Source organism: Nyctereutes procyonoides, unplaced genomic scaffold, assembly GCF_905146905.1.
Source record: "Nyctereutes procyonoides isolate TBG_1078 unplaced genomic scaffold, NYPRO_anot_genome, whole genome shotgun sequence".
Classification (NCBI taxonomy): Eukaryota; Metazoa; Chordata; class Mammalia; order Carnivora; family Canidae; genus Nyctereutes; species Nyctereutes procyonoides.
In genome coordinates this window covers 437,651-509,739 of record NW_026575123.1, presented here as the reverse complement: position 1 = coordinate 509,739, position 72,089 = coordinate 437,651, and the positions used below count along the sequence as shown (strand labels likewise).

The 72,089-nt window shown below is 37.9% G+C and overlaps 1 protein-coding gene across 2 annotated transcripts; it reads left to right on the top strand.

The window, feature by feature from the left end:
* Window positions 1-12,214: 12,214 nt before the first annotated feature.
* Window positions 12,215-54,543, top strand: LOC129517139 (alpha-2-macroglobulin-like). 2 transcript variants are annotated; one of them, XM_055336788.1, is made up of 36 exons: window positions 12,215-12,379; window positions 15,153-15,336; window positions 16,088-16,247; window positions 16,408-16,460; window positions 18,796-18,816; window positions 19,095-19,263; window positions 19,895-19,979; window positions 21,569-21,689; window positions 22,439-22,553; window positions 22,712-22,821; window positions 24,826-24,987; window positions 26,430-26,657; window positions 26,906-26,969; window positions 28,814-28,956; window positions 29,576-29,725; window positions 32,264-32,431; window positions 32,874-32,982; window positions 34,533-34,650; window positions 35,325-35,553; window positions 36,282-36,402; window positions 36,951-37,072; window positions 37,433-37,484; window positions 41,360-41,443; window positions 41,714-41,890; window positions 42,210-42,297; window positions 43,922-44,078; window positions 44,383-44,457; window positions 44,876-45,056; window positions 47,489-47,712; window positions 49,238-49,456; window positions 49,618-49,745; window positions 50,657-50,747; window positions 52,144-52,212; window positions 53,431-53,533; window positions 54,021-54,062; window positions 54,398-54,543. In XM_055336788.1, the coding sequence occupies exons 1-36, from the start codon at window positions 12,294-12,296 to the stop codon at window positions 54,412-54,414; spliced, it is 4,425 nt and encodes a 1,474-aa protein (XP_055192763.1). In that variant the 5' UTR covers window positions 12,215-12,293; the 3' UTR covers window positions 54,415-54,543. The 2 variants fall into 2 exon arrangements, with proteins under 2 accessions (XP_055192763.1, XP_055192762.1); XM_055336787.1 differs by having other exon boundaries at window positions 34,530-34,650.
* The last annotated feature ends 17,546 nt before the right edge of the window (window positions 54,544-72,089 follow it).

The following is a 72,089-nucleotide window of genomic DNA, read 5'->3' as shown; positions in this document are numbered from 1 at the left end:
TCAAATTTGTATTTCACCCCTCCCCCCACTGTTGCAACCTTACTTGAGGCCCTCATTTTCTCTCACTGCAACACTGAAACAGCCTCCGGATTGGTCTTCTCATTGTCTACATTGCTCTCCTCCAGTATGTGTGCCAACTTCCTACCAGAGTGCTCATGTGCCTCCCATGCCTAACTCATTTCTAGACAGCTGCCTGTGGAATGAAATCCAAATTCTTTCTTATGGCACTAGAAGCACTAGAAGCTCTAACTTCACTCTCTGGGTTTATCCCTAAGCCCCAGCCAAGCTGAACTCCTTTTTTATACTTACAGATTACCTAATTAACATCCCATGTTGTTTCAAAACCCATGTTTCTCACCACACTGACCTATCTACTTAGAATATATTCTGCATGTGTCTGTATCAGCTGGGAATCCCTCTGGCAATAAATAACAGAAAAACAACTAGTAGTTGCTTAAACAAATAGGAAAGTCCATAGGTTGACATTTCAAGGTTGATACAATTGCCCAATAATTCTGGCAGAGAACAAGGCCCTTTCTATCTTTTGTTTTTCCTTAGTAAGCAGACCTTCTTCATCCTCCTCCTGCTGCTTCATCATCTCAAGATGGTCACTGAATCTTCAAGCATCACATCCATTTTCCACACAGGAAGAATGAGGAAAAGCATTCACTGTGGAACTACTGAAACTTTCTCTTTTTATTAGGAAAGCAAAAGTCTTCCATAGCCCACTCCCCAGAAGTTTTCCACTTATATGTCATTGGTCAGACTAGATCAAGCTAGACTCATAGCTTGAAGCTGGCTAAGGAGAAGGATATTCATGAATAAATAGCCAACGAGCAGTGTCTGCAATAGTCTGCTTGGCAAATATCTTCTCAATTTTTGAGACTGAGCTCAAGAATTATATCTTAGGAATTTAGGAGATATATATATTCATCATTAAATGAATATTTATTAAACACCTAGTACATACCAGGTACTGTTGCATTCTAGGCTCTGACAATATAACAATGAATAAAAACCTTCCCCTTGTGAAACCTCTTCTAATATTGACCTTTTGATCCAGTATGTCTTCTTCTAGTAATTTACCTTACAGACTACTCTTCAAAAATGCAGATGCCCATTAATGCAATAACTAGAATAACATCAAGAAACATTGAATATCAATATGGCATCGATTAATTACAATGTAAGTGTAATAAATCAAATATATCAAATCAATATATCTCTCTCAATATAGACATTTATGCTGACATGGATAGTTATCTTCAATATATATTTTAATGGAAAAAAATGTAAAGTAAAATGTATACTATAGTAAAGCCACACTTTTGAAAGAAAATCCATAATAAAATTCATGTGGAATCTCAAGGGACCCTGAATAGCTAAAATGGTTTTGAAAAAAAGAATAAATTTGGAGGATCCACACTTCTTGATTTAAAAAATATTACAAAACTACAGTAATCAAAACAGTGTGGTCCTGGAATAAAGACAGACAAATAGATCAATGGAAGAGAATAGAGAACCCAAAAACAAATCCTCACATATATGATCAAATGGTCTTCAACAACAGTACCAAGACCACTCAAGAAGAAAAAGACAATCTCCTCAACAACTGATGTTTTGAAAACTGAATATCTAAATGCAAAAGAATGAGGTCGGATGCTTATCTTTTACAATATACTAAAATTAACACAAATTGGGTTAAAAAAATAAATGTAGGACCTAAAACTATAAAACTCCCAGAAGAAGAAAACAGAGAGGAAAATCTTTATGACATTGTACATGGCAATGATTTTTTGGCTATGATACCAAAAGCACAGGCAACAAAAGCAAAAATAGACAATTGAGACTACATCAAACTTAAAAACTTTTGTACATCAAAGACATGATCAACAGAGTGAAATAAAATCTGTGGAATGGCAAAAAAAATACTTAAATCATATATATTTGATTAGGGGTTAATATCTACATATAGATATATAATATATAAAGAAACCCTACAACTCAACATTAAAAAAATCAAATAATCAGATTTGTTAAATGAGCAAAAAAAGCTTGAATAGACATTTCTCCAAAGATGATATACAAATGGCCAATAAACACACAAAAGATGTCAGCATCACTAACCATCAGAGAAATGCAAATCACAAAACCATAATGATATATTATCTCATACTCATTAGGATGGCTACTATCAAAAACAAACAAAAATGAGGATATGGAGAAACTGAAAGTCAGTCCACTATTGGTGGCATTGTTAAAGAGTGCAACTGCTACAGAGAAGAGCCTACATAGCACGGTGTTCCTCAAACACTTAAACATAGAACTACTACATGGGGATGCCTGGGTGGCTCAGCGGTTGAGCATCTGCCTTCGGCTCAAGTCCTGATCCTGCGTTTTGGGATCGAATCCCGCATCAGGCTCCTTGCAGGGAGCCTGCTCCTCCTTCTGCCTGTGTCTCTGCCTCTCTCTCTCTGTGTCTCTCATGAATAAATAAATAAAATCTTAAAAAAAATACTATATGATCCAGCAATCTCACTTTTGAGTGTGTGTGTGTGTGTGTGTGTGTATATATATATATATATATACATATATATATATATATATATAAAGACTGCAGAATAGTTACCAAAAATTAAAATACATTAGCAATCTACACCATACTTTTTAATTACATGGAAAAATTACATCATTTTATCTAATTAATTAATAGAGTTATTTTTATTTACTGCTCTTTTTGGACTCCTGGACCCAATTTTAATGGGGAGGGCATGGTCCAGCACATACAACAAGCAGGTGCCAGGTATCAGCTGAGTGTCCTACAATTCAACAATTTCTAGTAGTACTATAGAGCATCAGGTTCCACAGGTTAAGGGCTCAGTCCTGCAAGGTTGCTCCATCACCACCATTTCAGAGCCTGGTTGCAAGCCCAGGCCGTAACCTAAGCTTCTGACTACATTGAAGGTTCCAATGGCTTCCTCATTGGGTTAGATTAATTTACTAGAGCAGCTCACAGAATTCAGAAAAACATTTTACTTGCTAGATTACTGGTTTACTATCAAAGGATATAACTCAGGAACAGCCAAATGGAAAAGATGCATGGAGCAAGGTATGTAGCGAGGGACATGGAGTTTCCATGCCCTCTCTGAGTGCACCGTCCTCTTGGCACCTCCACATGTTTACAAACCAGAAGCTCTCCCACCCAGTCCTCCTGGGTTTTTTTTTTTTTCATGGAGGCTTCATTTCATAGTCACAGTTGATTAAACCATTCATTGGCCATTGGTGAATGATTCAACTTTCAGCCCCTCTCTCCTCACCAAGTGTCAGGGGATGGGGGTAGGGCACTGAAAGTTCCAGTGCTCTAATCACATGGTTAGTTCTCCTGGCAACCAGCCCCCTATCCTTAGCTGGGGTTTAAAAGTAATCTCATAAACATAATAAGAAACACATTTGTCTCTTCTCAACACTTAGGAAACTCCAAGGGTTTGGGGAGGAGCCATGGACCAAATATAAATGTGAAATACATATTTGGTCATTTGCATGAACAAATATATATTTTTCTTATAAATCATAATATTGCATTTACCAAAAGCTGAAAACTAGAAAAGTAGAATTTTATACACACACAGTTATTAAAGGAATACTATTTTTTTCATACCCTTTGTTTTGTAAATAACATGACTTTACCTCCAAATTATACTGCATTATTTCAAATTAAGTAATAGGAAACTACATATATGTAGCTTGCCATGAAAACACATGAATTATAAGAACAATGACTTTTAAAACTTAACAGTTTTTAATAATATCTTACAAAATATATTTCATTATTTATTTCTTACACATTGCTATAGTACTACTAGAAATTGTGGGATAAATAACCCACAATTCAACTAATAGTTAAATAACCTTTGGGCAAGACAGAAAACCAAATAAATTAGAATATCTAGAGCTCTTAGATCATTACTCAGCTCATCCATCTAGTATGTACTATGTAATTTCTAGCTATCATCACTATTGTTGTTGTTAGTATCGTCATTAACATCTAAGTAATTAAAGCTTGACAAATAACTTCACCTTTCCTATTATTAAAATCTGACTCCAATGTTTTCTCCTAGACTAGGTATAACTCTCTAAAATAAAAGTTCTGGGGTGCCTGGGTGGCTCTGTCAGTTAAGCATCTGACTCTTGATTTTCGCTCAGGGTCATGAGATTGAGCCCTGCGCTGGGTCTGCACTGGGAGCCAAGCCTGCTTAAGATTTTCTCTCTCCTCAGCCCCTCCCCGCCCTCTCATAAATAAATAAATAAATAAATAAATAAATAAATAAATAAATAAATAAATAAATAAAATGAAGTTTCTGGCTCTAAAAAGCTCCACAGTGAACATGAGACCCTCAGAGAACAAAGTGGATTCATATGGTGAAGCGATGGAATAATCCTGTGTGTCAGTGTACACAGGTGCCCACACATATGCACAGAATTTTTCAATCACCAAAGGAAAATTTACCCTGCAACCTATCCCCTACCTTGCTTCCTATTCAAAAATAAACTGCATATCGTTAAAGATAAAATATCAACTACAAATACTTAAATTAGAAAAACAATATAGCAGATTTTTTGCAATTTTGGGGTGCAAAAAGACTTCCTAATCAGAAAATAAAACCCTTAGACAAAGTTAATGTACAAGCAACAGCCTTCCTATAAGTTAGGAAGGACAATGATGCAGTATATCACTAGCAATCATATACATATAAAAGAAAAGAAATCTATAATGCACCACTCCCTACCAGATTGGGAAATTTTTCAAAGATGTAGAAAGGTAGTTTTGGGCATTGCTGGTAGATGATAATTAGCAGAGTCATTTTACAAGGTGAATGTGACAGTATCCCTACAAAGTTTTAAAGGTATAGGCTCATTGGCTTAGCAAATTCACTACAGATTCATCATACAAAAAATACTTCTACGTGCCCAAAAGTATTGTAAGGACAGTCATTGAGTTGCATTGTTTGTAATAAGTCGCTTTAGTTCAGGCACTCACTCCTCTGTATGGCAATGTAGAATCTAGTAAAATAAATTATTTGTGGATGTCAGTACTCTTTAGAAGCACAAAGGAACAAGTGGACTTTAAAAGATAAAACATTAAGCTTTTTGATAATTTTGAGAAACTAGGGCAAGTATATCGTTTGAATAGAAACAATCTGATAGTTCATTTTGCTTTTTATCTTTGTACATTCAAATATTTTTCTCATCAAAAATTAAGAGAGAGGGATACCTGGGTGGCTCAGGGGTTGAGCTCCTGCCTTTGTGGCTCAGGTCCCGATCCCGGAATCCAGGGATCCTGTACCACATCAGGCTCCCCACGCAGAGCCTGCTTCTCCCTCTGCCTATGTCTCTGCCTCACTCTGTGTGTCTCTCATGAATAAATAAAATCTTTTTAAAAATTAAGGAAGTAGCATAAATGAGAAACAACAAATCTTTAAGACCATCTCTTGAGATACATATGGTCTAAACTCCCAAGGTTCTCCTCAAGGGGCGCTGAATACACCCTCTGATAGAGTGAATATAGTATGCCATTCATTAAGCTTCCTGACCCTGAATGTGGTTAACATGTAACTGGCTGAAATGTCCTTGATTTCACTGTCAGGGGCTACACTATCCTGAACATTCTCTTCACCTAGACAAAGTAAACCAGGTCTAACAATTGTTACCACTGGAGAAGCCATATTCAGTCCCGGCAAGCACTATACCAATACAATGGAAACATTTTTTTTCTATGTATTTCTGTTGGAACCCATCTACCTCCTAATCCTATTTTTTCTCAATTCCCAAATAATCCTCCCTTGTTCTTAAGGGCATGAGTTTTCCTGCATTTCACACCCTTACTTTCTTTTTGAGGAATGGCCTTTCTTCTTTCCCCTACTTTCTTTCCTATATTATGCTTTTACCTCAATTTTTTAACACTAAATATTTGTGAACTACTTCAAAATTCTAGAAGACTTGTTCTCTTTTCTATCAAGAATGTGTTACTCAGGTCCCCTAACTCTCTTTATTTGGATACCATCCTAGACCAAAGCCCAGAGCCCTTCTTCAATCATTAAGATTCAAAAGATAGGGATGCCTGGGTGGCTAACTGAGCACCTGCCTTTTGCTCAGGTCATGATCCCCGGGGTCCTAGGATCGAGTCCCACAGTGGGCCTCCTGCAGGGAGCCTGCTTTTCCCTCTGCCTATGTCTCTCCCTCTCTCTGTGTCTCATGAATAAATAAATAAAATTTTAAAAAATATATTCAAATATAAATATCCATTTTCACTGGTTCACTAAGGTTTGTAGTTTTGAAAACTCTTTTTCCACACAGCATCATGTATAAAACCACCCCCCCAGGAAGCTGAGAGTGCATACATCACCATCCCCATATTTATTGGCGAGGAAGCTGAGACTGAGGGAAGTCAACTGAGTTACTTACAGCTGGGTCAGAAAGAGGACTCAGTGTCCTGACAACTGATGTAGTCACTTTTTCCCTAAGCTCACTTGTCTTCTTCCCAAGAAGAGAAAGCTCTATCTTGGATGAAGGGAGCATTTTTTGATAAAACTTACCTCTTTGTCTATGATTATATGGAAGTGGTGCCATTTCTCCTGAGGATAACTCCTCCACCTACTCAGTTACATCTGCCTCACACAGCTTCAGCCTCTCTCTTGGAATTATCACTTCTCTCTCCACAATACTCCACCTCTGCCCTTTCATTTGGCCCTCCCACTCAGCATTTAGAGAAGCAACATTTCATTTAAATTTGTCCAAGTCTCTCTCTCTCCTCTAAAAGAAACTCGTCACCCAACATGTCTGCCAAGTACTGCCCTAGCAACCCCCTTCCCTTCAGATGAACTCCATGAAATTGGCTCCAGTTGCTTGTTTTCCTCTCACTCCATGAGCTGCCATCAGGCTTCTGCTCAACACAGACACTGAAACTGCTGGACCCTGTTCTCCTTGTGCCTAAATCTAGGAGAAGGAAAAAAATGATAATTCAATATATTATTAAATTTCACTGTGGTATTTGACATGGATAGCCAGGGATTTAACAATAACAATGTTTACAGACCATCTTTGTAAGTTATAAGACAACAAATTAATGCTCTTAATGTTATTGATACCTCCTACTTTAACTAATCTTGTGACTAGGTTTTTAGTTATTTCTAGTTTCTTAAAAGCACCTTGAGTTCTGTTATATTTTGAATCAGTACATTATAAAATCATGCAAATTAAAAATAAATAAAATAAATGAATAAAATCATGCAAACTTTTGAAATTTTTTTTTCTAATTCTGTATGCCATCTATAGAAGCCTTGGCATCAAGCACCAATCACCCTTACTAGTAAAAATATTCTCCTAACTATACTTTTCTTAAAAATGTGCTTGGGGGAATGGGGAGATAGAGATCCCATCCCATGTTTCTCTTTCTGTCTGTCTTTTCTTGTTCCATTAGGTGCACCTGCCCTTCATCTAGACCCTGGTGTTCCTTGGGGCTCTGTCCTGGGCTCTTTTCTCTTATCACCAACATATCCTACTTGGCTATTATCATCCATTTCCCTAGCATCAGCTTTCCCAACAAACTGATAAATCTCTAATCTATTTAAGTAGGCCAGCTTTCAGTAAACTGGTGGTGTTCCAATTGCTTTAACTTTAACCTGCACCAGCAAATTTTGTACGTTTTCATAGGACAGCTTACAATGGAACACTATAATCACATTTTCGCAATGTATGAAGACACAGTTAAGAATAGACATGATAATAATCATAGTGATAAAGAAATAATTTAGTTAGGATATAAGCTTTGCTGCCCCAGCAAAGAGATATCAAAACACAATGAGAGAATGTATTTTTCAATAACATGAAAGTCTAGGCTAGAGTGGCCTTTGGATGATTCAGAAATTCAGACTATATCTTGCTTGTTGCTCTGCCTTCTTTGACACATGGCTTCTATCTTAGAGCCTACAATAGAAGGTCTGAGTATAGTCACCATGCCAACATTCCAGCCAATGGTAAGGAAGGAAGGGGGAACACTAAACACAACTCTTCCTTTTGAAGTCATGAAAAGCTACTCCACTTATACTCCAATCACCAGAATATAGTCATATGCCACACTTAACTTCAAGGAAGAAGGCTAGAAAATGAAAGTTTTTAGCTAGGCAAATTGTGCCCAGCTAAAACTCAGGATTTCTTTTTTTTTTTTTAAGATTTTACTTATTTATCTATTTATTTGAGAGAGAGAGAGAGAGAGCATGAGTTGGGGGAGGAGGGAACAAAGGGAGAGGGAGTAGCAGATTCCCTGAAGAGCAGGGAGCCTGATGTAGGACTCGATCCCAAGACTATAACCTGAGCCAAAGGCAGATGCTTAACCAACTGAGAGCCACCCACGTGCCCCCTCAGGAGTTCTATTATTAAGGATTAAGGATGGAAAGATAGAATTGGAGAAGCAGTAATAGGATACAACCAACAGTTTCTGCTGCATGGATATCAAACAGATGTTCCTGAAATCAATAAGTATTTTTACTTATTCTGTTCACTATACTATAATTTCTATTTTATTATATTCTAGCTCATTTTTTAAATCTTGGTCATAACTCACTGATCATATCATAGCTCACTGTAGATGATGACCATAATCTGAAAAACATTTCTCTAAGCCTACTGTGTCAAACATATCAACCAGTAGCCACATGGGTTATTGAGCACTCAAAATGCAGCTAGTCTAAATTGATATGTGTTGTAAGTGTAGAATCGTACACCAGATTTCACACTTAGTACAAAAAAAGAACATGAAGCATCTTAGCAATTTTTAGATTAATTAAATGTTGAAATGATAATATTTTGGATACCTAGAGTAAAATATATTATCAAAATTAATTTAATCTCCTATTTTTGTTTTTTATTGTGGTCACTAGAAAGTGTAAAATTACATAGGAGGCTCACATTATGTTTCTATTAAGGCATACCACTCTAAATTCTAGATGCAAACATTAAACTCCCTTTCAATATTAATACTTGAATATTCTATAAGCACTTCCTTTTTTTCTTTCTTTTTATTTATTTTCTTTCTTTTTATTTTTTTAGAGAGAGAGAAACCATTGGAAAACAGGGGAAGGGGTAGAGGAAGAGACTCCACGTTCAGGGAGGGCTGACTGGGGTCTCAATCAAAGGACCCTGAGATTGTGACCTGAATTGAAATCAGGAGTCGGATGCTTAACTGACTGAGCCACCCAGGTGCCCCTACAAGCATTTTCTAAAACTAGACTCTTTGTCCCCCCAGCCCTCAGCTTTTCTGTCCCTCTTTCCCACTCTGTATTTCCTCCATTTCATTCAGCCAGTCAAAGGCAACACAATTCATTCCATAATCAGCCAGAAAAATTTAAAAGCACATGCCATCACATTCATATATATACTGGGTACTGTAATTTTACCTCTTAAATATGATATAAACCTATCCATCTTTTTCTAATGTCATTATGAACACACTAGTGCAAAATACCATCATCTCACCTTATGTCAATTCCCAAATTGGCCTCTCTGACTCCTGGATTGCCTCCTCCCAGTCAGTCTTCCAAATTTCAATAAAAGTGATCTTTCCAAGAAACAAATCTGAAGAAGTCACGCCACTGATAACTCCCCACACACCTTAATAGTATCAACAAGCTCCTTTTTTATTTGAAGCCAGTTTGTTTCACCATGTTTCTGAGTGCATGGGCACTTTCTCAATACCAAGTATTGTCCGTTTCACTGAATGTGTCATGATTATTCTCACCTCCTGAGCCTTTGTATATGTCATTTCTTATGTGCTTAGAATGCATTTTTCATTGCCTTCTTTCCTCTGGCTAAACATTAGTTATACTTCAAAGCTTAATGAAAATTTTGCTTTGCCAGAAATTGCCTTTCCAAAGTCCGAGAGCAGATTGTGCATCCCTCTTATGCACTCCCACAGCATCCTGAGCTTTAATAATACTGTTTGGCTACTAAAAGGATGAGATCATGCCATTTGAGACAGCATGAATGGCCCTTGAGGGTATTATGCTAAGTGAAATAAGTCAGACTGAAAAAGATAAATACCATGTGACTTTACTCATCAGTGGAATCTTTAAAATATACATATATATATATATATAAAACAAAAAGAAGAATCAGACTCATAAATACAGAAAAAAACTGTATTCTCCTCACCAACTGGGAGGGCGGGCGGTGGGTAAGAATGACTTGATGGGCAAAATGGGTGAAGAGGAGTGGGAGGTATAGGCTTCCAGTTTGGAGTAGATAAGTCAAGAGGCGAAAGGTACAGCATAGGGAATATCGTCAATGATATTGTAGAGCAATGTATAGAGACAGATGGTAGTGACACAGTAGTCACAGCATAATGTATAATGTATAAACTTCTCCCTATGTTGTACACCTGAAACAAATGTAACATGGTATGTCAACTATACTTAAATAGTAAATAAGTAACATTCCATAAAAGCACATTGACAAAAGATATTTCTCAGAGTGCTAGATGCTTCAAAGAATCAATAGAGCTCTTATCTCAGTGTACACATTGCTCAGCAGCATGTGCACTGTGTTACACGCTCCTGAAAGAAACATGCACAACAGTTGTTGATAGAAGTGGTGTCTGAGTGAATGAAATCACGCCATCATTTTTTTAGTAAGACACTGTATTTAACACTTTGTGCTGCATGTTAAACATTCCATATAGGAATATGTTCAAAGGGTGATTCTGACAATGCTGACTTCATGAATGACTCAATTTGCTGCTATTTCAAAATAAGAAGATAGAAAATCTAAAAAAAAGAACCAATCACAGTTGAAGAATATAGTAACAAATAAAAATATCCTAGAGGAAATCAAGAATAGATTAGGAGATGCAGAAAAACATAGAGATCTGCAAGACAGGGTAATAATAGCACCCAAGTTGAAGAGCAAAAAATAAAAGAATGTTTTTTAAAGATTTTATTTATTGGTTCAAGCAGGGGCCGGGGGGGGGGGGGGTAGAGTGGCAGAGAGGGAGGGAGAAGCAGATTCCCAGCTGAGCAGGGAGCCTGACCGGGCTTCATCTCAGGACCCAGAGATCATGACTTGAGCTGAGGGCAGGAGCTTAACCAACTAAGCCATCCAGGCACCCCAAGAAAAGAGTTTATAAAAATGAGGATAAGTTAAAGAATCTTTTTGACCAGATCAAATGAATAAATATGCATATTTTAGGGGTCCAAATAAATAATAATAATGTTTGCCTACTGTATTTTTGCTGCTAGTTTGTCGGGTTTCACACCCATAGAACTTAAGACCTTTCAGTGCCTATCTGTTTCTACATATGTGACCATTCCACTCCATAATTTTGCATTGTACATAGTCTTAGTAGGCTCAATAAATACTTACAAAACAACCAAATGGATAGATGGATGGGTGTAATAGTTGATCTGAGTACAGGTTGTTGAGGAGTAGCATATTTAGAAAGCAGTAACAAAATTTGTTTGTAGAGTTGATGATAAATTGGGTTCTTTGTTATCATAGTAAGTCAAAACTTCTTTTTTTTTTTCTTTTTGAGGTTCTGCTACTTCTCTTTTCATCTTTCCACTTTCTTAATTCAGGAAAATATTTTCTATTATCATTCTTCCAGGGTCTGGCTTTTCATCCTCAATTCGGTACTACCCCTAAGGCCAAAAACCTTTTAGCTGAATCCAATACCATTCCCATAGGGAACTCTTGAATTCTGAATGTGCTTCAACATTTAAGTAGGCATATCCAACGGAGGACTCGCAGGCACACTGACTTCTGAAGTGAAATCGCTATTTTGAGCCTGGACAGTGTTGCTTAAACTGTAGCTTCCCTTGCCAACTATTCAGGCAAGAGACGTGAGGAAAGCCATAAAAGGAGCTACGGGGAAGTGGAACGAGGGAGTGAGAGAAGGGGTTGAAAAGCCGGGGGTAAAAAAAAGAAAAGAAAAGCCGATTAGCTGCTTTACAGTAAAACCCAGAGAAAGTGAGCACTGATGGAAATGTGGATTTTATCCCTCCAGGAATTCTAGTCAGCCCACCCGGAAATAACCTTGGCTGTAATTAGGCCCCTGAGAGCAATGACCCTTTCACAGAAGTTCAGAGACCTCTGCTTTGTTTAGACACCAAGTGTGGGTGGAACTTCCTGTTTGCACCAGGAGCTGCATAAAGCCTAGTTGCCCTGGGGAATGTTCGGGATCAAACCAGTTGCAGGGAGCCGGGTACAATACAGTCTGGTCTCCTCAGGGCCCTTCTCCCTGCAGCATGAGGAAAAACAAACTCCTTCATCCCAATTTTATTCTCCTTCTTCTGGTCTTCCTGCCTGCAGATGCCTCAGTGTCTGGAAAACCGTGAGTTTCACAGAGAACCTAAAGAATCCTTTCCTTTAAAGAGAATCCTTTCTGATTCTCATTTAGATGATTCATTTGTCTTTCTCACAAAACTGTCACCTTCTTAGCTTTAAGATCTCTTCCAGTTATCAGAGTTCATAAATTTGGTTTGTTCATTCTTTCCTTATTCTTAACTAGTTTTCTCCAACTCTTTCAATCTCTCACTTTCTAAATTTTCTAGGGATTACAAAGACTTTCTATGGGGCATTTGCAATTGATACTTTTAAAGAATCAATTTTTAGATCCTCACATTCAGATTGATTTTCTCAAGACCATGCTGTTTATCCTTTCTTACTTCTCTTTTTAATTGCCCATCTCACAGTTTATGAGACAAACCTCTCCCTCAGTGCTCAATATTACCATGGAGCATTGTCCTGGAGTATAAAAATCTGTAGGGCAGAAATATTTGAAATACTGTTAAAGGAACAATTTGAAATATTGATATTGATGTTGAGAAAGCAAAGGATTCTAACAGTGAGGAAGAAAATTCATTTGCAGATTATGTGGTAATGAATTATTTGTTTAACAAAGTTGAAACACCGGCTGATAGGTGATTAGAAGCAATTCTTTTTTTTTTTTTTTATAAATTAATTTTTATTGGTGTTCAATTTACCAACATACAGAATAACACCCAGTGCTCATCCTGTCAAGTGTCCCCCTCCGTGCCCGTCACCCATTCACCCCCACCCCCCGCCCTCCTCCCCTTCCACCACCCCTAGTTCATTTCCCAGAGTTAGAAGTCTTTATGTTCTGTGTCCCTTTCTGATATCTCCCACACATTTCTTCTCCCTTCCCTTATATTCCCCTTCACTATTATTCATATTCCCCAAATGAGTGAGAACATACACTGTTTGTCCTTCTCCGATTGACTTACTTCACTCAGCATAATACCCTCCAGTTCCAATCTTGATAATAGGTACTGGGTGATTTTTGGTACCTAATGCAGGAGTTGCAAGAACTGATGACAATGATATAATTGTTTTATCTGTATTTTATTTACCTTTAAACAATGTCTCATGGCACTCATGTCCATACAAACTAAAAATAGCAACAGAATTAATGTTAAGCCTCATTCAGTTCCTGCAGTTAAAAAATATCCATCTAAGGGAGAAGAAATGTGTGGGAAATATCAGAAAGGGAGACAGAACATAAAGACTCCTAACTCTGGGAAACGAACTAGGGGTGGTGGAAGGGGAGGAGGGCAGGGGGTGGGTCTGAATGGATGACGCGCACTGAGGGGGGCACTTGACGGGATGAGCACTGGGTGTTATTCTGTATGTTGGTAAATTGAACACCAATAAAAAATAAATTTATTATAAAAAATATATATATCCATCCATGGAGACACAAAACAGTTCATTGTTCTTATTCAAGATGTGTTTCAAAAATATTTTTATTTTATATCTAAAATTAAAAATAGCTGAAACATAATTTGTAATATGTTTATTTTGTTTTGATCAGTTGCATACTAGTAAGACTTGAAAATAATTCAATCCAGAAGAAAATGTTTAACATGTACAGCTTTATGAGTTAAAGTTAAATTAAGCACCCATACATAATATTATATATGTATGAGTTCGTGTACATATATACATATATATAGCCCACATATATAGTTAATAAAGAAGCAAGAGTTATCCATAAAAATATTTGGAAGCATAAAAATCTTAAGATAAACTTCTAAGTAGTAAGTGGCATGATAATTCAAGTTTAAGGAGGGAAAAAAAAGGAAAGATGTTAAATTTCTGATCATCACAAAAAGAATCTTTTGATGTATTTTTTAAGTAGATCATACTGAGTAACTTATCACTATATTTTAGAACCCATTGAAAACTATAGAAGACTAACGTAAGTTTTAACTTAAAATGTCATCCAAAATAATATCTTTTGGTACTATGTGTGATAAAAATATAGATGTTTACTTGGAAACATGTAAGGAATACATAGTGTCTAAAAATTATTTTAGGAATTCTGTAAGCAAAAATGTTTGAAAACTACATAGTCAATAAAATCATATATGAGGGTATTGGCAAAGTTTCTGTTCTGCTCATGAGTTACCAAGACCCCAAATTCCATCACTAGAAGGCCATTTTTGGGTGGATCCATTGTCTAGCTATGAGTTGAAAGGCAAATATTTAAAATGCAAACAGTCAGGGTTAGATAATATGAATATTTCATTAGTTACTTACCACAACTGAGACTTTAAACTAATGACTCACTTTCCTCAGATTCCCTCTGTAAAGTGGAAGCAAGTATGTGCCGTACCATTTTCACAGGGTTGTTGAATATATATACTTTTGTTACCCAACGAAAGTACTATTTATTGATGGATTTTTGTAGTGTCTCTCCCGAGGCTTTGCTTGCTTTTTACTGCAATCCTAGTGTAGAATTGATTTACCGCATGAAGAAATATAATTCACATATTTTCATTTGAATTTAGATGATCACATATTGTGTTCCTTCAAGTTCCTTCAAGGTATCCTAGCAGATTTTAATCCATTTAAAACTCACTTCAAGCAAAATGTTCACTGCCATGGCAATGATGATGGAACGAGAAATCATTCTCATGCATGCCATTCAACAGCAGTAATCAATGTCATATTTATCAATCAATATGTCTTATCAGTTGGTATAGAACTAATGAGAGTAATAATCATTGTGATGGAAAATAGTGCTGGTGATAACAATACCTCTCCTCCTTCACACTCCTCTAATTGGATTCCCCCATTCCCAGGCAGTACATGGTCCTGGTCCCCTCCCTGCTCCACTCTGAAGTCCCTGAGAAGGGCTGCCTCATTCTGAGCTACCTGAATGAGACGGTGACTGTAAGTGCTACCTTGGAGTCCATCAGGGAGAATAAGAGCCTCTTCACTGACCTGGTGGGGGAAAAGGACCTATTCAACTGTATCTCCTTCACTGTGAGTATGCCTGTTTGACTTCACATACTTGATTCTATTGGCTAGGGTCATAGGCATCTAGAATTCAGTCAAGATACAGCTTTGAGAGCCTGGCAAAAACTCCAAGAAGAAATCTGCAGGAGATAAATATGTATAGGCATATTAAAGATCAACTTAATGATCAAAGAAAATTTCTATTAGCCACGGGGGTAAAAAGCAGTATGTACTAGACAAAAGGAAAATGTGACTTCTTAAAATTAAAATGGAGAAAATGTTAATTAGGCAAATTAAACCAACCCACCACATAAGCGCACAGTGGTGGTCTGACAAGAACACATCAGCCCATATTAAAGAGGGAAAATTGTAAAATTACCATAAGCAAATATCCAATAATCTCTTCAGCATTGCCCGTATGTAAAATGCTTACAGCCTATGGCCAATAAAATATGGTTGCCTTATTTCCCATATGCTTCTACCATGCCCTGTTAGCACATAGCATCAACTTGGTAAAGTTCATTATATAACTGAATCAAGACTATTAGCTGATCTACAAGGAGATGTGAATCTCACTTATGACCTCTTTTCCTCCATCTTCTGTTCTGTCTTCCCATTTGTAAAATGACAGAAGTAATTCCTGTCCATGCCAGCTTCCCCTGATGAAAATGAAGGGGGTGCAGTGAAGGGGCCAGATCTCCAGGGAAGAGAGGAACAGGGAGTGAAGGAAGAAACTTGCAAGACTGATTGGGTTCTGGGGGTCTATCCTATATTTCAGGTGCCAAGATCTCCATCCAATGAGGAGATCATGTTCCTCACTATCCAAGTGAAAGGACCAACACAAGAATTCAAGAGACGGACCACAGTGGTGGTTAAACACCAAGAGAGTCTGGTCTTTGTCCAGACAGACAAACCCATCTACAAACCAGACCAGACAGGTACAAAAAGGCCCTACAGTCAGAACAACTCCAAAAAGGAAAGGCCTTCCAGCCCTGCATTTTCCCAAAGGCTCTGTAGTTCTGGTTCTTTAAGTTTGATTTACAGGCTACTGATCCTGATTTAAAGTTCTAGGACTCACAGAAAATGTTTCTGTTTCAGTGAAGTTTCGTGTTGTCTCATTGGATGAAAATTTTCACCCCCAGAATGAGTTGGTGAGTCTCTAAATATCTATATAGAATCACTGTTATCTGTGTAAACAGTCTGAGAGTGTATTTTTGGTGCTGGGGGAGGACCAGAGAGAGGAAGAATCTGGTATCACTAGCAGTGATTTCTGGCATTACAATACTGCAAGATCCTCATTTAAACCAGAATCCCACAGGATGCCTGGGTGGCTCAGCGGTTGAGCCTCTTTGGAGGCTCAGGGAGTGATCCTGGTCCGGGGATAGAGTACCACATCAGGCTCCTCACATCTATCTCCCTGCTTCTCTCTGTGTGTTCCTCATAAATAAATAAATAAATAAATAAATAAATAAATAAATAAATAAATAAATAAATAAAGATTTAAAAATAAAATAAAACAAAATAAACCAGAATCCCAGGTTAAGAAAGTAGCTAATTCTTTCCATCTTAGTACTGGTAATCAGTCAGTTGTCACACAATTAAACTTACTCTTTATAAGGTTTTCAATTAAGCAAATTAGAAAAGTAGGTTAAACTAGGCAAATTAAAAACACATACTACATCATCAAATAACTTAAATTCAAATAACTTCTCAAAGATTTAGAATTTTTCTAAATTCAAATAACTTCTCAAAGATTTAGAATTTTTCTAAACACACCTACCAAAACCTCTTCTATAAAGGAAGAATGTAATCAGTGTTTGTTCTTTGAGACTAACACCTGATATTTATAAGGAACAACTTTTTCAACTTTAATGCAAACATCAAATCAGAAAGTCCTCATTTTTCTCTCCAAATCTACTGCTCCACCACATCTTATTTCAGACGCAATTCTTTTCTTCTAATTCCTAAAACAAAAGCCTATCATGGGGCACGTGGGTGGCTCAGTTGGTTAACTGACCTGCTCTTGATTTCAGCTCAGGTCATGATCTCAGGGTCCTGGGATGGAACCTGGTGTCAGGCTCTGTGCTTCAGTTCAGCAGGAGTCTGGTTGAGATTCTCTCTCCCTCTCCCTCTGCTCCTTCTCCCACTCTTGCTCTCTAAAATAAATAAATCTTTAAAAAAAAGATTATTGTATAATCCATTTTCTCTCTTTCTCCCATACCTACATCCACTTTATCAGAAAATCATGTTAATTTGAAATATATCCAGACTATTTCTATTTATTACAACCTAATTGCCAATCTCATCCTGGCCAATATCACCTCTAAACAAGACTGTTGCAGTAGCCTTGAAGCTGGTCTTCTAGTTTCTACTTTCATTCTTCTATCTAAAATAAACACTTCATCCATCACTGTAGCAGCCTTACCATTTTTTCTTCTCAGCATCTAACTACCTGATATAAATCAGGTGTGTGTGTGTGTGTGTGTGTGTATTTATCATATATTGTCACCTTTGAGATATATATCATTGATATATTGATATACATATGTAAAATGAATGCTGAATCAATGAATCATTGATATATATCTCAAATGAATGCTGAATATGAAATGAATATCAACTTATGAATATGTGTTTGTATTTACATATAATTTACATATTATAAATATGTGAATATTAAGTATATAAAATATTTATCTCCCAAATATATATATATATACGTGTGTGTTTCTTTTTTTTAAGATTTTATTTATTTATTCATGACAGACACAGAGAGAGAGAGAGGCAGTGGGGGTGAGGGGGAGCAGAGGCACAGGCAGAGGGAGAAGCAGGCCCCACACAGGGAACCGGATGGAGGACTGATCCTGGGACTCCAGGATCATGCTCTGGGCCGAAGGCAGGTGCTAAACCACTGAACCACATAGGGATCCCCTGCATGTGTGTTTCTTATATATCCAACCCTACTAGAATAAGATATATTGTTCTTTTGTGCCTTTCTGTACTCCCAGCACCTAGAATGATGTATGGCACTTGGTGAGCACTTAATAAATATTACTTTTTTAAAAATGACTAAATATTGATATTAGAGGAGCTATTCCTCCTCTTTATTCTTAGGAGTGAGAATTCTGTGACACATCTCAATATTTGTATCTGAGTGTGGTTCTTATAGTTAGTGTTCATTTTTTAATCTGTAAAGTTTCATAAGAAAGGAGTATTTCTCACTGGAATTTAAGTAATATTAGTAAATTCCATTCCTAATTAGTGGCTGTGCGCATGGATATTTGTTGCTGATAGCCTAATAGATTCTTAATATTATTTATTAATTGCTTAAAATAGAATAATTAAAATTTTTGTAAAATTTAACCTGGATTTCCTTTCTACTTTACTACAGAGAGTTATTCTGCATAAAGCTGTGTTGCTTATAAATCAGAATTGAGAATAGTTGAGAATAATTCTACATTCCTTTATTTCTCTTTTGTCTTTCAGATTCCACTAGTATATATTCAGGTAAGCAACATGAAACATTCCATAATCAGAATTAAAGTAATAAATGTAGAGAAAGTGTTGATATTTGAGAGGTTTTTACAATATACCAGAAACTTGACATTAAGGCTGAAACCTTCGAGCTCATATAGTGCTAGATGGTTCTGACTCATCTGCCCTCCCCTCCCCTCACCACCACCCCATTGGTTCTCTTTGTGGATAACATGGGAGTTTCTGTAGATGTATTTTATTGTCTCTAATGCTCTAGGCTCTGTTGTAAGTTCCAATTACTGTATCCATAGGACCCGAAAGGAAATCGCATCACACAATGGCAGAAACTCAGATTAGAGAATGGTCTCAAGCAATTGAGCTTTCCCCTCTCATCTGAGCCCTTTCAGGGCTCCTATAAGGTGGTGGTGCAGAAGGAATCAGGTGAAAGGACAGAGCACCCCTTCACCGTGGAAGAATTTGGTATGGATTATGAAAAGTCATGGAGCATTTTTCTTCATATCTAAACTTCTGGGCCCAGAATTTGAGCTTATTTAGAGTCTTTCCATTTCCTATGTGTGAGGTTGGGCTTTGAGTAGAGTCATTTATATCTCACTCCAATGAGATTATCAATGATCTGTGAAGAGAACTTCATATACCTTGGTTATTTTTTGTAATAATTTTTAATCTCAAAGAAATGTAAAACATCTTTGTTTTAGAGAAGTCTTCCATAATTCATTAAGGCTTCAGTGATCTGTCAGAGTCCTTCAATCAGAATATCCATTTGAGGGGTGCCTAGGTGGCTCAGTGGTTAAGCACCAGCCTTTGGCTCGGGTCATGATGGGGTGTGTGGATTCCTGCTCATTGGGGAGTCTGCTTATCCCTTTCCCTCTCCCTCTGCTCCTCCCACTGCTTGTGCACTCCCTCTCTCTCTCTCTAATAATTAAATAAAATATTTTTAAAAAGAATATCCATTTGATAGTAAAATGGTTGTATTGGAGAGTATAGCTACCTTTTCAGAACCCTAAAATATTTTTAGGGAATTGTTACTGAAAATACTAATTCCCCAAAAGTTGAAAAATAATCACTAACTTCCTTTATCATCAATGAACAGTGCTTCCCAAGTTTGAAGTGAAAGTAACAATGCCAAGGATAATCACTATCTTGGAAGAAGAAGTGAATGTTTCAGTGTGTGGCCTGTAAGTTACATATTTTTTAATCTTTTGAAAAATTATTTAAAGGAGACTCACCATTTGTGATATTTTGACTCATTTCTTTAGGAACAGTGGGAGCACAAATACTTAAAGAACATGGGATCATCCCATCTCTGGAACCTTCCTCACCTGTTGCTTCTCTATTTTTCCCTCTTATTTTGTTTCTTGTCCTTATCAACATTATTATAACTATCATGGGACAAGCAACTGTTCCTAGGGAAGCTGTCTACTAGGATTGATTCTGAAAGTGACAAAGCTACACACACACACACACACACACACACACACACAGAGGCAAATAGGACAGTGTTAAAGGGTATAATCACTTTCCCCTCCCCAGGTTGTAAAGGAAATTCTTGTCATCAACAGATCATTTACCAGACCTTGCATACATAGTGGGAAAACAGCTTAGATTCAGAATTTGTAAAGATAGGCATAGTACCAAAATCTCAGCTGACTCATTGGTCTACCTAAGGCTTGTCACATACCTCTCAACACTGCCATTTTTTTAAAAGCATTTATTTATTTATTTGAGAAAAAGAGAGAGCATGAATAGGGGAGGGGCAGAGGGAGATCCAGAAGCAGACTCTCCACTGAGCAGGGAGTCCAAAACGGAGCTTGATTCTAGAACCCTGAGATCACGACCTGAGCCTAAGGCAGATGCTTAACCAACTGAGCCACCCAGGCGCCTTGTCAGCACTGTCGTTTTTACTGAGGACACTGGACCTTTGGTCCAGTTTGGTCCTTTTCAACTTAAAAATTCATGTTTCCAAAATCTTATGCTCCCATCCCAGTAGTCCAGTGGTAGCACTAGCAGATAGAGCACACAGAGTGAAGAATCCAGCCCTGCCTAAGGGCCACACATGTTAGGCATCCATGATTTAGCTGAGTCCCTGCTCCAGCACTGTCTCAGAGTAATTGCCACCGAGTTCCTGATCCCACATAACTGATGAGCCAATACCCTTGCAAATAAAGATACAAAGGATATTTTTAGGTAGAGAAAGAAACAAATACCCTTGAAAACACATCAACCATCAATGATAGATAGATAGATAGATAGATAGATAGATAGATAGATAGATATACACATATATGGGTGTGTATAATCATAACCCCATTTTTGTAAAAAGTAGACAAGTTAAAAGTCATATAAATAGAGCTACACATTGGAAGAGGCTAATAGAAGGAAACATCATTGTATTAATAGTTTGTATTCCTAGATAGAATTGAGGGCATTTTCTCTCTCATTTTCATTTTGTTGGTGCTGGGTTTTCTTTTTCTTTTAAGAATAGATGTAGCTTTGGTAATAAATCTATCTTTTTAAAGATGAAATTAAAAATAAAAATTATAGGAAAAAAGATATGATCAAAGAAGACTATAGTCAATTTCAGCATGTGGCACTGGAGATTTTTTTAAAAAGGTCATAACTTAGCCCACTTGCTTCGACACTGTGAGAGCCCTGCACAGATTAGAGAGAAATACAGAATAAACATGCTAAAGGGGAAATAGAAATAGGTAGAAAATGGGGATGTTCAATGTCTGCTGTGATTCATTTGGCAATGTTTTTATGGCAGATACACATATGGGAAGCCCGTCCCAGGACATATAACTATGAGAGTGTGCAGAAAGTACAGTAACCCTTCTAACTGCTATAGTGGAGAGTCACAGGCTGTCTGTGAGAAATTCAGTCATCAGGTAGGTAGAAGACTGTTTCTTCTACGGTCTAACAATGGAGACATTGTTGATAAGCAGTGAACTACAACCTGGTACTAACTCAGGAAGAGAGCAAGCTAGAAGAGAGCAATCTAGAAGGCATATTGTACTAATTTTTTTATATAGTGACTTAGCACAATGGGAATTATTTATTTCTCGTAATTGTCCACTGTGGGTGTCCTTGGTTCATCAAGCCCCCAGAATAATGGAAGTTGAGCAATCTCTAATACTTGGCATCCAAAGCTGCCTTGGGCATCTACTTGTATGAAGGAAGAAGAAAAAGCATTACACCTGTTAATCACTTTGGCTGGGAAGGGCATAGGTTTTGCCTTCTTTCCATGAGTGAGAATTTGTCATATAGCACCCCCCTCCCCAGGTGTCAAGGAGGTAGGAAACACAGTCTCCAGATGGGCAGCCCTTCCCAGCAGCAGGTGTATGCTATGGAAGGGGAGTCCGACTTTGGTGAAAAGTTAGTTCCCTGCTACAGCAGGATTACCCACAAACTGTTAAGACATTTTTATCTCATTAACTCTAGGGAATATCAGATATTAAGAAGTACATCTGATAAACCAGATACAATTGTGAAATACAGTCATAATTCCTAGAGAATATTTAGTGTTCTTATCATAGAAAATCCCTAGGTTATATTGTGCCCCCAAAATCCCACCAGATTAAAAGACCATTGATCTGTCCAGTATTATGTTTTTGTATTTTATTTTATCCCCTCCTAGCTAAACAGCCAGGGCTGCTTCTCTCAGCAAATAAAAACCAAGATCTTCCAGATGAAAAGACAAGGATATGAAATGAAACTTGAAGTGGAGGCCAAGATCCAAGAAGAAGGAACAGGTTTGTGTACCTCGTGGGTATGGAAGAAAAAACAATGTACATCGATTTATTTCCTTTCCTGAACTATGAACTGAAAGGGAAATAGTAGTATAGGAAGTTCAGGGATATCATCCTTCCAAAAAAAAAAAAAACTCATATTTTCTTTTTCTTTTTTCCAGAGGTAGAATTAACTGGAAAAGGATCCGCTGAAATTACAAGAACCATAACCAAACTCTCATTCGTGAAAGTGGACCCATATTTTAGACAAGGGATCCCCTTCTTTGGGCAGGTGGAGTATTTTCTAAATCACAAATCAAATTGTGTATTATCACCTAATAAACACATCATATTATGCTAAAACCAGACCTGGTTTATTATCTATTGATTAATATAACCAAAAGCATAAAACCACATAAAAATAAACCTGTCCCTCTGTAAATTTATAAATGAAATCTACAAAATCATTCTAAAGCACCATCAAAATTAGAAGTATTTTTTTTCACCTTCGAAACAGCATTGTTGTGATATCACTCAATCTTTCTTGGATTACTAGTAGTCTCAGATTTTTATTTTTTCTCACACAAATCTCAAAATTCATAGTGGCCACTTGTGTTAGCCTTCTAACACTAACTTTGTATGGAAATGAGTGGGTAGGTAGCTTTAATTTTTATTTTGAACTATAAAAGAATCTACTGGACCTAATGATCCTTTCATTGTTATTATATTTACATTATTTTCTCTGTAATAACCAGAATATATTTTTAAAAAACAGTACACATAAGGGTAAAATACTGCTATTTAAGACTTCCAGATTTTAAAAATATAAATTCTCTCATGTATCTACAAAATATCTTGTATTGTTATTTTTTCTATTATAAGCAGATGTGTAAATGGATCTCTCTGACTCCAGAAGTCTGAGATGGCAATTGTATGTCTGTCAATGTATCATTACTGTGCATCATATTCTTAATGGAAATGTTATGAGGTATTAGGGGTGGAAACTGAGAAACAGGGAGGGACTAGACCCCACTAAGGAAGGGTGGAGTATATTTTAGAATGTTTTGATTATGTTATGACAGAAAACTATTTAAGAAACTTTAGTCACTTCCTAAAATGAATAGTCCCTTTATTTTTAATTTCTCAGAGTATATTGATATTTCAATATTCAGTATTTCTCAGACTACTTTTTTTGATATTTCATTCCTGCTAAATAATTACACTATGAGTTGTAACTCTCATCAAAAAAGAATCAGAATTTTGTACCTGTCTTTATCATTGTATATGCAGCCAATATTTCATTGGCAAACTCAGATTTTATTAATCAATTACAAATACTGATCCAAGTCTTCCAGCTGTGTTTCTTTCTACCAAAAGTAGCCTCTACTGAAAAAGAACCATCATCTTTGCAATATAATTCAGACTACTCACCTACTGAGTGCAATATTAGCAGTAATTTGACCTTAGGCCCTTATGTAATACTGTATGATTCTCCTCAATTTTGCATTTTTCACATGGGAAGTGCCCAATAATATCTGCCTACCTTCCAAAAGTTTGAAAATCTACATTGAGAAGCAGATATATAAAAAGAACAACTAGAAAAGTACACAGGGCAATGCATTAGCAATTGCTAACTTGTGCACTTATTATACTTTAGAATACTAATCCATAGAAAGTTAAGGGTTGGCCAAAAAATAAGTGTTTGGGGCTCAATTAAATTTGGCTCAGGGGTTAAAAATTTTCATTACATCTGATGTTTGTGCTCTGGACTCTCCAAGAGTTCTATATAGTACATGGCATTGCCAAAATATCCACAGAATACATTTTTTAGGTCACTCTTTTATCATTAGCTCCAAGATTCTCCATTCCTTCACACTTCTTTATCTTATATTATTTTTTTGGAGGAAAGGGGCCGAGGGAGAGGGAGAGAGAGAATCCTAAGCAGGCTCCACACTAGGTGTGGAATCAGATATGGTGCTGGATCTCACAATCCCAAGATCATGACCTAAGCCAAAATCAAGAGTCCGACACTTAACCAACTGAGCCACCCAGGTGCCCCCACAATGCTTTATTTTTCATCTTAGGGCTGATTACTAACAAATAAATATATATCATTTATGCATTTATTTAACATCTATCTCTTTTCTGTGATAGCAGGAACTTTGTTCGCTGCTGCCACCTCAAAGCCCAGAACTATGTCCAACATATAGGACATAATAAGTATTTGACATAAAATGAATGTTTGGTAACTACTGGGTATTAACTATATAACTGATCCACAGATTTTAATCTTCAGGTGCAACTCATGGATGGGAAAGGTGTCCCCATGCCAAATGAACTCATCTTCATCACAGCAAATGAAGCTAACTATAATTCCAATGCTACCACTGATGAGCATGGCCTGGTTCAGTTCTCTATCAATACCACCAACATTATGGATACCTCTCTCACTGTCAGGGTAAGTTTGACAAGAAGTTACCAACAACATGAAGTAGACTTGGAAATAAGGTTGCAACCTAAAAGCGATGAAATTTCCAAGTAGTATTTAGTCCTATGGAAATGGAAAATAAGTAAATAAATATAATATCATTTAATTTTCAGGGTGGTGGAATTAAATGTGTTTAATTTTTTTTAACAGTTGATGTGTTATTTTGAAATAAAAGTAAATTAAAATTTATGAAAAAAGAATACATATTACAGCACTTAGTAAGCCCCCTTTAGCTTGAATATTATTATTGTAAAAGTCCAGTTTAACATCCCTAGCATTTAGTTTCAAGTATATATCCTCTATACATTGTTGTTCTTACTTTATTTTGGTCCTGCTATTCTAATTTTCTCCAGATTTTTGTTATATCCACATAACTTGCTTGGTATAGCATAGAGTTCTCTATTCATCAGTGGAGATGAAGATACACATCTAGAGATATACAGATACACAATATGCATTACATAATAACAATGATAAATGAGATAAATGATATATTTTATTGATTACACTTTAAATAGATGGCATGAAAGCCCAAACCTCCTAGTAATTAAAAATTGAGCTTTCTAAAAAAAAAATAAATAAAAAAAAATTGAGCTTTCTTTCATTTATTCGATCAAGAAATGTCTTGAGTGTTTTCTATGTGCTAGGCAATGTCTTCATCTTGAGAATAAAAATATTATTTTCAAATAATATGTATCATTTACCAATTATCACTAGAACATATATTAAAATATAAATTAAGTGTTTTGCTGACACAAGGATTCATTCATTCCACTTGGCAGGTGAGGATGAGGGTAAGGAAGCCGGAAAGAATAAGGAAAAACTTCCACATGGAGAAAAGTTAAACTACAACTCAAATAGAGCCTTTGAACCTTAAGAGTCAGGAACCACAAAAAGCATTAAAAATAATCAACCTAAGACATCCCAGGACAGATCGATTTTACCAAATTCACCAACTCAACTTTTGAACCAAAGCTGTTGGCAGCAAGTGTTCTCTGACCTCTACGGTAGCAATATCACATTTATTCATAATACCTATTTGGAACCCATCATAAATAGGCTTCTGAAATGTAGTTCTTCAGTTTCTGGAGAGTATTTAGTCTCCTCAGTTAGGTTTTATAGCTCCAGTGTCTCTGTCTGCATAAGTAAAGTGACTCAAAAAATGTTGAACAAATTAAACAGAGCAAAATATGCCTCTGTGTATGCTCTTCAGAAATTTACATACCAACCCAAGGAGCCTCTGCAGTGTTAAGGTCTGCAATACAGATAAACACTCTCTCGCTTGTTACTGTGGAGCAAAAGCGTTCTAGGTACTAGTTAAGGTAGGACAGTGAACTAATGCAGCTTTGTGAGAACATTGATTCTCTATGACATGTGATCTAAAAAATAATATCATTTTTTAAATTCTTTAGGTCAGACACAAGGATTCTCGTTCCTGTTATGGTTACCAGTGGCTGTCGATAGAACACGAAGAAGCTGATCACACTGCTAATCTTGTATTCTCCCTAAGCAAGAGTTTTGTCCACCTAGAGCCCATGCCTCGTGAACTGCCCTGTGGCCAAACTCAGACAATCCAAGCACATTATATTCTGAATGGACAGGTCCTGCAGGAGCTGAAGGAGCTCGTGTTCTATTATCTGGTGAGAAGGAAGGCCACTCCATTGACTTATCCGTAGACAAAAGCCCTCTGTGGGGCAAGGAATTATGAAGTTCTTTAGACTTAACTACTTTGAATTACCCATGTTCCTCCTGAAAGTTTGACTTCTCTTAGGGCTAATTATTGCCAGCCGGAACTCAGTAAAACAAGCATAACACGTGAAGGGCAAGACATGGGGTATGAGATTTCTGTCAGGCAAGTCATATTCCTTTTCCTTTCCTTTTTCGGCAGATAATGGCAAAGGGAAGCATTGTCCGGACTGGGACACATGTGCTGCCTGTGGAACAGGGAGAAAGTGAGTATTTCCACAATTCCACATTTCTGCCCCGACTCCAACATATTCAGCCTTATGTTGCAGAAATACCAGAAATAGTTTCAAATAAAGAGAGATGATTTCCATCTGACTCCAATAAATGAGAAGTTGAAAGGGGAAAGAATTGGTCTTTGTTTGTTTGGGTTTTTTGCCCTTTATCAAATATTTATTTTCTTTTCCTTCAGTGTCTTCTGTTTAGATTACTTAAAATGTTGATGCTGTTGTTTTAGAATCTATGCTTATTCCAAATTTTCAAAATTTTCAAGCCATAAATATTCATGGAGCTTCTTCACACAATGGCATTTTAGGATTGTTTTAGTAATCGCTTCTTGGCCTTTTGGCTAAAATCAAGTGTAGAATTATTTTAGGAAACGGAGAAGGTAAAATTTTGGAATGCTTCCTATATACTAGGTCTTTTGCTGAGTCATTTATATCTTTACATAATATTTCCTTTTTGAAGATCATTCTGATTGATGAAAAGTTAAATTGGGTACTTCCACCATTGAATTGGATGCTCACTATGAACAAATATGGAACAATATAAACCTTTGAAGTTTTCTGCTCTTCTAAGAAAGTTTTTTTTAAAGATTTTATTTATTCATGAGAGACACAGAGAGAGAGGCAGAGACACAAGCAGAGGGAGAAGCAGGCTCCATGCAGGGAGCCTGATGTGGGACTCGATCCCGGGTCTCCAGGATCATGCCCTGAGCCAAAGGCAGATGCTCAACCACTGAGCCACCCAGATACCCCCCTCTAAGGAAGTTTCAAAGACTGCTTACAAGAAAACTATCAGTGAGCTAGTCTTTTAATAGTCTTCATAGCAATGAAAAGGCACCACCATAGATTTACTTACAGAAGCTTAATGCAACTTATAAAACACCTATGTGGGCATCAAAAAACAACTATCAATGGAGCACAGTACTCCTCTTAAAAAAATACAAAATTTGGTTCATAGAAAGTTAAATAAAATATAAGGATAAATACAATGTGTTACTGGGGGATCCCTGGGTGGCTTAGTGGTTTAGCGCTTGCCCTCAGCCCAAGGCATGATCCTGGAGTCCTGGGATCAAGTCCCACATCGGGCTTCTGCGTGGAGCCTGCTTCTCCCTCTGCCTGTGTCTCTGCCTCTCTTTCTCTCTGTGTCCCTCATGAATAAATAAATAAATAAATAAATAAATAAATAAATAAATAAATAAATAAATAAATAAATAATCTTAAAAAAAAATACAATGTGTTAAACTCTTACTATTACATCACATACCTTCAGGTTCTATTTCCCTTCTCTAGTGTGAAATCTAGATCAAATAGTAGCCAAGTGGATGTCTCCATACCCTCAGATAGCATCAGAACTTTATATAGATGAGCTAAAGTTGAAAATTGGTGTGAAACCATTATATGATTTGTAAGAGAAGAAAGCCCTTCAATAAAGTTTTTTCTAAAGCTAGAATTCTGGGGGCACTTGGGTGGCTCAATGGTTGAGCATCTGCTTTTGGTTCAGGTTGTGATCCTGGGGTCCTGGAATCAAGTCCCACATCAGGCTCCCTGCAGGGAGCCTGCTTCGCCCTCCACCTCTCTCTCTGTGCCCCTCATGAATAAATAAAATCCTTTTTAAAAATAAAGCCAGAATTCTTAGAGGTGTAGAATTCTTAGAGGTAAACATTTATTTATTACATCTATATTTTCTTATACCTGTTATACCAATTAGTAGAAACAGTCATTAAGCAGACCAGGCTCCTAAAAGTGGGTCTGTGCAACAGGGAAATTTCATGTCAGTCCTGGGGAGTTGTCTAACCCATAATCACTTCCTCATTCTCTCTGTGCTCCAGTGAAAGGCCATTTTTCCATGTCAGTCCCCGTGGAGTCAGACATTGCTCCTGTTGCTCGATTACTCATCTATGCCATTTTACCTGATGGGGAAGTAGTTGGGGATTCTGCAAAATATAAGGTTGAAAACTGTCTAGCCAACAAGGTAGGTTTTTTTATCATAAAAATTTCAACATTTAAAACTAAAAGTTGCTATTATTATCAATTATTTTCTGTATGTGAACATTGGGGCCAGAAGGGTTAAATGAATTTTCCAGAAATTTTCAGCAAGGTAATGGCAGAGTCCCACTAAGAAGCCATATCATTTGACTCCTAGTTCAAAATTCCCATACATTGACTCTTACTATATGATACAATCCAGAGTACCTTGCTCCCCCACTATGAAATGTTGGAAAACCTGTAAGCAAGTTTTTAAGACTACTAAAGAGCCCAAAGAAAAATGCAAGAGCATCTAGAACCATTTACATTCCACCTGTACTTGATAAACACCTTCCCATGTGCCAAAGGTAAAAAAAAAAAAGGGGGGCATCTCAAATTTAATAACTTATAAGAATAATTAGATATCATTATAATGGTTCAACTACTTCTTGAGAATCAGAGTGAAGTGTAGGGGACAAAAAGCCTCAAGGCTCACATAGCGCCAACAACCACCAAGTCAAACAAAGTGAATGTGCATTGAATGTGAGGAACACTCAGGAAATGCTTGTGAATGCACAGTTAAATCAGGACTTTTGTTTTTTCCACCACCCTCCCCAATTCCACAGGTGGACTTGAGCTTCCGGCCAACACAAAGTCTCCCAGCCTCACAAGCCCACCTGCAAATTTCAGCATCTCCTCAGTCCCTGTGCGCGCTCCGAGCTGTGGACCAAAGTGTGCTGCTTGCTAAGCCAGAAGCTGAGCTGTCCGCTGCCTCGGTGAGTTCCCCGCAGCTCCCCTGAGTTAGGAGAGGCTGTACAAAGAGCTCAGAACGAGGAGAAATGCTTACCTGAGTGAGATAGGATCTATTAAAACTATCTTTCTCTAGGTTAGAGTTTTGATCTCCTTCATGGGCACTTTTTTGATGAGAAATATATTACATTTGAATACAAGATTTATATGTATTTACATAATTTATATGCCTATACACATATATATGTATATGTGTGTTTATATATGAATATCAATCAATCATGCACCATTCAAAGCCCCTGAAATCCTTGAGCTCTAGGAAACTAATAATAGGTATTTTCAAACTAGTTGCAATATTTGAAAAAGCCTAACAAAAGTGGTGCACTTACCTTCACTAAAACGGATATGAGGGATCCCTGGGTGGCGCAGCGGTTTGGCGCCTGCCTTTGGCCCAGGGTGCGATCCTGGAGACGCGGGATCGAATCCCACATCGGGCTCCCAGTGCATGGAGCCTGCTTCTCCCTCTGCCTGTGTCTCTGCCTCTCTCTGTGTGTGTGTGTGTGACTATCATAAATAAATAAAAATTAAAAAAAAAAGATTAAAAAAAACGGATATGAAATATCAAATTTCTGTTTTTATAAGAATTATATCAAACACCGTATGTCCCAAGATGAACACAATTTCTGAAGGAAGATATACATTGTCTGATGAATAAAAATTTGGAAAAATGAATTACGATATGATAAATTATATTGATGAGTGAAATCTTTTAAAAGGTTGGGTGAGTAGAAGAAATAGCACAAGCATATGCTCAAGTGGAATGAGGAGAAACAACAACACATGCTAATAACAGTTTGCATGTATCTTCAAATTTTCAATATGCAGCCAACTGAAATAACCTCTTACAGGATTTTTTTTTCAGTCTCAAAATTTTACAAAGGGAAATTTATATTTTACTCCCTAAAAAAGGAAGTTATAAGAAAATACTTTTAACTTTTTGGTCCTTCCAAATGGAATTTAATTGAAAATATTAGAATTCTTCTCAAGAGGGACACCTGGGTGGCTCAGTGGTTGAGCGTCTGCCTTTGGTTCAGGATATGATCCCAGGATCCTGGGATCTAGTCCCACATCAGACTCCCCACAGAGGGCCTACTTCCCCCTCTGCCTATGTCTCTGCCTCTCTCTCTGTATCTCTCATGAATAAACAAATAAAATCTTTTTAAAAAAAAAAGAATTCTTCTAAAAGAAATATTAAATACAATTCAACAGTAGGAACAAAAGGGATACATGGAAAAATAACATTTTATGTTCATACAACATAATTTGGTAGTTCTCAGGGAGGCTCTAAATTATAAGGATAGATGAGATAGACTGTCTTATTCATTTGTCAATAAAAAAGCAGAAGCTTTCAGGTAATTAGTAGTAGGCCTGGGGTAGGAGACTAGCCCAATCCACCCAAGTCTTGAGAGTATTTTACTAATGAAAAACTTTGCTCTCAGTAACATAAGTCATCCATTCAACACATTTTTAGTGCCTGCTGTGCTCTAGGTGTGCCCACTGTTTGTTGAACTGCTGGGGAACTAGCAGTGAACTACTCAAAAAAGCCATGCTCTCATGGAACTTATATTTCCATAGATGAGATAAACAATAATACATAATATGCTTTGGAGAAAAAAACATACAGGGGAGATAGAGAATAGTAAGAAGGAACTACTTTTGAGAAAAAGCATTTAATTTCATTATACTACTTACTTGGCCAAGGAGTTTTGAATTTCTCTGAATATAATTTCTCTGTGCTCTATCAGCATTTTTACATCTGTCTTACTCTTCCCCTTCAAATTAATTTGAAAGCATCATTTTGCTCTATTTTATGTACTGGGTGAAGCTCTGGAGCATTTTGTTCGCATGAATAATACCTAAGAAAATACTGTCCTGTCCTGTCCTATATAGAGGATATATACTTATTGATGTGCCAATTTAGAACAAGTATTCAATAACTCTGGTACACACTGGTCAGCTGCTAACTACAAGGAGAGACAAAACTATCATTGTATTCTATCATCCAAAAGTTTTATACCATGTCTTAACTATAGCAGACATCAACTTATCTCAAGAGAGTTTTAGTTTTAGTCTAGTGTTTGCCTCTGAACTGTGTAACAAACTATCGTGATGCTTGGGTACAAAGATGGGAATGTTTTAATTGTCTTTTCCCTCTAAAATCGTTCAAAAGAAACAGGTTCAAAATCATCTCTATAGGAGCGCCTGGGTGGCTCACTGGTTGAGCATCTACCTTGGCTCAGGTCATGATCCCAGGGTCCTGGGATCGAGTCCCATATGAGGCTCCCTGCAGGGAGCCTTCTTCTCCTTCTGCCTATGTCTCCACCTCTCTCTGTGTGTCTCTCATGAATGAATAAGAGAAATCTTAAAAAAAAATCATCTCTATAAATTACTGAAGCAATAATGGTGCTCAAAGACTGGTTGTGATTATTTTTTTCTTTTCTCTTTGCCCTTAAGAAGAATAAGCCACAAATAAATTTGTCTTTTTGTCATTTGCATTTGTACAGGTTTATAACCTGCTACCAGTGAAGGATCTCAGCGGTTTCCCTGGGAGCTTAAATAAACAGGAGGAAGATGATAGAGACTGTGTCCATCACAATAATATCTATATAGATGGAATCAAGTATTTCCCTGTATCAAATACAAATGAAAAAGATATGTATAGCTTCCTAAAGGTAAATTCCTTATATTAGAGATGATCCATTCTAAAGATTTACAATTATTATATATAAAAAAGTATTTATTTTAATGCCTTCATGCCATAATTGAGAGTAATGGGACATAGAGAGGTCAAGTGACTTCAAGGTCACTAATAGTAGCAGATCTACTAATAGCAACACAGCCAGGGCTAGAACTTTTTGGACTATTAAGGTTTTTTTTTTTCCTGAAATTCATTGCCTTGTGTCATTTATAAATATCACATATATAAAATATTACTGTTAAAAGAGTTTAACATCAGAATAAAATTACCTCTGCAAGTATACCAATATCACTTCTACAGATATGAAGATTAAAAGTTCCACATTAAGCTAACTGGATTGTGAAATTCAATGAAGTCTGTGCTTATATAGATTTTATAATAATTATTTACTGATTAGGTAATAATTTCCTTTGCAGGATATGGGCTTAAAGGTATTCACCAACACAAAGATTCATAAACCCAAAGTATGTGAACAGCCTGAACACAAGGTAGTGCACTCATCTCGAAGACTATTTGCTTCTCCAGGTAAAAAACTAATAAAAGTTAATATACTGAATCAAATAAAAGAACTTTTTAAAAGATAAAATGTGATAAAATTAACAAAAACAGCCCTGTGATTCAGGTATAGTAAGGTTCTTTCTCAAGATCATAAAACAATACAAACCCCAAAACTCTGTGTCAAGCCCCCATATAAGCAATGCTGAAAAGAATAAAAGGCCAGCTATGGAAAATTTTCTGAGAAGTATAGTAATGTTGTGTGTCAACTGTATTTCCCATTTTAAAAAGGAGGGTGGTGCCTGGGTTTAGTCTGTCAGGCGTTTGCCTTTGGCACAGGTCATGACCCTGGGGTCCTGGGATCGAACCCTGAGTCAGGCCCCCTGATCAGCAGGGAGTCTGCTTCTCCCTCTCCCTCTCCCTTTGATCCTCTCCCTGCTCATGCTCTCTCTCTCTCTCTCTCTCTCTCTCAAATAAATAAAAATCTTTTTTAAAAAAGAGAGAGATGCAGTATAAAAGAAAGGATTAATTCTGATTGAGCAACCAGGAAAGTCATTCATAAAGAATCTGCCTCTGGTAAATGGAGATGTGTGACTATGTAAGATTGAGAAGGAAAGATCATGTCCAGGCAGAGGATCAATATAAACCAAAATAGAAATGTTCACAAGTTGGGACTACATTCTCACCAGTTAGGTAAGGAAACTCTAACATCCCCAAATTATCAGCCAATATTCATGTCAAAGTCACATCCATTTGTCAGTGAAATGGCTGATTTACTGGTGAATCAGATTGTAACCAAACATTATTTCTAGTCTGATATTGTCAAATCATGGTGGAATATAGATTGAGTACAAACTAAAATTTGTCAAATATCAGGAAAACATTCAATGAAAATTAACTGATGATGTGGAATTTAAATATTATTATATATTTTTATTATGTATAAATTAAAGTCTATCACCTTTAGAGTAGAATTTATAGAAAACTTGTGTATATACAAGTATATATATATATATATGCACAAATTTTTTTCAGACAGCCGGCTATTGAATATTTACTGGCATGCCATTAACAGAAGGTAAATAGGCAAGAGAACCTGACTGACCTTTTGGCACATTGTGGAAATAAAGAATTTTTTTATCCTTGATCCTTCACTCCTATTAACTTTCTGAGACCCATTGTCATCATGTCCGAATACGGTGTTTCTTTGATCTCACAGAGGAACACAGCAAATGGACACTGACTCCTGCCCTCCTCCCAACCCACGTCCTATCTCTCTTCTCTTGAGATAACCACAGAGGATTCCTTTTCTACTCCCCAGGCAATCCCAACTCTTCCTGCCTCTAGGTGTCTGCTCTCTGCTTGTGATTCTCTTCCCACAACTCACTTAGAACTTAATCGAAGAATACAGAATTCACCTAAAATATCACCTCCTCAAAGAAGCTTTGCCTGAACTCCGAAGCATCCTCTCCGGGTTCCTGTCTATTCCATTACCCTGTCTATATATTTTGTAAAATCTATTACAATCTCTTTATCTTTATATTCATTATTTCTGTCTCCTCTCTTACCCGCCACAGTAGTATCTGAATTGCAAAGATCCCATGAGCTTACAGACATGGTCCATGTTTCCGAGCCTCTCACCGAAACTGTGCGAAAGTACTTCCCTGAGACGTGGATCTGGGATTTGGTGGTGGTAGAGTAAGCAACTTTCTTTATATGTAAAAGGCAACAATATAGACTTCTCACCATTTTCCATTTTTAGCTAATTTTTCAATATCCAAGTATTTCTTTTAGATATATTGCTGTTTTCAGGAGGGGTTTAATATAAACACTTCTGCTATGAGAGTCTCACTATTCTATTTATATCAGAGCTAAGAAATTTTGTATACATTTAATCCTAAGACTTCCAGAAAATGGGAATAAAGACTACATATGACCAGTCACTACACAGACTAACACCTATAAGAGATCCTTCCCTGGCCAACAATTTTGAGTTAAATACAGAATCAGTCAGGCCAACTACACACTGTAGTAGTAGAATTAAAGCTTAAAAGTCTGCTCTCATTGGAAAAGTATTTCAAAGAGCAAAATTTAAGAGTAATCTCAGATTACATATTTAGTTCATAATGATATTGTCTACAATAGATAATGCTATAGTTATATGTCAAAACAGGATTTCGATACTAACTAGAATTGGAAGGAAAGGACTCCTTATATTTTCCAACTTTAAGCCTTGATTATACTCTCCTTCATTGCTATTTCTACTAAGTGCATTTAAGTCATGACAATAGAATTATTTATAGGGATTCTCTTCCTGGAAAGGATTTATTTAACTATTTATGTTCTATTCTTCACATCTCTATCCTCCCCAGCTCATCAGGGGTGGCTGAAGTGGAAGTGACAGTACCTGATACCATCACGGAGTGGAAGGCAGGGGCGCTCTGTCTGTCCAACGACACTGGACTTGGTCTCTCTCTTCCCACCTCCCTCCAAGCCTTCCAGCCCTTCTTTGTGGAGCTCACAATGCCCTACTCTGTGATCCGTGGAGAAGCCTTCAACCTCAAGGCCACGGTCCTCAACTACCTTTCCAAATGCATCCGGGTAAATACCTCTCTGTCGTACATTGAACACAAAGTGTAACAGCCAAGTAAATTTAAAATGGCATTTTTTGAAATACAAGTGTAAGATGTGCTCACCCGAGGAGTAATACTCTCAAAGATATTCATATGGTATAGAAGCTATGGTTGATAATATTTCCATATACTTGCAACTTAAAACAAACTTCTCACCCTTACCCCAACCCCATAAGGTTAGGAAGCTTACGCGATGAAGATTTCTGACACAGTGATAAAAAATCAGCGTGCTTCATTCTCATGTCTTAGATCCCCCAAGCTTTTGAAAAACTTCTACACTTCACATATTTAACTTTCATATATCATATAGCATTAATTATAGTAAGCCTTACTTTAAAAGTTATGTGTAAGTATTTGATCTCCACCGAAACTATAACCATTTGTAAATCTTATATACTCTCCTAGGAGACCTGAGGGAATGGTCAAGATCCCAGGCCAGAGAAGTACAGCCCTCACAGGCAACATGCCATCATGACTTTTCCTCATCTCCTGTCTCACCCCATGAAAGAGTAGTTATCCAAAAATACAAAGATTTTGATGTCAGATCCACTGTAAGGTAGTCGCTCTCCATTTGAATCATCTGAAGTATTAGGCAACCTAAAATCTAATCAATCCCCCAATATACATTATTTCAAACCATTCTCCCTTTGGTCACCTTCTCCCTGTGATCTGTCTCTGTCTCACATGTGGTTTCAGGTTAGTGTGCAGCTAGACCCAAATCCTGCATTCCTAGTACAGGAGAAGGAACAAGAGTCTTATTGCATCTGTGGGAATGGCCGGCAAACCGTGTCCTGGGCAGTAACGCCAAAGGCATTAGGTAAGAGACAGTCTCCTAGGGACAATTCTTTACTCAAGGATTATATATATCAGGGCAGGTCGGTGGCTCAGTGGTTTAACGCCGCCTTCAGCCCAGGGTGTGATCCTGGAGACCCGGGATCAAGTCCCACGTCGGGACCCTGCATGGAGCCTGCTTCTCCCTCTGCCTGTGTCTCTGCCTCTATGTCTCTCATGCATAAGTAAATAAAACCTTTAAAAAAAAAAAAGGATTGTATATATCAGTAGAATCCTTATATCTAGTGCTAATTCCCTCAGACAAAGACACACACACACACACACACCATGGTAGAGTATTTTGTCCTTTGTCTTTTATTCTAGGATGTCTAGACTACCCTCACTTCCTTTACCTCCATCTATCGCCACCTTGGATTTCTAGGATCACTAGCCTCTAGTTGATGCTCCTCCCATTCCTGTTCCTCTGGTTTTATAAAACAAAAAAAAGTTACAAAGCATTGAACACTTACAAATCTTGAGGTTTGGAGACATGGAGAAAGGAGATAGTGCTCATCTATACTGACCATTTTTTAGGAAATGTGAATTTCACCGTGAGTGCAGAGGCACTGGAGTCACAAGAGCTATGTGGGACTGAGGTGACAGTGGTCCCTGAATATGGAAAGAAAGACACCATCATTAAATCCCTGCTGGTTGAAGTAAGTAAGCCTACCCATTTGATAGATCATGGTGAGCCAATAAAAACAACGGTGAGTCAAGGTTCCAAGTTTTAGGTAAGAAGGGCTAAATAATCACAGAATTTTTCACAATATTTTCTCCTCTCTCTTTCTCTATCTGTTATCTCTTTCTCCATATTTCTCTCTTGATATTCACGTAATTTTTCCTCACTTTCTCATCTATCAACCTGTCTCCTTCATATTGCTTATACTTATAGATTTGTTTATGTAATGCATTTGGAAGTCAGCTCCAATTCTTCTCCTCACTATTAAGAAATTTTGGTTCTGCTATCAATATACCATGTCTGTTCTCATCTCTGCCTTTTCTTTCTTTCCCTAAAGCCTGAAGGACTAGAGATGGAAACAACATTCAACTCCCTGCTCTGTGCATCAGGTAAGAGTCATTCATCTCAATTAAAATAGTATTGTCTAAAGTTTCTGTAACATTTTAAGTTCAAAGAATTTTGTATCTTATTCCCACACTTCCCTATGACTTAAGACCCAAAGAACCATCAAACCATTTGATAAACAAGGCACCTGGTTCTTAGAGAAGCCACATAATTTGATCAGGAGACTATCCCTAGCCCATGCTTCTGAGTCTTTATCAATTATAGCACCTGTGCAAACACCCAAATATCTTTCTGACCAGTATATGATGTGGTTATGTAGCAAGTAAGTAGAATCAATGAATATTGCCAAAGGGAATGTTACCTTGAATATTTAGTATTGCAATATATGAGTAGCTGAATTCAAGCCACCCCAACATTCAGTTTTGCATAGCTAACAGCATTTGATAACAGGACCATGCTATGTCCTGAAGAAAGAATTGTCTTAGTCTGTACTATTATTGTAGTATCAATATTTGTTTGATTCTACCTTGTACCTCATGCTCTATCAGTCATTTGAGAAGAGACTAAAGAAATTCACAGCAGAAGATATAACTTTATCTTGATGGAGAATTTTCTAGTCTAAACAAAAACACAGAAACTTACTACACTAAGAAAGTTAACAACACACAAACACACACACAAATAAAATTAAATAATAAATACTTAACAACACAACGTATTCTCAACTCAAACAATGTCAGATCAACATCATACATGTGTTTCTTGCCTTTCTGTCTACCTCCTAATTTGTTTATTATGCTTATTGTACTGTCAAGATTTCAAATATATAAAATGTGTTCTAAAACCTTAATTGCCTGGTTGTTTAGCCTTATTTCAACATTCGAGTGAATTTGCCACCAAATCCTTTTAACATGGCTTCTCTTCCATTCCTAAGTTCTTCATTTTGATTTATTTCTTATGTATCTAGAGCATTATAATCATTAAGTAGTTCTATTAAAATTAATTTAATTGCCCATGTACTACAAAAATACATTCTCCTTTGCAAAACAAAACAAAACTTCACACTAATGGCAATCTTTTTCTTTTTCTTTTTTTTTTTTGGCAATCTTTTTCAATACTTTAATGATCATCCATATATGTTTAGAAATAATATGCACAGGTGAATTTGTTTATATACATGTGATTTATATAAATGTTATAAGTTTCATTCTATAACTTCTATAACTAAGTAACATTTTAGAACTTGCTACTTGGCAACCTGACTTAGAAATCTAACCATGTTAAATTATAGAACTAGGTAATCCCTTTAAGTCCCTTTTTTGCCATACTACCAATATGTCACAGTTCTGATTGGTTTTTTCGGCTATTCCTCTATTTTTTTAAGTATTTTCCAGACTGAATGATTGAATACCTCCTTATCTACAGATGCAAGTATATTTAAGGTAGATACCAAATGTGAAATTCATAATTAAGAGGGGACATGTATATTAAGTTTTAATAAACCTTTAAAGACCTTTTTTATTACCTAATACGTTAATATTCCCACCAGTTTATATTTCCCTGCATCATCCTCATCATCTTTAACCATCAAAGTTTTAAATTTTCCTTGAAAAATTTGGATGAAAAATATATTGTTGTTTTTTCAATCTAATCACAAGTGAGGATGAGCTTATTTTTACTATTTATGAATATCATCATATTCTTTGACCATTCAGGTTTTAGTGGTTTGTCTTTTTTCTGATTCATCTGTATGACACTGATTCTTTATCTATTGAATAAGTTGTAATTTTTTTTCACTTGGGAATTTGTCTTTTACCTCTGTGGCATCTGTTTTCTCTTTTTTTTTAATAAATTAATTTTTATTGGTGTTCGATTTACCAACATACAGAATAACACCCAGTGCTCATCCCGTCAAGTGTCCCCCTCAGTGCCCGTCACCCATTCACCCCCACCCCCCGCCCTCCTCCCGCATCTGTTTTCTTATAAAAGTTTTTTTGAGGTAATGTAAGAGAGTTTTTTTAACATACAAATAATATATGTGTAATTATATTATGTATTTAATTGTATGGTTAAATTTAAATACACATTGCATATATTAACATAATAACATAATGCATACAATTTGATGAGTTTGGAAATAAGTGTACAACTAAGACTCTTTCCATAATCCATACTATAAACCTATCCATCACCTCCAGAAGTTTCCTCTTACTCTCTTATTATCATATTTTTTTGTGTGATGAGACGACTTAATATGAAATCTATCCTATTGGCAAGTGCTTAGGTGTACAATATGGTTAATAGTAGGCACTGTTCTGGAATGCAAGCTAGTGCAGTGACTCTGGAAAACAGTATAGAATTTCATCAAAAAATTAAAAGTAGAGATAACCTATGACCCAGCAATTGCACTACTGGGTATTTACTCAAAAGATACAAACGTAGCAATCCAAAGAGACACCTGCACCCCACTGTTTATAGTAACAATGTCCACAATAGCCAAACAATAGAAAGAGCCCAGATGTCCTCCACAGATAAATGGATAAAGAAAATGTGGTATAAATATATATTAATATATAAATATATATATATTACTCAGCCATCAGAAATATGAAATCTTAACCATTTTGCAACAGCGTGGGTGGAACTAGAGGATATTATGCTAAGAGAAATAATCAGAGTAAGACAATTATCATATCATTTCACTTGTGTGGAATTTAAGAAACAAAACAGAGGAGACACCTGACTGGCTCAGTCAATTAAGCATCTGCCTTTGGTTCAGGTCATGATTCCAGGGTCCTGGGATGAAGCCCCATGTGGGGCTCCCTGCTCAGTGGGGAGCCTGATTCTCCCTCTCCCTTTGCTGCTCCTTCTGCTTGTGCCTGCTCTTTCGCTCTTAAAAAAAATTTTTTTTAATCTTAAAAAAAAAAAAAACAGGATCATAGGGGAAGGAAGGGAAAAATAAAATGAGATGAAATCAGAGAGGGAGACAAACCATAAGAGACTCTTAACTATGGGAAACAAACTGAGGGTTGCTGGAAGGGAGAGGGTTGGGGGATGGGATAGCTGAGTGACAGGCATTAAAGAGGGCACGTGATGTAATGAGCACTGGGTGTTATATACAACTGATGAATCACTGAACTCTGCCTCTGAAACTAATAATATACTATATGTTAATTAATTGAATTATAATTAAGTCAATAGTAGGCATTGTTCTATAAAGAGATGTACAACATAATCCTCCGACATAATTGAAATTTTGTACCCTCTGGCAAAAATATCAATATTAATTTCATGAGCAAGGGGATGCAGCATGAAAATACTACATTTTTCTTTCATTGTCCTGAAATTTACCAATACTAAAATAACAGTAAATGTTTGCCTATTAGCAGCAATTTTTTTATTTTCAGTAAGTCAAACACTGTTCATCTTCACCCCCACTCCATGTCTAGGGCTTCCATAGAAATACTACCTTCATAGCTGGTGAAATTTGATGGCAGTAAGGCAGAGCATTATTATAAAATTCAAGAAATTTCAGAGATTTTTCCTTTGCCTATGTATACATTGGGAGTTTTTTCATAAAACTTTTGAGTAAGGAGGTTAGGGATAGACACTAAACAGATCACCTTACATCTCCTGCCAGTCACAGGATGACTACAGCAGAGTCAACCTCGTGGGCACTTTGTAGCCTTATGGAATGCACTCTACATGCAGGGGAAAAGAGGGATGAGGAAGGAGAATTTCTGGAAATCTCAGAATCCTGTCGGTACACATTTAAGATACATATATTTTTGAAAGCAGGAATATTGTAAGGAGGACAACTTTTCAGAAGTGTAAGTGTAAGTAAGACACAGTTCTGGATTCTTGGTTTGGAGCTCTTCAGGAAGATATATGGTGGAAATAATTTTCATTATTCCTCTAGATGCTGAGGTGTCTGAACAATTATCTTTAAAGTTGCCAAAGAATGTAGTAGAAGAATCTGCTCGAGCCTCCATCTCAGTATTGGGTAAGCTCTGGCCCTAGTGAATTATTCTACTACATTGATAGTTTTTACTATATTTCTTTTCCATAAATACTTGAAATCCCAACTATAATGTCAACTTGATTCTCCCCTCCTGCTTTGGATTGTTCCCAATCATACTTCTGTCCCTGGACAACTCACACTTCCTAAAAATCTTCATTTTTCAATCTTCCTAAAGTGATTCATTTCTTCTTAATGATTCTGATAGATTATAATATATAAGCCTTATGACCTCCCATCTCTCCAATTCCCTAGGAGACATACTGGGATCTGCCATGCAAAACATACAGAATCTCCTCCGAATGCCCTATGGCTGTGGAGAACAGAACATGGTCCTCTTTGCTCCCAACATCTATGTCTTGAATTATCTAAATAAAACACACCAGCTGACTCCAGAAGTCATGTCCAAGGCCATTGGTTACCTCAATACTGGTGAGTGATTAAATGAGTGAGTGAAGACTTCTCGGTGTTATTTTAACAATAGATTGGATTTCTCAAAATACTTGAATTACTTAATAATTCTATGATATGTTAGCTTATCAGAGGACCATAGTTACTATGATAAGAATGCTATAATAATTAATTTTGTGGTTATTATCCAGTGTCCAGTCTCTAATAAGGGTTTAAGAACCTTGTAACATAGGACAGCAAAATTTAAGAACTATCATAAGAGAGACCAAGGCATTTTAGTAATTTCTCTGGCCACAACGCATACAACCTGTCATATTGTTTCATTAACCTTCCATTTTAGGTTACCAGAGACAGCTGAAGTACAAACACCGTGATGGCTCGTATAGCACCTTTGGAGAGCAATATGGCAAGAATAAGGGCAATACTTGGTAAGGAACAGTTTTTTTGAGGTCCTATTTTTGTACTAGCTCTTTCACAATTATATTCCTAGTAACCTTGTCAGATATGTATTATTAAACTTATAGCTGGTTATAATAAAAAATATACCAAGAGTAGCAAGGTAACAAACAGAGAAGCTGACATTTAAATACATGTATGTTAGATTGGTCCCCAAAATTCATCTTGTTAATAAAAGGTATTCTTTCTAAATAGCTTTTTTTTTTTTTTTGAGAGAGAGAGAGAGAAAGAGTGCGCACGAGCAGGAAGAGGGGCAGAGGGAGAGAGAGAATCTTAAACAGGCTCCATGTTTAATGCAGAGCTTGACTTGGGGTTCAATCTCATGACCCTGAGATCATGACCTAAGCCAAAATCAAGGGTTGTACACTTAATTTCAGGTGCTTAACTGACTGAGCCACCCACAGACCCAGAAATAGCTATTTTTTTAATCGTTATTTTTTTCTAAAATAGCTCCCAGTTTTTTAATATATGGCCAGTGACTATATCATATAACTTCTAGGTAAACCATGTTAACTTAGCTTTTAATATGTTTTTAGATCATACTCATCTTGACTACAAATAACTTCAGTAATTTATTCCTTTTTTCTGAAAGAAATGAAGAGGACCCAGTGACATGAAACATTGTTTTAAAATCCCTAAGGCAGGGCAGCCTGGGTGGCTCAGCGGTTTAGTGCTGCCTTCGGCTCAGGGCATGATCCTAGAGACCCGGGATCGAGTCCTACATCAGGCTCCCTGCATGGAGCCTGCTTCTCCCTCTGCCTGTGTCTCTGCCTCTCTCTGTATATATCTGTGTCTCTCATGAATAAATAAATAAAATCTTTAAAAATAAATAAATAAATAAATAAATAAATAAATAAATAAATAAATAAATAAATAAAAAATAAAATCCCTAAGGCAGGGACGCCTGGGTGGCTCAGGGGTTGGGTGTCTGCCTTCAGCTCAGGTCGAGATCCCAGGGTCTTGGGATTGAGTCCTAAAACACACTCCTCTCAGGGAGCCTGCCTCTCCCTCTGCCTATATCTCTGCCTCTCTTCCTGTGTCTCATGAATAAATAAATAAAATATTTTTAAAAAATAAAATAAAATCCCTAAGGCATGGGGCACCTGGGTGGCTCACTCAATTAAGCACCTGACTCTTGATCTCAGCTCAGGTCCTGATCTCAGGGTCATGAGTTCAAGCCCCTTGTTGGGCTCCACGATGGGTGTGGAGCCTACTTAAAAATACATGAATAAATTAAATCGCTAAGGCAAAGCAAAGCGGTTCACAGTTATTCAGTTTTCAATATAAGAAGATTCTGTCGTCTACAGATGGAAATCTCTAGAGAAGAAAAATGGCAAACCTTACTCAGATAAGTAAAACTAAGTAACATCAGAAGTACTTAGATTCTCTGTAGCAATGAGAAAATGAGTTAGCAAGGAAATACTAGATCTAGCAGATTAACCAAGCAGTCTAAAGGAGATAGGAGTTCCAAATACACAGGAATGCCTGTCAGGTGACTCACATCAATATAAACATGTCATACGAAGCCTTTACTGTGCCATAGTTATAAAACTATTGTAACAACATAAATATCATCATCTCCTTCCCCCTGCTCAGGCTCACTGCCTTTGTACTGAAGACTTTTGCCCAAGCTCGAACCCATATCTTCATTGATGAAGCACACATCACCCAAGCCCTCATGTGGCTCTCCCAAAAGCAGAAGGACAATGGCTGTTTCAGGAGTTCCGGGTCTCTGCTCAACAATGCCATTAAGGTGGGGTGTTCTCAGAGTTAGTTTCGATTTGTCCATCTACGATGTCTACAGGGATGAGAAGAAGTAATAATGTAGGAATTCCTTAGGAAAGGTTAATTAGTTAACTAATTAATTGATTAATTTTAAAAGCCTGGATAGTACCAAGAAAGAGGGGATAGAACTTAGGTTGATTGGGATCATTTGTCCCTTGGGGATGAATATGAGTAAGGATAAATTCCAGGACACAGTAGAATGCAAAGAGCCGATCAAGAGCATTCTCAGAAGTTAAATTACTCAAATCCCTCTCTCTTGTTCACCATTACAGGGTGGAGTGGAAGACGAAGTGACCCTCTCTGCCTACATCACCATTGCCCTTCTGGAGATCCCTCTCTCAATCACTGTATGTACCACCTCATTCCCTCGCTGAGCCATCATTCTGGATGCAATGAAACTGCTGCCCTGCTCAGAACAATGATCCTACTGAAAATCATGTCCCTTTATGCCACGCTGGTGTTTCCCAGGTCAACTGAAAATTTGGCCAATCCATTAAGAAGATTTACACTATCCCAGTAAAGCCTCTAAGCTATTTTTCCCCTAAGACCTCCCACTACTGCCATATACACATGCAAAATGAATTCTAAAAATATGGCCTGTGTGTCCACCCTATGAATGTAATAATAGCATAAAAATATTTTTCTCTCTATCCAAAAGAATGAGAACAGATAGACACATGCATTTGAAAAATGATCTGTGTTTACCTAGGAATGTTAGCATCCCTATTCACATAGCTTGGTTGCCTCCTTGTTCTCTTTCCTCAGCACCCTGTTGTCCGCAGTGCTCTGTTCTGCCTGGAGTCAGCCTGGAAGTCAGCAAAGGAAGGACCCCATGGAAAGCATGTCTACACCAAGGCACTGTTGGCCTACGCTTTTGCCCTGGCAGGTAACGAGGAAAGGAGGAGAGAGATACTCACCTTACTTAATGAGGAAGCTGTGAAGGAAGGTGAGTACACATCCGAGATCCTCTCCCACCCCCCATTCTCTATATCCTCCCACACCTACCTCCTGTGATTCCTTGCACCCCCTCTTCTTTTGTCTATATCATTAGAAAATCGGGGATTTCTCTTTTTTTTAAGATTTTATTTATTCGTGAGAGACACAGAGAGAGGCAGAGACATAGGCAGAGGGAGAAGAAGGCTCCCTGTGAGGAGCCTGATGTGGGACTTGATCCCAGGACCCCGGGATCACAACCTGAGCTGAAGGCAGATGCTCAACCACTGAGCAACCCAGGTGTCCTGAAAATCGGTGATTTCTTAAGCAAGTCACACATCAGAAGATAAGAGGCAGTATACTCTAATAGTGAGAAGCTCAGACTCTGGAGACTAGCTCCAAAACGTTTTACCTATGGGACCTTGGGCAAGTCACTTAACTAATTTGTGTCTCAATTCCTTCATCAGTAAAGTGAGGATAATAATAGTATTTACCTCACAGGGTTGTGTCAATATTAAGTAAATTAATACAAGCGAAGCACTTAGTAGACTATATGATGGTACATAGTAAGTGCTATAGAAGTATTACCCATTATGATTACAATAGCTGTTCTTTTTTTTCTTTAAAGATTTATTTATTTATTTATTTATTTATTTATTTATTTATTTATGATAGACAGAGAGAGAGAGAGAGAGAGAGGCAGAGACACAGGCGGAGGGAGAAGCAGGCTCCATGCCGGGAACCCAACGCAGGACTCGATCCCGGGACTCCAGGATTGCACCCTGGGCCAAAGGCAGGCGCTAAACCACTGAGCCACCCAGGGATCCCCCACAATAGCTGTTCTTAATATTCACCCAATCCTTACCTGGTGCATCATATCATCTTAAACACAAGAAAGGGCTGAAGGAAATCACTCACAAATAAATTCTGCTATTTTATGTTCATATCACAAGTCTGATCATGTTGACAAATCTATTTGTATTCACACAGTATTTCTATGTATACACTGATCACGGACGGATCAAAGAAATAGAAAATAAAATGCAAATGATAATATTTTATCCAAATAAATCATATTCTACCTTTCTCCCCTGGCAGTGCCATTAATTGCTCATTTTTAGGGATCCCTGGGTGGCTCAGCGGTTTAGCACCTGACTTTGACCCAGGGGGCGTGATCCTGGAGTCCTGGGATCGAGTCCCACATCGGGATCCCTGCATGGAGCCTGCTTCTCCCTCTGCCTGTGTCTCTGCCTCTCTCTCTCTCTCTCTCTCTCTCTCTCTCTGTGTGTGTCTCTCATGAATAAATACATAAAATCTTCAAAAAAAATTGCTCATTTTTAAAATGTACTGGGAGTATTTCAGATATACAAAAAGGCTCAAAGAATCATTAGCAAACCACTTTATACTTTCCCCCCAGCTGAAGAAATACAAAAATACCAGTACAGGAAAAATTCCCTGTGTACCACGCCCACCCCCAGAGGTAACCATTACCTGGAATCTAGCGTTACAATTTCCATGGATTTCTTTATTTTTACTGCATATGCATTTCTAGACAACATTCAGAATTTATACGTGTTCTTCATCTTTAGATAATCAGTATTACACCTTTCAGTATTTCTGCATCTTGTTTCCTTGTCTGCCTTTTCTTTTTTAAATTCAACATTGTACTAATAGGAGTCCCCTCTATGAGTGCCTGTAGTTCATTATGTTCACTGCCACATGATATATTGCAATACACACATAGGCCATAATTTATATTAAGGAGTCTCCCCACCTGGATCTTTTCTTCTTTCTTATTTGTCCCTCCTGCAAACCATGCAGCAGTGAACACCCATATACATGTCTCCTTGAGCCTATGTGTGGGTTTCTCTAAACTATCCTTCGAGAAGTGAATTGCTGATTAGTAGGCTAAGCACATCTTGCCCTTTGCTGGATATTCCCCGCTTGCTCTCCCACAGCAGTGTGAATCAGTTCCCATTATTTCACACCTTTGTCAGCCTTTGGTATCTTAAGGATTAGTTATTTTTTCTGGCCTAACGAGGATGAACTCTACTACCTCGGGTCATCTGTGATCATCACAAGAAACCGCTATAGAAAAATTTATAGAAAATTTAGCAAAGCCCAGGTAAGGTCTGGTTAACATCAGACAGAGGAAATCACTACAATCGGTGAAGGAATTTGCTCTGCTCTTTCTCTGCAACAACCCAACCATAGCAACCATTTGAAAACTTGGACGACTGTGGGCTTCTGACTCTGGCAAATCATCTGCCTTAGGCTGGCTGAGACAAACCAAGTCCAGATTTACACAGAAGAAAAAGCATCTAGATCGGGTTCAAGAGAATATGATTGGAATGTATCCCTCACTTCAGCTCTGGTTTAGGTACTTTCACCTTAAATTAAATAAGAATATATAGTCACTCATACATCTCTTTTTCTCATCTCCAGAGAGTTCTGTCCACTGGGAGCGACCTCAGAAACCCAGGGCACCAGTGGAGCATTTTTACCAACCCCGGGCTCCCTCAGCTGAGGTGGAGATGACGTCCTATGTGCTCCTGGCTTACCTCATGGCCCAGCCTGCCCCGACCTCAGAGGAGCTGACTTCTGCCTCTCGCATCGTGAAATGGATCACAAAGCAACAGAATTCCCAGGGGGGCTTCTCCTCCACCCAGGTCTGTGTTTACCGGAAACTTTTACTTCACCTTTAGGTAACAAAGTTTTGAACAAGATGTAAAGACATGCAAGAAGAAAACCTGAAGTTGAGAATTACATGAAATGAAAATATTATAGGTACTCAGGGATGGTGAGAAATAAGGAAGAATGCCTGCAATTCTGGCACCCTATCCCTGTTATCATCATGGCCCCCTCTTCCCAATAAGAACTTTATCTTTCTAAAGAAACAGGACCCTGTATGCAATGGTCAGAGCAGAATGAATTAAAAAAAAAAAAAAAGAATCTACCTTCTGGAATCTTCTGGAAGTTCTAAGAGTGCCTTCCAAACTGTTCCCAGGAACGCTACTCGAAACCCACTAATCTCTCCTTGCAAATGTCTCTATTTGTAGGTCCCCTTTAACTGGCTTGTTGTAAAGCTGACACATTTTATGCTTCCACTAGTTACCTCTTACTATACAAACATCTGTTCACCAGGAGCATGAAGAACTTTCTTTATGGTACCAACATCCTAAGCCTAACTATATAATCTTATATATAAAAAAATTCATCAGTATGTACACAGCAGGAAGTTTCTTCTTCAGAGAATTTAGAGGTTAGCCTATAGGGTAAACCTCAAAGCGAAAGAGAATATGACAAAATGGCATCTCATCTTTTGTCCATAGTACTTAATCTCTTATTTTTCTATATGAATGGAAGAAAACTGAATACTTTTATTAAAAGCTATTCTTTCTTAGAAATCTATTATTTAAAGACTGTCATTCAGATTTGAATGCTGACGAGAATTGAGAATATGACATGCAGGGATGGGGGGAATCCAGGCTTCCAATAAAAAAGAGAGCCAAGGACACCTGGCTGGCTCAGTGGCTGAGCATCTGCCTCTGGCTCAGATTGTGATCCCGGGGTCCTGGGATCGAGTCCTACATCAGGCTCCCCACAGGGAGCCTGCTTCTCCCTCTGCCTATGTCTCTGCCTCTCTGTCTCTCTCATGAATAAATAAATAAAATCTTTTTTTAAAAAAGAGAGAGAGCCAAAAAAATTCCATAAATCAAGAAAATAATTATAATTAAGCATGACCCTGATGATGACTGCAAAGGACCTTGGATTTTCTCAGGCACTGACCTCAGCAGCAGAGTAGAGTTTAATCTGGAGTGAGAGCCAGACTGAACTACGGTTGGATGGTGGCAGATATGACCACGATTATCAAGTGACACTTCTTAGGCAAATAGCTAATGCCAGTAAATGATTCCCATTCACATATATTTTCCACATTCCATATCCCACAATATTTATAAATAAAGATCAATTTTCTGAGAAATAAAGTAAGCTTCCAAAGCATACAGTCCAAGGCACACACGTGAATGTTATGGGTCTGCTATCTATCTAAGGAATATAACCAATCTTGAAATTAGAACTCCAATATTTAAGTAGTGAGGGAAGCAGGGAAGAGGAAATCAGCTAACATGGGCCTTTGGGCCCTCAGTAGGTTACCATGACGATGCAGGTTCTCTCACTCGTCTCTTCCAGGACACAGTGGTGGCTCTCCAGTCCTTGTCCAGATACGGAGCTGCCACTTTCACCAGGACTGGGAAGCCAACCCAGGTGACCATCCAATATTCAGGGACATTTTTCACAAAATTCCAAGTGGACGATGACAACCGCCTGTTGCTACAGCAGACCTCATTGCCAAAGGTGCCCGAGGAATACACCATGACGGTGACAGGAGGAGGGTGTGTCTACCTCCAGGTGAGACTCTTGGGGACATGGGGCAGTGTCCACATAACTGTTCTCACCGAAAACTCCTCTAACTCAGCAAATGATAGGGCAAATCAGAGAAAGAGTTGAGGAAGTTGGGAGGGGTGCCGGTGAAGAGAGAAACACAGATTTTTGTCTCTGATGTTCCACAGACATCCTTGAAGTACAATATTCTTCCAGAAAGGGAAGAGTCCCCATTCGCTTTGGAGGTACAGACTCTGCCCCAAACTTGTGACAGACCCAAAGCACACACCAGCTTCCATATCTTGCTGAATGTCAGGTGAGACTTCTGAATTAATCATCTCATAGATATAACAACGAGTCCTCTTACTGGAACTCCTCCCAAAGCTGAGCAGTGTGGCAATAAATGGTTGCACTACATTTATTGAAAAAGCAATGTGTCCTCATGCTCATACAGAACTTCTCCATGGTGGGGTTTATATACATCGTACATCGCCTGCCTCCAGGATCTATGATTGTCGAACCTCATTATTTAAGGATTAATTCCCCTCAACAACAACTAAAAACAAAAGAATATTAGCCCTTGCCTCTGACCTGAATTCCTGATTTAATTCTGATGTAATCGATTCATTCTCTGATTTCATTCTATTGTAATGAAATTCTAGATTATCTTTGCTCTATCCAGGGCAGAGATGGAGAATTCCTGAAAAGTATGAATAGAAGGAAGTAGTGACTCTAGTTAGAATTACTATTGGCAATAAATAACTCTCAGGTTATATACAAAATAATCAATTTGGGGGGAACATACATATATATGCGGCAGTATTCAAGTAGCTCCAGGGCTTACCAAAAAAATGTGTCTGTCCACAAGAGTATTCTAGCCTTGATGGGGATATGATTCAGGAAAAAAAAGTTAAAGTATACATAACAAATAAGTGGCAAAGGTTAGAGGTCTCAGACCCAGCTATGCATCACTTACTGTCTTAAATTACAGAGGTTGGAGTCCACACCCTTGAAGTCCTGATTCATCAGGTCTAGGGGACAGCCTGGTCTTTGTGGCTTTAACAAGTTCCCTGGAGACTCTAATGCACAACCATCTTCCACATAAGGTGGATATTTAGGAAGACTTCCATATACCTTTGAAGGCTGTAAGGGCTTGCTATGGGCATAGAAAAAGAGAATATTTAACAACACAGAAGACCCTAATTCCTTTCTTCCCTAATTCTTCAGTTACACCGGGAGTCGTCCTGAATCCAATATGGTGATCACTGACGTGAAGATGGTATCTGGCTTCATTCCCCTGAAACCAACAGTGAAAATGGTAGGTCTAGTATAAGTTCAGGAGGCTCTATCTTATTTGATGTTTTAGGTATCTTCACACTAAGAAAATACTAAAATACTTTAAATCACTTCTGATTTAAATAATACTTTCTCCAATCTGAGAAATATAATTTAACATGCTTGTATACTAGGGTTTTTGGTGTGGGTTTTTTTCCTCATTAAACTTTGTTTTAATGGATCTCAAGATTCTGTGACAGATTTTTGGTCGAGTTGTTCCCATTAAAAAGTACTTATTTTAAAAACTAATAAATTAAAACACACACACACAAATGGTCCACAAAACATTCACCCTTCCTTCTGAAGGTTTGCTGAGACATTTTCATCATTAATCAGTCTTCCTTTTAAACTTAACTGTCGGGATCCCCGGGTGGCGCAGTGGTTTGGTGCCTGCCTTTGGCCCAGGGCGCAATCCTGGAGACCCAGGATTGAGTCCCACGTCGGGCTCCCGGTGCATGGAGCCTGCTTCTGCCTCTGCCTCTCTCTCTTTCTCTCTCTATCATAAATAAATTTTAAAAAATTAAAAAATAAATAAACTTAACTGTCCAATTGAGACAGAGTTCTGTGGTCATTCTTCCACAACTGGTTAAGACTGGGATAATATAATATTAGGTATAATATTCATTTAGCCTCCTGAGCTTCTGGGCAGATGTGGTGATCTTGCCAGCTCCAGCAGCCCTTTCATCCATTGCTTTGATACACCTAAAGGGACTGTTTCATGTTACAAACAGCTCTTTTCTATGAGCCACATCTACTAGAAGGTCAGCAGGTTCCCACTTTTCATGGAGCTTAGACTCTTAAGAAGATAAAGCTTAGGGGCGCCTGGCTGGTTCAGTAGGAAGAGCATGATCTCATCATGGTCCCAAGTCCCATGCTGGGTGTAGAGATTACTTAAATAAATAAAACATTTTTTAAAAAATGAGTTAAAGTTTATGCACCAGTAGAAAGAAAAAAAAAACATGAAAATGACCAATAGACATTAACTGTAATTATTACAGAAGTTCAGAGAAAAATGAAATTGCTGTAAGTTAGAGAAAGCAAAATAAAGTTTAAAAAAAAAGCCCTTCACAAAAGAATAAAATGTAAACTGAACATCAAAATATGGGGAATTCCCAAGTTTAGGATATTTATTTCACTCTTCTTCAGATGTATCAACTTTATGCATAGTCATGTGCCATACTAATATCAAACCCTGCATCCCATGCATCCCAATTATCTTTCAGTTTTTAATTTGAAAACATTACCCTCTTCACTTACAAAAATCACTTGAAGAAACTTTCCTCTTAGGCTTAATTTGGTAATAACAATTCTTCTTTTCTCTGGTTTTCCCAGAGGTTTCATCTGTTTATTAACATTTGTGATGTCATACTTTTCTTCAGCTTGAGAGATCTAGCCATGTGAGCCGAACAGAAGTCAGCAACAACCATGTGTTGATTTATCTGGATAAGGTGAGAGCCCTGCCACTCTAGTAGCAAAAAAAATACAGATAATAATCTCTCTAAGAGGACTATAATAATCCTATTCTAAAGGACGTGAATGAAGGCATTTTGGAGACATCACCTCCATGGCAAAAATTTGAGCATTCTAATATTAATTCCAGTAAATATTCTCCTCTCCTTTATTCACATTTCATGTGAAACTATGGGAAGAAATAGCTTATTATAATTTTGGGATGTAAATCCTTCCAGAATGTTATAAGCAAAAAATTCTCTATACAATGTGTTTGTTATGTCCATAAGCTATTTTGAAGCTTTGAGTAATATAAGGAAGAAATCCAATGGTAAATCCAATGATTTCTTCCTTCTATTATTATATCAACATCAATTATTATGTTGATGTTGATACGTCAATTATATATTGTATTTCAAATACATCAATTATATAAATGACATCTCAATTTCAACAGCACATCAACAGTATAAAAGGGGAAAATACTCATTTCAGCAAGGATGCACCATAAAATGATAAGATGAGTTGACCAATAAACCCATCTCATTTTATAGTTATGTGTTCTAACATTATTTATTCATATATTAATGGACATTTTATTTTACAAGTGTTTTGAAAATGTAATAAGACTGTAACAATCGACCTTTTATATTACTTTTTAAGTCAACACAGTATTTCTACAAGATAGAGGAGTAAAACTATACAAAATCACTGGATTTGTAAAAATGAACATTGCCATTCAACCAACAAAAATCATATTATCATTCACCCATTATAAATAGAATGCACATACCAGCATTGATAGGAGTATATGAATTGTTTGAGTTATTTAAGAAAAATTTAGGGATATTTTCAAGCACCCTGGGAGCTTTCTATAAAACTTAAGGACACCATTAGTTGATAAAAAGGTTTTTTTTTTTTAAAAAAAAAAAAAAAGGTTTTTTTTCTTGTGATGCCTGCGGTTAAGCATCTGCCTTCGGCTCAGGGCGTGATCCTGGAGTCCTGGAATCGAGTCCCACATCGGGCTCCCTGCATGGATCCTGCTTCTCCCTCTACCTATGTCTCTGCCTCTCTCTCTCTAAGAGAGAGGTCTCTCATGAATAAATAAATAAAATCTTTAAAAAAAAAAAAGTTTTTTTTCTCCCCAGAAGTAGATGAATAATTAAACTCATTCAAAGAAGAGAGAAGAAAGCTTGTCATCTCCTTTTGCTTTCTAGGTGACAAATCAGACACTCAGCTTGTCCTTCATGGTTTTGCAAGATGTCCCAGTAAGAGATCTGAAGCCAGCCATAGTGAAAGTCTATGATTACTATGAGACAGGTGAGTATGAACAACTTTCACTTAGAAATTAAATTTCTGATCACAAAAATTTAGATTTGAGAAACGTGTAGGGGCAAATTATTACACTAATTATTCTTACTACTTTGTTTTGTCTCCATCAAGTCTGATTCTTCTGTCTTCTATACATACATTGTAGAAACTATCTATCGTGTAAATACATCAACTACTAATAGAGACCACCTGTGGGATGTTTCGTTCCCTTTTCTTCAGATTAGTTAACTATAAGACAACATGAGACTTAAATAAGTATAACATTTGAACTGTCTTTCAGAAGTTAGGGGAAAGAGGAATACAACATATTGTATTTGAAGAGTTAGCAATATAAGACAGCAAGCAACACATCAAATGGATGATACTTATGTTTCTGATACAATTCTTCCCATAATAAAAGATTTTTTAACTGACTTGCATCCCATAGATGTTTTCTTTCCCTCTCACTTCACCTAATGGTTTTGTTTTGATTCAGATGAGTTTGCAATTGCTGAGTACAATGCTCCTTGCAGCAAGGGTAAGTAATGCACACTCTTTCCAAATGCAGTCAGACCCGCTTGGCTTGTCTCTCACATTTCCATAAAATTCTGGCTAAATATTTTTCATAGACATCATCTTGCTCACAATGCAACCTATTATAGAAAAATGCATTTATCGGGAAAGGGCCGCTGATGGGCAAATTTCAGATAGTTCATAGGTTTATTTGTTGGATACTTATAAGTAATAAATCTCATTTCCCTCTGTGCTAATCAGTTTCCTTAGGCAGTATGCTACCCAGACCTAAGGGATGGAATATTCACTGTTCAGGAAGCCCAGCTCCATCTTGATTCTCTCTTTTTTCCACTATCACAGATCATGGAAATGCTTGAAGACCATGTCAGTGAAAACCTCTTTGCTGGTGTCCTCATTCCACAGACTGGGGAACTTTTGTGTCTATGAAGATTTGAGGAATAAACTTTTTTTTTTCTGGTCAGTTGTTATCACTGCTTCCTCATTCACACAATAGACATTTATTACATTTCCATATAATTCCCAATAGAATTCTGAGATTAAAAATTCATAGCAATCAAGGGTTGAGGGACTTCAGAAAATGAAAAACATTACAGTGATGGTGGTCTAAGTAGGCTTCATTAGGGGTTGCAGGGAAAGTACTGGTTTATTTGCCGTAAGAATGTGAAGTATGTTTGGTTACAGGAATCCCCTAAGAAAAAGCCAAAGTGCATGGAAAAGACTTTCCATAATAAAGAGAAATAATGAAATACGGTGTTGGATAAGTTATATTGGGAGGCAGCATAATTAGTTGGAACTTCACCTGAACTGGGGTTATCTGTCCTCAGAACCAAATCTGCCATTGACTGATTCAAGTGATTAGTCAGTTAACTGTGGGTGTCAGATGATAAAGGATGATAAAAGGAAGATGCTGAGGGTAAAAAAAAAAAAATGCTGAGGGTGATACATTAGAAGCAAGCTCCCATAGGGGTGCCTGGGTGGCATAGTCGTTTGAGTGTTGGACTTTTGATTTCAGCTCAGGTCATGATCTTGAGGTAGTGGGATCGAGCCCCACATTGGGCTCTGTGCTGAGCATGGAGCCTACTTGGGATTCTCTCTCCCTCTCTTTGCTCCTCCCCCAACGCTCTCTCTCTTCTCTCAAAAGCAACAACAAAATGAACTCTTTTAGAAGAAAGTATATGACTCCAAAGTCTGAATAGGAGTGTTATATTGGAATACTTTTTCCCCAGAACTTTGAGTCAGGATCAAAGGATAGGTGTAAACTCAAGGAGGCATTGAGACACAGAAATAAGTGTCCGCACAATATCCAGTCTTTACACATTCTTCATGGTAAGTATTGAAATCATTTATTGTATGGATAGAGGGGCAGAAGACTCAGGAGTTCATAGAGATCTTTGGAGTAGTCCTAGGAGTCTATAGGAGTCCATGTCTTCATTTGGGTTAGTTTGATGGATGCCTGAATGGTATCAACTAAGGACTCTAAAGGACTTTGAAGTTAAGCATTCTTAGCTCTATCTCTGGAACTGGGTACAAGTAAAAAAATAAAAACTATCACTGAATTCCACACATCCAAGCCTCCCCATCTCAACCCTACTGAATCCCAGATCTCTTGCAAAGCTGCAATAGCACCACAGAGGCCCCACAGACAAAAACTCACAAGGCTGACAGAGCACCAGATTTATTCAGCACAAACTTGATACCCAGGGCCAGGCTAAAACCCTGTCAAAACACCGGGAAGAAATGATTATCCTAATGGTGAAGTGGGCAAGGACAGGGTTTCCTTCTTCAGAGAATCATCTACCTTCCACATTTTTTTAAAAGATTCTATTATTATTCATGAGAAAGACAGAGACCTAGGCAGAGGGAGAAGCAGGCTCCCTGTGAGGAGCCGGATGCAGGACTCGATCCCAGGACCCTGGATCACGACCTGAGCCGAAGCCAGACGCTCAACCACTTAGCCACCCAGGTGCCCTTTACTTCCACATTTTACGCAATTTTCAGTTTGATGTGGTGCAAAAACCATGTGCTTTCCAAGATGTGGAAAATAGAATGGACTCAAAATTCAACTCTGCCACTTAATACCCATGTAATCTTACCCAGCACTTAACTCCTCTTGAAACTCAATTTTCTGATCTGTAAAGAAGGAGAATATTATCAACCTCCACAAGTGTGTGTGAGGATGAAAAGACAAAGGCCCTGCACATAGTGGACCTCGCCAGACACAGCAATGCTGACTGGAGTCACTGGCCGCCTTGGTTCTATCTGTGAAATGGGAATAGAAGCAGCAACTATCTCAAGAGACAGCTGTGAGGAGTGTGCTTGCTGAATTGAGTCCTTGACACACATAAACACTCAGTAACTAAATGGTAGCTATTTCTCAAATATCTTTTAAAGCCTGCCAGTAATAACATGACTTCTTCAAGGGAAATTAGTTCAGAAATAGGGGAGCTCAAGGTTGTTTCGGAACAATAACAACAATGCACTGGAGAGCAATTAACCACAAAAAAGCAAATCTGAAATAACTTACAATTTTAAAAATTACATTTAGAAGTCCAATTATTTTCTCCAATTTCCTGAACACAAAGTTAATAGAAATCTGAGGCTTTAAAAATATACTGGAAAATGCAAGTAATTGGGATAAGGCTGTTATATTCATTCTGCTAGCAGGGAAGGAAGTGGGGAGATGACTAGGCAGGTGGTGGGGGACACTGAGCCTGAGCCTCGGGGGGCTCTGGGTCGACTCATCCCAGGGCCCTCTAGACCCTGTGCAAGTCAACAACAAAAACAGAAACAACCCAGTTTCAAAATGTCAAAGCACTTGAATAGAGATTTCTCCAAAGATAAGAAATGGAAAATATGTACATGAAAGATGCTCAACACCATTAGTCATCAGGGAAATGCAAATCAAAACCACAATGAGATACCTCTTCATGCCTACTAGGATGACTATAATTAAAAAAAAAAAAGAAAAGGAAAATAACAATTGTTGCCAAGGATGTAGAGAAATTGTAACCCTTGTATATTGCTTGAGTCATTTGGGGAATGGCATGAAAGAAACAAGATTTTAATGTTCAGAGGTTGACATGATTACCAAAGTATTTTGTTTTGTCATCACTTTTAGAAATGAATGAAATTCATTTTAAATTACCAAATTCAAAAATAAATAAATAAATAAATAAATTACCAAATTCAATTTAAAAATAAATTAATTATAACTTGACGGATAATAATGGTCTGGAAAATGTTTATTAAGTTTTTTACTTCGTATTCTGATTAGCTTCCAATTAAAAACAAGTACAAAGAGTTAACATCATAGAATAGTTGGGCTTGCATTCTGAGAAGAAAGTGTTCATGTCCAGTTATTGGGCGTTATGTGTCTGAAAATGGTTATTGTTTAAGCCGACAAAATGTCCCTCAGCCCCTGTAGGACTCAGGCAAAGTGTGGCTAATGTACTCTTGTATGCCTTATTTTGGGTAGAGTTCAAATACAACACTGGGACTGATAGAATGCAAGAAGATAGGAGAGTTAATTCACTCACATAGTAATTGTTACAGGAAACAAATATTTCATGCAATTGACTTGGGGCATCTAACTTCATAGTCCCCATTTGTGTCCAATCTCAAATATTCCTGCTATTTCATGTTATCAATCATGCATTCATCCAACAATTACACTGTGGCCCAATGGAAACAAAACACTCTCCACCTTCAGAGAGTTGTATTCTAGAAAATGGAGAAAGATTTTTTAAAAACAAAAATATAAACAAGAAATTTAAATTGCAGACAAGAAATGTTTCCTGATATGGGAGGGAACGACAGGGAGGAAGATGGAAGTAGGAATGGGGTAGGACTACAGTTCTATGTAGCAACTCAGGAAAGACTTCCGTAAGAAGCCGTGGGTGCCTGGGTCGCTCAGTGGCTGAGCATCTGCCTTCAGCTCAGGGCATGATCCTGGAATCCTGGGATCAGGTCCCACATCAGGCTTCCCATGGGAAGTCTACCTCTTCCTCTGCCTGTGTCTCTGTGTCTCTCATAAATTTTTAAAAATTAAAATTAAAAATAATGTTATAGGAAGAGACCTATAAAAGGTGAGAAAATGTTGCTCATTTTCCTATCTCTGTTTCCTCCTCTTTCTTGTTCTCTCTCTTCCATCTTTCCTTCCACCTTTTCTCTCTGTTCCTCTTAATTAGAGAAACTCATGGGATGAAGTAAGTATTCCAAAGCTATAGAGTCAGTATCAAAGTTACAATGGCTCTCTTCTCCCAGAAAATTCTTTTTTTTTTAAGATATTATTTATTTATTCATGAGAGGCACAGAGAGAGAGGCAGAGACACAGGCAGAGGGAAAAGCAGGCTCCATGCAGGGAGCCCAACATGGGACTTGATCCCAGGACTCCAGGATCATGCCCTGGGCTGAAGGCAGGCGCTAAGCCGCTGAGCCACCCAGGGATCCCCCTCCCAGAAAATTCTTACAAAGATTATCTAATATCTGTACTGTCTAGAGGTTGGCACATTCCCTCCCTGTGCAGATATCAATAGTAGACTTGAAATTATTCTCCTTATCAGCCCTTGGGAACAGTGATAATAAGTAACTATTATTATAATGAGGAGTAGGGGAAAGAGAGGAGCTCCAACCCGATGTTGCTTACCTTGTGCCCTGCCTGGTGATAAGGGCATTACATGGCTTTATTTCTCACCCTCACAGTGCCCCACGAGTGGATGGGATTATTGTTTGCATTTCAAGGTTGAGAAAATGAGGCTTAGAGATGCTAAGTCAACTAGAGAAGCCAGGATCTGATGAAGATGACATTCTCAATCATGACGCTAGTCTTGTACTTTTGATGTGCTTCTCTTCTCATGAAATACCACCTTCAGGGCAAGGCAGAGAAAATCTTATCATTCCAGTGTTACTGCTCAGAAAGCTGTGGCTTGGATCAGAACCAAAAATGATTTCATTAGAAGACATGACTTAGGCATGCAGTGTAGTGATGATGAAGAACTAGGCCCCTGCATCCAGACCATGTGAGTTTGGATCTTAGATCCGCCACTTAGTACCTGTGAAATTTCCAGTTGGTTACTTAACCACGGGGTATGCCATCTGTGAAAAGGGAGTGATAAGAGTACCCACTCCATGATATTGTTGGGAGGATTAAATGAGGTAACATAAAGCCCAGCTTTTGGTAAGAGCTCAATAAATATACCTGTTAAGTGTGAAGCCAGAACTAGAGCTCCATTTGGACTCACAGTTCAGTGCATTACTGAATTCCAGTACCCAGAGGACTGTATTTTCCAATCTTGAGGAGGAGAGGGATCTAACTTGATAGAGTGAAATTTCAGGCAAGCAATTATCCTGTTACAAGAAAGTTCTGGATATTTTATCAAAATAAAAAGCATAAATAGCAATAAATAAAACACTGGAGGAAGAAAAAAATTAATAGAACCAAACACCAAATGATGAATTTTCTATATGGAAATTAGACTTCATTATGCTTGAGTCAAAAAAGCCAAATATAACCAATTTTACAATTGCCTAATTTTTTAATAATCCTTATATATTTTTATACCTCTTAAATATGTATGCGTTTTTTCCTTAACTTCCATGATACACCATATTGCCCTGCTTTTTCTACTATTCCTCTGTCTATTTCTTCTGGGTCTCCTTAAATGTACTTGTTTCTCAGAGCCCTCTTTTAGACTTCTTCGTAATCTGCATACTCTACATGGGGGATGTCATCCATTCCCCTGGCTAAAGTCCTCCAGATATGATGATCCAAACTTGTATCTCCAGCCATGAGCCCTTTCCTGAGCTTTAACCTCTCCTATTCAACTCAATGATAGACATCCACATGCACGTCATGTCTAAACCACATTCATCACATTCATCACACACATACACACACACACACACTGCTGTGCTTTCTGTTAATGAAAGCATCATAATCCACCCAACTAGAACAGAGACTAGAAATCATCCCCAACTTTCTTTCCACCCTAAATATCCAATCAATCAAAATATTTCATTGATTTTTATTTTCCTTCTAAATACCGTGTAAATTCATCTTCTCTCCATTCCCACCACCTCCATCTTGGCTGAGAATCCCATCACAACATTTCTAGATAACTAAATTCACCTTCAAATGAGTCTCTCTGCTTTCAGTCATCCTCCAAACCACCATATCAAGGATTCTAAACCAGATTCAAACACGTCATTGCTTAAACACTTATCTGACCCCAAATGTCAATAGTGCTGAGGCTGGGAAACTCAGTTCTAAAATGAGGAGGTGGGTTCTGATGAGAGGGTGATTTGCATTCCCTGGCCACTTTACTAACAGCATCTGCTCTGACACCACTTCTGGCCACTGCTGAGAGCAATGAGCCCTTTCAGGGAGTTCCTACCAAATTCCACACACTCTGCTTGGAAGCCTTGGGGTGGGGCATTCTGTTTGCACAGAGCTCCCTCGTAAATAAATGCCAGTGAGCTGGGGGAGTTTCTGAGACTACGCAGAGTGCAAGGAGGAAGATACCATATTCTCGGATCTCCTACACCATGGGGACAGACAGATATGCTCTGTCACGTCTTGTTCTAATTCTTCTTGACCTCAGTACATGGAAGACCATGAATACCACCCATGGTCTTATTTTTATATTGTCCCCTTTTCTTTCCATCTCTCTTCTCTTCTGTCATTCCATTGCCATTTTTCCCTCCAAGCCACTAGCTGTTTTCTTGAATGCCCCTTCCTACTTTTTTTTTTAAACCATAAAGTTCTTTTTTTTTAATTTTTATTTATTTATGATAGTCACAGAGAGAGAGAGAGAGAGAGAGAGGCAGAGACACAGGCAGAGGGAGAAGCAGGCTCCATGCACCGGGAGCCCGACGTGGGATTCGATCCCGGGTCTCCAGGATCGCGCCCTGGGCCAAAGGCAGGCGCCAAACTGCTGCGCCACCCAGGGATCCCTCCTACTTTAATATTATATAAATTTGTATAATTTTTTTTCAGAAGTGATTCATATGACTAAACTTATATGTGATTTTATTTCAGAAAACTCCCTTCCTGTGGTTCATAACCTCCTCGGAGCTTCCCAGGCAAAATCTGAAACCAGCTCCTTTATACAGAGGGCAGGGAGAGGTCAAATAAGTGAAGGGAATGTACATAGGAGGCTTGTGTACAGCGACTGCAAAACAAGTAGATCCTCACACCCAGCTGGCAAATCTTTTTTTTTTTAAGATTTTATTTATTTATTCATGAGAGACACACAGAGAGAGGCTGAGACACAGGCAGAGGAAGAAGCAGGCTCCATGCAGGGAGCCCAACATGGGACTCGATCCTGGGACTACAGGATCACACCTTGGGCTGAAGGCAGTCGCTAAACTGCTGAGCCACCCAGGCATCCCAACTGGCAAATCTTAAAAGTGTATACAAAGGCCTTACCTGGGTTCAGCCACATATACCATGCAGGTGTTCTCATCACCACATCCCTATCTCCAGGCCCTGTCCCAGGGGCAGTCGCTGGGAATAGGAAAGACAAGCAGAATGTATTTCAAGGACAGTAGAATGGGTAAGGAGCCTCTGAGTGCCAAGGTCAAGCTCACGGGTCACCTGTGGTCACATCCTCTTAACCTCTTCCAACATTCCACTAGCTGTCTTCCCCAGTGTGCTCTGAGAGGTCAGCAGGGAGTTTCATTATCATGGAGGTGGCTCGTTTTCTGGCTACACTGGAGACAGATGCCACAGTAACAATGCAGGTACATGGAAGAGAAAACACAGATTTAGACAGTGATTCCTGAAATCAGTGACAGCTTTTTCCAGCAAGAGCCCATGATCCACACCATTGATTTCTTAAAGCCCCTAGGCTGGGGATCAGGTCACTCGGGGTGTTCACTTGTGTCCACAAGGATTTAATGAAGATCATACATTAGCAGACTGACTCATCAGGTATGAACACAACATTTTGTTTGGATAACAGCACGAGTGCCTCCTTGTGAGACGCAATAATGGCCAGCCTATTTTGAAGAACAGCTTTTCCCTTTAGAGACATTTCAGTATTCAGTAAGGACAGACTTTGTGGCTATCATTCAAGGCTTGCTGGGTGAATTTAGTAAGGGCTTCGATCTGTGCTATAATGTTCTCCAGGCCAGGGGAGGGGACAAATGATGGTACTGGTGGAAAACAGAATGTGTCCATCTGGCCTTGAGGAGAAGGAGGTTGACAGTTTTAGGAACTTGACCTGGTTGTACATACCACATACATTGGCCAAGGAGAGAGCACTGTCAGACACGAGGAAATGACTGAAGGAGAGAGATGCCAGACCAGGACTCCCATCTTCTTTTCAACAACAGGGGTATAGATGGCCCCTCTCTGACTTCCTAGGAATTTGTTGTATCTTCTCTATAGATGCCCAGGGTCTATGTGCCCAGCAAGATCCCCCTCATCAGGCTGACCCTACCTGCAGGCTAGAATAATCCAATCTATTTTATGAATGCCTGGATCCCCCGAGTCCCATGTAGTTGCCAGGTACCAGGCAGGACTAGGTGTGTGTGATGTTGCTCATTTTCTCTCCCTCTTGCCAGGTTGGAGAAATGCCATGGCTCCTGTATCCCATAGCAGCTCTAACCACACCTGGAGACTTTCCCAGGGCCTTTTGTGGGAAGTTGGCAGTTATTCAGTAAGCTCAGTGAGAGAATATTCTCTCACCACGAGCACTGAATGTCTCCTTCTGAGACACTCAAATAGAACAGTGATTGTAGGTGCTTCCTTAGAATTTATCAAGGGAAGAGGGAGCCTCTTTAATGACTTTGTAGGTGACAAGGACTTACTCCACTTTATCTCCTTCACTGTGAGTACTAACTGCTATATCCCTGTTTTATTTGTTTTCTTCCTTTTTAATATAATTCTAACGGCCTGGAGATTGGTTTTCCAGAACAGGGAATTAATTTAAAAGGACATCAATGACGTCAGGGACGCCCGGGTAGCTCAGTGGTTGAGCGTCTGCCGTTGGCTCAGGGCGTGATCCTGGAGTCCTGGAATCAAGTCCCACATTGGGCTCCCTGCATGGAGCCTGCTTCTCCCTCTGCCAATGTCTCTGCCTCTCTCTCTCTCTCTCTCTCTCTCTCTCTGTGTGTGTGTGTGTGTGTGTGTGTGTGTCTTTCATGAATAAATAAATAAAATGTTTAAAAAATAAAAATAAATAAAAGGACATCAATGACTTCAAAGGAAAACCTAAAAAGAAAATTTATCTGAACAAAGGAAGAAAGTATATATTTCCCACCCCAAAAAAGGGAGAGGCATTACTTATAGACAGGCAAATTTGCTATTGAATCCCCAAAATGGTCCTATTAGCCAGAGAAAGAATAAGTTAGACACTTTGGGACATTTCTTTTTTTTTTTAAAGATTTTATTTATTTATTCATAGAGACAGAGAGAGAGAGAGAGAGAGAGAGGCAGAGACACAGGCAGAGGGAGAAGCAGGCTCCATGCAGGGAGCCCAACGTGGGAGTCGATCCCTGGTCTCCAAGATCACACCCCGGGCTGTAGGCAACGCTAAACCACTGAGCCACCGGGGCTGCCCCCTTTGGGATATTTCTAATAGTAGGGCACAAACTTTGAAAGAATACTAGAACTAACAAGTGTCCCCATACTCTACATATAATTTATATCCTGAGGAAATTTCCAGTTTCCTTTTGGGGCAATCCACTCTCAAGACATACCTCCTACCATCATCACAATATGAATTTTTCCCTTTCCCATAGTTTTCAGAGTTAGATTTACTTTTTAATTTACATTATAATATTTACTCCATACAGCTGACTATATTTTAATTCTATTGTGGAGTCGCCTGGAAATTTGGGTTTCATTTGTTACGTTCATTCTGAATTATTCGCCTCCACCTTAAGTTTCAGTAATAAGTAATGCCTCTTACCTACCCTCCTGTGATGTTGAAGAAGAACAGGTAAGAAATACAGAGGCCTCCAGAGAGAGATTATGAAGGCTCTCATGCTCTTTCTTGTTCTCAGCTCCCAAGATCCTCATCTTTTGAGTATGCTGTATTCCTCTGTGTCCAGATAAAAAGATCAACACCATGAATTCAGGGAAAATATCACAGCCCTGGCAAAGAACACAGAAAGGCTTATCTCTGTCAAAACATACAAACAAGCCTATGTGCCAGGACAATATGATATGACACTCCACAGTGGGGTAACTTTAGAAATTAGATATCCTTCGCATGTTACCCAAAAGATCTCACTGAGAAAAATTGTCTTCTCCAATTACGTTTCAAGTTGTCTCCGTGGACAAAAATTTTCACCCACTTCAAGAGTCTATGAGTCTTTTGTGTGTATATCAATGGTTTGGGAAACAGTAGTGGCCATGGGGGCTGGGGAGAGAAATGCAAGAAAGGACATTTGCCTCTAACAAACCTGAAATCAACAGCAACAACCCTTAACCCAAGCAGAAAACTAGATTGTCATATGAAGCGTTACCAAATGGGAAGAATGAATTTCTTTTCCTTCACACTTTTTAATCAACCAGATATCAGTCAAGTATCTTTACTGTTCAGAGGTATGTATATCCTCATAGCTGGGGACCTACATAGACAATAACAGACAGAGGTTGGCCTTTGACATCATTTCATTACATAATCCTCAAAAGCTGTATACTCTCACTGCTTTACCCTTCCACTTAGACTTGTAGAAAACTGGGGCTCCTGGGAGGCTCAGTGGTTGAGTGTCTGCCTTCAGCTCAGGTCTGATCCCAGGGTCCTGGAATCGAGTTCCTCATCAGGCTCCCCACAGGGAGCCTTCTTCTCCTTCTGCCTATGTCCCTGCCTCTCTATATATATCTCTCATGAATAAATAAATAAAATCTTAAAAGAAAAAAAGAAAGAAAACAGTAAATCCCAACTCTACTAAGTGTTCCACATCTTTACCTGTATTCTTTGTCTCTACTTCTGTTGTAGTGAAAGAAGTATCCACATTTCAACTCAAAGCCTACCCCTCCAGCTGTGCCCAGCCTCTTCCTTTCTCCAGGACTCCCACTTGTCCTCTTCTCCATCATTGTATTTCTCCTTTATAATTCCTTATAGGAAAGAAGGATGATTCCTAATAAGCTGCACACCTTACTAGCACCTTATTTATTTTTAAGTTAAGCATAAAGTTTCCTGAGGCCTCACACCTCTCTCTAAATACCATTCCATTTCTCTATTCCCCTTCATGACCAATCTGGATGAAAGAATTTACTACACACAGTATCTCTACTCCCTACCTCCCATCTCTTTGAGCTTTTAAAATGCTATGATACATTGAAAGCAGACAGGTATTGAGAATAACTTCACAAACACCTATACCCAAAACTGTGATTCATTTAATGTTAATGTATTTGCATCATTTGTACAGAAAGGAGACATTAAAGAAAAATGTGAAAATCCTCCATCTATCCTTCATCTTATTATTCCTCCCTCCCTCACTACAGATGTCCATTATCCTGAATTGGGCACTTATAATTGCTGTGCATGTTTATTATTTCTTCTTTTCCTGAGTGCTACATACATACAGTATGTATATACCTAGTATATGTGCATATTTATATATGTGTGTATAAATATGTACATTATATATAGAGAGAAAGAGACTGGCCTCCTTAAACTATTATGGTATTATTTTACATGTTTATGCAAATTTTTGTAAATAATATTAAAATATACAATGTTGGGCAGCCCCGGTGGCTCAGTGGTTTAGCGCCGCCTTCAGTACAGGGCATGATCCTGGAGACCGGGGATCAAGTCCCACGTCAGGCTTCCTGCATGGAGCCTGCTTCTCCCTCTGCCTGTGTCTCTGTGTCTCTCATGAATAAATAAATAAATAAATCTTTAAAAATGTTTATATATATATATATATATATATATATATATATATATAGTTCTGTAGCTTGTTTTTTCATTTATATTATACTTTTCAAGTTTACCCATCCTTGTTATATATTCCTGTAAATAGTTTTTCGCAATTTATCTATTTTCCTGTTGATGAACAGGACATTTATAACAAATTAAAAATTGGACATATTTAAAGTATACAACAGGAAGGGTTTTTTTTTTAAGATTTTATTTATTTATTCATGAGAGACACAGTGAGAGAGGCAGAGACACTGGCAGAAGGAGAAGCAGGCTCCCTGCAGAGAGCCCGATGTGGAACTCCATCCCAGGACCCCAGGATCACAACCTGAGCAGAAGGCAAACACTCAATCACTGAGCCCCCCAGGTGCCCCACATTAGGAAATTATAATATATGTATATGTATTTGATATATACATTTGATGTGTCAAAGCTTGTGAAACAATGGCCACAATCCAGCTAATTAACATATCCATCACCTCCCACAGTTAGCATTCTGTGTAGTGTGGATGCGTATGCACATTGAGAATGCTGAGACTTCTCAGCAAATTTCAAGTATACAGTACATTATTATTAACTATAGCCACCATCCTGTACATTTGGTCTCCAGAACTTACTCATCTTATAACTGTAAGTTTGTACCCTTTGATAAATATCTTCTCTTTCTGCCCCACCCCCTCCAACCCCTGTTAACCACAGTTTTACTCTGTTACCATGAGTTCAAATTTTATTTATTTACCTATCTATTTATTTACTCATTTATTTTAGATTCCACATATGAGTGAGATCATGCAATATTTGTCTGTATCTAATGTCTAGTTTATTTCACTTAGCATAATATCCTTCAGGTTCATCCATGTTGTCACAAATAATAGAATTTCTTTCTTTTTTAAGGTTGAATAATAATTCGTTATGTGTGTGTATTTCTTTATCTATTCATCTATTGATAGACACTTAGGTGATTTCCATATATTGGCTTCTGTAAATAATGTTGCAGTGGACAAGAGAATACAGATATCTCTTCAAGATAGTGATTTCGTTTCCTTCAGAAATACCCAGACATGGGATGCTAGATCACATGGTAGTTCTTTTTTTTTTTTTTTTTTTTTTTTTTTTTTGAGGAAACTCTAGTGTTTTCTATAATGGCTGTACCAATTTACCTTTCCACGAACAGTGCATAAGAGTTACCTTTTCTTCATCTCCTTACTGGCACTTGTTATCTTTGACTTTTTGATGACAGGCATTCTAATAGGTATGAAGTAATATCTCACTGTGGTTTTGATTTGCATTTTCCTGATGATTAGTGCTGTTGAACACCTTTTCACATACCTATTGAGGGGATCATATGATTTTTGTCTTTTACTCCATTAATGTAGTATATCACATTAATTGACTTGCATATGTTAAACCATACTTATATCCCAGGAATTATTCATACTTGATAATGGTGCATGATCCTTTTAAATTAAAAATAGTTTAGAGGCCCATGCGTGGTTCAGTCAGTTAAGTGTCCAACTCTTGATTTCAGCTCAGGTCATGATCTCATGGTTGTGAGATCACCTCCCGGTTGGGCTCTGCTCTGGGACATGGAGCCTGCTTGGAATGCCCTCTCCCTCTCTCTCTGGGCCTCCCCACTCCACTATTTGACTGAGCCACCCAGGCACCCTTTCATATAATTATTTTTAATTAATCTTCTGTTTCTGTTTGATATCCTCCCAGATTGGTACAAGAGAACTTTCAGTGAGTTGTTTTGATTTCTTTTTTAATTTTGTTAGTGTTAGGATTCCACTTAGAATTAGCTAGTAAGATTTGTGGTTAAAAGTGTGGGCTCTGGGGATTCCTGAGTAGCTCAGTGGTTGAGAGTCTGCCTTTGGCTTAAGTTGTGATCCTGGGGTCCTGGGATAGAGTCCCACATTGGGCTCCCTGCAGGGAGTCAGCTTCTCCCTCTACCTAATGCCTCTGCCTCTCTGTGTGTCTCTCATGAATAAATAAATCTTTAAAAAAAGTATATTTAAAAAAAAAAAGCATGGGCTCTGGGGGCACCTGGTTGGCTCAGTCGGTTCAACTATTGGACTCTTGATTTCAGCTCAAGTCATGATAACATGGGTCGTAAGGTCAAGCAAGCCCCACACCAATCTCCATGCCCAGCATAAGATTCTCTCTCCTCCCCCCGCTCCACCCAGCCCACTCATGCTCTTTCTCTCTCTCTTTCTCTAAAAAAATTAAAAAAAAAAAAGTGTAGGCGCTAGAGTCAGACTGCTTAGGTTTTAATCTTAGCTCTATCATCTTCCATTTGTGGTATTATCTTGGCCAGGTTTTTTAGTCTCTTAATGCCTCAGTTTTCCTATCTGTAAAATGGGGATAATATGAATACTCATCTGATTGCAATGAACCTTAAACAAGATAAAGAATGTGACAGTCCTTGGGGCACCTGGGTGGTTCAGTGGTTGAGCATGTGCCTTTGGCTCAGGTCGTGATCCCAGAGTCCTGGAATCGAGTCCCTCACTGGGCTCTCTGCAGGGAGCCTGCTTCCCCGTCTGCCTATGTCTCTCCCTCTCTCTGTGTGTCTCTAATGAATAAACAAATAAAAATGTTTTTTAAAAAAGGAATGTGACACTCCTCAAATATCTCCCAGAGAGCAAAACCACAATTGACGTTAACTGTTGGGACAGCCCAGGTGGCTCAGTGGTTTAGCTCCTGCCTTTGGCCTAGGGCCTGATCCTGGAGGCCCAGGATCAAGTCCCATGTCAGGCTCCCTGCGTAAAGCCTGCTTTTCCCTCTGCCTGTGTCTCTGCCTCTCTCTCTCTCTCTGTCTCTCATGAATAAATAAATAAAACCTTTTAAAAAATTAAAAAATAAAGAAATTTTAAAAAAAGATGTTAGCTGTTACTTCTCTTCTCAACCTCTAGTTCAGAGTTTATATATATATAAATTTATATATATAATTTATAATTATTATAATTTTATATTTATGTCTGTATATATATTTATATATTTTTTTCCTGCCTGAATATATATATATTTCCTGCCTGAATCTAGAAATTCTGGTCACTAGTTTGTCCTAGTGTCCTCTGACCACACTTTGAAAAACAAAGAGCTGCCTAAGAATTCTGGAAGCCATGTGTTATTTGAAATTAAACCATGAGGGAAAAAAAAAAAAGAACCTGTATTAATCTCCATTTCCTGATTTGTGAAAGTATAGAATCAGAATGTTGTTCTCTAGGTGGTTTTAAACAATCAATGCTAGCAAATTCTGTTTTAGGAAATAGCAAAACACACTTGTTGGAATCTTTATTTTTTGTACTATTCTTAACATTTATTGGCTCCCTAAAGTAATTTAAATTCAATATTCCATAAACTTTTATTTATAATTTTATTGTCTTCTATATTCTTTTTTTTTTTTTTTTTTAATTTTTTTATTTATTTACGATAGTCACACAGAGAGAGGGATAGAGAGAGAGGCAGAGACATAGGCAGAGGGAGAAGCAGGCTCCATGCACCGGGAGCCCGATGTGGGATTCGATCCCGGGTCTCCAGGATCGCGCCCTGGGCCAAAGGCAGGCGCCAAACCGCTGCGCCACCCAGGGATCCCTTTATTGTCTTCTATAACAAATAACTGTTGTATATAAACTTCCTTGATCATAAATTAGCTGGTCCTTTGGAAAATCGTAATTTTGAACACAATTTTACTTTGTCTTTCACAGTTCTTTGAAATGTACTCATCTCTGCCTGTAGAAGGAAAGTCTGGCAATCTTCTGACTTTTCTCGTCATTGTCAGATAGTAATTTTAAAATCACATTAACTGGAATGTCAAGTCCAGTGTACCCATCTAAACTCCAAATTAAAAAAAAAAAAAACTCCAAATTTAATTTAAAGCTAAATCCTCTTCTTTTTCACAGCTGAACTGTTCTGCAGATGGAAATTCAGGCAAGAGGGATTGATTGATCCTCCTCTTCCTCAGCCTTAAGCAAATATCCTACCCACTCCCTATCTTGGGATTCTGCCTTAGCTGGATTGAAGAAGTAAGGAAAGCAGAGACTAACTGCCTTGACTTGTACTGTCCAAAGATGGTTCTGCATCCTGGAGACCAGGGATCGAGTCCCACGTCGGGCTCCCTGCATGGAGCCTGCTTCTCCCTCTGCCTATGTCTCTGCTTCTCTCTCTGTGTCTCTCATGAATAAATAAATAAAATATTTAAAAAGAAAGAAAGACAAAGACGAAGATGAAGAAGAAGAAGAAGATCGATTGATCTTAGGAGAAGAGCACTAACTCTAACTCTCTGGGAAAATTCTCTAATTCCTTTATCAGTAGAGCATATATGTATTATAGAGTGCATATCTGATGGATTCCATTCTTAGCCATAGCCAGTCTGGTTTCCTTCAGCAAGCCTTATTTTTCATATCTAATTAGAATTATATTCAAGAATAGGTACTAACTCTTCTTTAAATATTTAGAAGAGGGATGCCTGGGTGGCTCAGCAGTTTAGTGCCTGCCTTCTGCTCAGGGCGTGATCCTTGAGTCCTGAGATCAAGTCCCACTTCGGGCTCCCTGCATGGGGCCTGCTTCTCCCTCTGCCTATGTCTCTGCCCCTCTCTCTCTCTCTCCCTGTGTCTCTCATGAATAAATAAAAAAGTAAAATCTTTAAAAAAAATTTTTGGTAGAATTCACCTATGAAGCCATCTGGTCCTGGATTTTTGGGGGGAGACTTTTTAAATTATTGATTCAATATCATTACCTATAATTGTTCTCTTCAGATTTTCTTTTTCTTCATGATTCAGTCTTAGAAGGTTGTATATTTCTAGGAATTTATCTATATATTCTAGGTTTTCCAATTTTAGTTCCTATGATCTTTTGTATTTCTGTGGTGTCGACTGTAACTTCTCTTTAATTTCTGATTTCATTTTATTTGGGCCCTCTCTTTTTTTTTCTTGATGAGTCTGGCTAGTGTTTTATCAATTTTATCTTTTCAAAGAACAAGCTTTTAGTATCATTGATCTTTTTTTAATCTCTATTTAATTTACTTCTGTCTGATCTTTATTATTTCCTTCCTTCTACTAACTTTGGACTTTGTTTTCTTCTCTTCCTAATTCCTTCAGGTAGATTATTGATTTGGAATTTTTCTTATTTCTTGAGCTAGCCTGTAAAGCTATGAACTTCCCTCTTTTTTTCAACTCTTTTTGCTGTGTCTCATTGATTTTGGAAAGTCGTGTTTCCATTTTAATTTGTCTGAAGGTATACCCTTATATCAAAACCAGACAAAAACACCACAAAAAAGAGAAAATTAAATGCAAAACTCTTCAACAAAATATTAGCAGACCAGGTTTAATAATACGTTAAAATGATCACACACCATGATCAAGTGGGATTTACTTCAGGGATACAAGGACAGTTCAATATGCACAGATCAATCAATGTGATATACAACATTAATAAAGAATAAAATCATGTGATCAACTCAGTAGATGTAGAAAAAGCATTTACAAAATTGAGCATCCATTTATGATAAAAACTCTCAACAAAGCCAAGTATAGACAGAACATACCCCTGCCTGACAAAGGCTGCATGCAAAGAAGGAAAACAGGATTACTGTCTGACACCATACACAAGAATAAACTGAAATGCATTAAAGACTTGAATGTAATCCATGAAATCATGAAACTGCTAGAAGAAAACATAGGCAGTATGCTCTTTGACATCAGTCTTACTAATATTTTTTGAACAAATCTCCTCAGGTCGAGGCAACAAAAACTAAAATAAATGAATAGGATTATATCAAACTAAAAAGCTTTGGCACAGCAAAGGAAACCATGAACAAGATGAGAAGGCAACCTCCTGAATAGGACTTACTGATATTTCCTCTGTTGTGATATTTGCAAATCATCCATCTGATAACGGGTTAATATCCAAAATACCTTTTAAAAACTTACACAATTTGGGATGCCTGGGTGGCTCAGTGGTTGAGTGTCTGCTTTTGGCTCAGGTCATGATCCTATGGTCCTGGGATCGAGTCCTGTATCAGGCTCCCCACAGAAGCCTGCTTCTCCCTCTGCCTATGTCTCTACCTCTCTCTGTGTGTCTCTCATGAATATATAAACAAAATCTTTTTAAAAAACTTACACAGTTTAATACCAAAAACAAAACAACCCAATTTT

What these genes read in the sequence shown, in the direction of transcription:
- LOC129517139 (XM_055336787.1), top strand. Translation starts at nt 12,294, where the DNA reads ATGAGGAAAAACAAACTCCTTCATCCCAATTTTATTCTCCTTCTTCTG. An exon ending in AAGACTATTTGCTTCTCCAG is followed by an intron (nt 32,983 to 34,529) that starts GTAAAAAACTAA and finishes TACCCGCCACAG; the next exon opens with TAGTATCTGAATTGCAAAGA. An exon ending in TGTTGATTTATCTGGATAAG is followed by an intron (nt 52,213 to 53,430) that starts GTGAGAGCCCTG and finishes TTTGCTTTCTAG; the next exon opens with GTGACAAATCAGACACTCAG.